Source organism: Lacerta agilis, chromosome 16 (assembly GCF_009819535.1).
Source record: "Lacerta agilis isolate rLacAgi1 chromosome 16, rLacAgi1.pri, whole genome shotgun sequence".
In the NCBI taxonomy this organism is placed as follows: domain Eukaryota; kingdom Metazoa; phylum Chordata; class Lepidosauria; order Squamata; family Lacertidae; genus Lacerta; species Lacerta agilis.
Genome location: NC_046327.1, coordinates 5312178 through 5384266, shown reverse-complemented (window position 1 = coordinate 5384266; position 72089 = coordinate 5312178).

Sequence of the window (72089 nt, the reverse complement as noted above, 5' to 3'; positions counted from 1 at the left end):
GTGGGGTATAAATAGTAAAACTATTATTACGGAATGGGAGGTCCCTAATTTCATCGGAGAAACATTGGAGGGGTATGGACTTGGTCCTAATAAAGCCGTTACCCAATTTTGGGTTTTGCTGGGAGTGTTTCCTCCTTCCCCTATGGTCCAACATGGCTGCGTTTATTTTTTATTTTACTTTACGTACGATATATGTGCACAAGAGGACTTTGAAACTCGATTCTTCCCACGCTTAGTTCAATTCCATTCAGCTCGGCAACTGGTTTGATATCTTGTCACAAAGTCTCTCAATTTAATTCTAACCCTTTGGTACATACCATTTAGTTGTCAGTAAAAGAGTCTAGCAGTGACATTCCAACCCCCCCCCCCCTCTTGTTGCTCGGAAAGAGGTCAGATTAGGTCATTAATTTTCTGATCCTCTGAGCTCGAAGGAATAAAATTCGTTGGTTTAATCTAATCCTTACAAAGGGCTATATTGCAGGTGTCTTGCTGTTTCTCATACCCTATGCTGCTCAGCAAAGGTCATGCAGATATTTGGTTAGCAAGAACCGGCTTAACAAAAAAAAAAAACCACCATAAAGAAGAACAGTAAATATTTGGAGAGGAGGGAAACTAAACGAAAGAAAGTTGTGGAGCCAATGCACAGCAATGGCAGTGTGGGCTTGTATTCAAGTTTCAAATGCAGGAAGAAGTGAAAATGTGAAGATGGAATTAAAAAGGCCTGGGATTGTGAACCTGCGCCCTCTCCGATATTGTTGGGCACCAACTCCCAGCCAGCATGGCTAATGGTTATGGGCGATGGAAATTATTCATGGAGAAAGAGGATGGAGAATTTTTTTTCCTTCCTCTCACATAACACGAGGATTCCTGTTACAGGCAGGTAGCCGTGTTGGTCTGCCATAGTCAAAACAAAATCAAAAATCAAAAAATTCCTTCCAGTAGCACCTTAGAGACCAATTAAGTTTGTTCTTGGTATGAGCTTTCGTGTGCACGCACACTTCTTCAGAAGTACCAAGAACAAACTTAGTTGGTCTCTAAGGTGCTACTGGAAGGAATTTTTTATTATTTTTTATTTTGTTTTGACTAGGATTCCTGGACAACCAAGGAAGCGGAGTGTTGGAAGATTCAGGACAGACAAAAGGAAGTACTTTTCACTTCATCCATCTGCCTCCCCATCCATTATCTGGGAAAATGAAAACAACAACAACAACATGGTATTTAATGCCTTGTGGACACCTGAAGTTGCCTTGTTTGAAGTCAGACTTTTTGCCCCTCTGGTCCAGAACTGTCTGCTGGGCCTCATGTAGAGCTGTGTGCAATTGGCCGCTCATATGAGTGTAAGAAGACCCTGCGGGATGAGGCCCGTGGCCCATCTAGTCCAGAATCCTGTTCTCACAGTAGCCAACCAGATGCCTTTGAGGAACCCACAAGCAGGACCCGGGCCCAAGAGCGACAGCAACTGGTATGCAAAAGAAGTAGAGCTTTCTTCATGAATTTGTCTAGTCCTCTTTTATTTTATTTTGTTAAAAATATATTTATTAAATTTTATAAAAACAACAATCAACAAAAACAAACACATACAAAACAATACAACCATACAAAGAACAAACCTACAATAAAAACAAAAAAAACCTTATTACTGTCACTAACTTCTATCCTTTACATTGTCTATTGACTTCCTCTCATCTCCCCTTCCTGCGTTCCTTGTCAATCGTCTTTAGTAATTTCTATGCATCCTGCAAAATCTTATTTTACTATAAAAATACCTAATCATTAATCTTATCTAATATCTTAACTCATTCTCTCACAATTCCTAAACACATAAGCAAACTCTAAATCTACAGTCTAACTTTTCTTCCAAATTATATCTAATTTTCAATCATACAATGATTTTTTAAAATACAATTTAAATTTCTTCCACTCTTCTTCCACCGCATCGCCCCTCTGGTCATGAAGTTTCCCGGTCATCTCAGCGAGCTCCATGTAGTCCATGTCTACTCCTCTTTTACTGCTGCCGCCATTATAAGGTTTATATGCTAGCAGGATTGGTGCCCATCCCTATTTTTATTTTATTTTATTTATTTACACAGAATATTTCAGAAGTGGTGTTTTCCCCATCTGTAGTCTGAAGTGGTTGCTCACTCCACTGCTCTGTTCCTGTTATGTATTGAAGTTCTCACCCAAGGCCACTAGGGGTGTGTGTATATAGTTCATTCTGCTGCAGTTCTCACTCAGGTCCGCACATACAAATGAGGGATTGAAAGTGACGTTCAGGGATTGGGTAACTACAGAAAGTTGTTACTGTTGCTTGTAGCTGAGTTCTATATAAGCAGGCTGCTGAGCCCTTCAGTTCAGTTCTGTTCCAGCCTGAGAATAAACAGAGCTGTTTGGAGAATCACTGTGTCGTCTGCTATGTCCACCCACTATTTAATAGTTCCCACATCGTTCCGCTTCACGGCCATCTTTGAAAAGGCTAATGCTGGTGATTTTAGGGGCACTTGCTTCCAGGAGTCACTTACTTCCGTCCTGCCACAGCTGCAAAGGCCAAAAGCCCACAGACCCCACTGCAAAACAGACCCTGATGCATCAGTGGAATGTCAGCAGATGTTCTTTGAAAAGCTGTAGTTCTGGTTAGCAATCACAGGTGAAGCATTCCTCTGAGATATAGCCGAGAGAGGCAGGATTGACAGTGTGTTTTAATTCACTTCGTACTAACAACTCACAGAGACTAGCGAGTTGTCAGAAGACATCAGTGTAGGTTTAGGGATGGCTTTTTGAAGTTTCTCGCCCCCTTTCCCCCTCCCCTGAAATAACAAATAACGAGTTGCCTTCTTTTGATAGCTCTTTTATAGATTTTTGCGGCAGATGGATCAAAAAATCTTAATGAAGATGTTTGCATACGATGAAGGCCTTGTGTGCATTTCTGTTGCAGCTTCCCGAGTATGCAAATTGGTTTCACACAGGAACATGAAAAGTAAATTTAGTGACATCTTAAGGTTCTTTGTTTTTTAATGACCAATAATGTTCGCCGTTAATGCTTTTGTTACCATCTTTGTATTCTGCAATAGGTGGCACAGGAAGATAATCGGTGTTTTCTGAAGGCAATTAAAGAGTTTATACCCAACTTGCTCTGCCTATTAAAAAGGATCTATTCTGCAGGGGAACCCATTAGCATTCAGTCAGTGTGAGGCATGTGGAAATAGACTATTCAAGAGGCCTGTTCATCTTTCAGAAAGTTCATCGCAAAATAGTGCAGAAAGATATATTCTCCGGCTATTGTTAGAAGGGAAGTGAGTTATTCTACCCTCAGAAGTTTTTTTTTTTTAAATAATGTCAATAGGAAAACAGTTGTTTAAAATATTAGATGTAAAGCCTCAGCTCTTAGGGAAACTAGGTGTCGTTCCTGACATAACCAGAGAGATCAGGGTTTAGGCAAAGGTTTTATTGTCTGCCTTGATGCAGCTTTAAGAAACATAACAATGGCTCTTTTTTTTAAATAGCAAGTTTCAGCTGAGAGAGCTTGATCCCGTGAGTTGCTGAATCTGCAACTCTCATCCAACCATTGGTTTGGATTTAAAAGCTGCTGTCAGAGCCTGAGGCCACAAAGGACAGCAGTGCTCTTGCACTGAACCCAAGTCCGCCTTGCAGGGAGGGGAGGGATGCAGCGATCTTCCCACCCAAGCCTCACACTTTGGGGGTTCCCACTCCTAGAGTCATCTAGTCCAACCCACTGCAATGCTGGGGGTTTTATTAGCAGCGTTTATGGAGGGATTTCTCCACATGGTCCGTTTCCTTCCTCTTTCCACCTGTTTCCTGTTTTCTTTTCCTGAGCATAGATCAGCGTGGTGTCAGCTCCCTAAAAAAAGGTCAACAACTCTGGGGAACCAGGGGGGGGGCAGGCGGGCGGGCACTGGGCTGATCTTTCCACCCCGGCGCCACATATGATTAAGACGGCCCTGTTCTTACATCTCTTGTTGTGCTTCCTGTCTAACAGCCCTCCCATTCACTGACTCTTAGGACTTAGAGGGTCAGCTCCACCTTCTTCATGGTCTTAGAGACTGCCTCTGAGACTCTTTGTGCCTTTTTGTGCTTCCGACGATCTTTGGCTGTGTTCAAGCCTGCACTCCGTTACTGCCTTATCAGCTTGCTTGTCAAGGTCAGGAAGAGCCGAAATCTGCAGCTGCCAGCTCTCCCCTGCCTGTCCCACATCTAAGTCTCCCTGTTCCTGGCTACTTTCTGCAATTGGCTGCATGCCTTCTCTTGTAGCTGGCTCATTCTTGACACTGAACCTCAGTGGTGGAAGCCTCTCCTCCTCCCCAGCACCTGCTACAAGCTGACCAAGAGAGGAGTCCAGCAGTAGTGGCCGTGGAGAGGTCATGAAGAGGCAACGAGATGTCCACTCTCAGCAGCCATGGCCACCACTGCTGCTCAGGACAAACGCTGGCTCCTCCTCCTCCTCCTTGAGCTCAGCATGGCAGCACTGGCGGGAGAAATAGGGACATTCCAGGATCCAGCCAGAAGCCAGGATGACTTTCATAATTCTGGGGCTGTCTCTGAAAAACCTGGACACCTGAAGGGTATGGTGATCTTCAGTAGAAACCTGTGTGAAAACTGGTGCATCATCATACATTGCCTTCATGGCGAATCTTCCTGTTCCTCCTTCACCTTTAAAAATATTTGTCTTTTATGCATTGCCCTGGATGCAAACAACAGTGCCAAATGCATGATTACTGCACTCCTCTGATTTTAATTACAACAAGCCCTACATGCTTGGGTGGGCATTGCAAAAGGGGAGCATTAACCGAACAGCAGAAGCTCCTAGTTTTAAGGTTGCAGGCGAGAGACACTGATGGATGAGATTCTGCAGAAGATTAAGATGGTGGGGAACCGAAGTCCTTCCCAGCCAAACTCTTATTGGATAGCAGAGATTTTTCCAGGAGAGCCCCCCAGTTCAGGTTTAATTCTGACCTGCAGTAGGTAGATAAAGATGAATGTGGATTTTAAATTATATTTAATCTTCATTAAAGTAATTACCTCTCTTAATGAAGAATTTGCTGGGTGGTGGTTGTGCAATGAAGTATAAAATCCTAAGTGAATAAAATCAATTTCATTTCCCCCCCCCAGGCTGTTTTTGCTGTACATTAATAAACAAGACAGAGAGGGTGTGTTTGCTTGGAGAGTGTGGGAAGAGATCACAGCTGATCTCAGGCTAATATTGCTTGAGCGGCGAGAGCTTTGTCCACATTACCTGCTGTTTTCTCTTCGATGTAAGGCACTTACCTGGTCTCCCCCCACAATCTCCTTTTGCTCCTCTTCTTCCCCCCTAGGTGTTCCAATCAAGGCACATTGTGGTGATATTTCACACCTAAATGAATGGACTAATGAAATGGCGTTTTATATGGCTGGACATATTTCATCGCGGTGCTCTGGATTATTAATCACGAGAATATGAATTAGGCTCAGGCATGCTTATGTTTTGTAATATGTATGAAAATTGCTTATTTATTTCCATGCTGTTGCAATGAAAAGAAACAGACCGATTCTAAATGGCAATGTACTGTAGTGTGAAGCAATTAACTGAATTATGTGTGCCCTTCAGTTGGGATCATTTTTTATTAACTGTACAAACTCATAGAGACAGGACAAAAAAGAAAAAGGAAAAAAAAAGAAAGAATTGGAGGGCTTAGAGTGGGTTAACACCAACAAATCTTCCAGTGCTCAAAATGATAAGGAGTGAAATTACCCAGGGTGTAGCAGGCAAAGCATGCTAGAATTCTACCATGCTGGAATACTGGCGAGTGTGAATGCTTTTGTGCCATGTGTGTTCTAGATTAGAGATGGGGAAGCATGCTGGCTTGAACTAGTGAAAGTTGAAGCCCAAGAACATCTGGAGGGCCACAGGTTCCCCATTCCCATTTAGATTCACTAAATCTCCCAACCACATATGGTGGTCTACCTGAAGCTCGCTAAACCTTCTGCTTGCCTGCCTGGTACACAAAAACAGGAATGAACAAGAATCTAGCAAGTTGCAATCATAGAATCATAGAGTTGGAAGAGACCACAAGGGCCATCCAGTCCAACCCCCTGCCAAGCAGGAAACACCATCAAAGCATCCCTGACAGATGGCTGTCAAGCCTCCGCTTAAAGACCTCCAAAGAAGGAGACTCCACCACACTCCTTGGTAGCAAATTCCACTGCCAAACAGCTCTCGGGGGGGGGGGGGGGTGAATTTTTTTGTTTATTATTTATTTATTTATTTGTACCCTGCCCATCTGACTGGGTTTTCCCAGCCACTCTGGGCAGCTTCCAACAAATATTAAAATACATTAAAATGTCACAGATTAAAAACTTCCCTAAACAGGGCTGCCTTCAGGTATTTTCTAGATGTCAGGTACAGTGGTGCCTCGCAAGATGAAATTAATTCATTCTGCGAGTCGTTTCGTATTGCGAAAAATTCGTCTTGCGAAGCACGACCATAGGAATGCATAGGAATGCATAGGAATGCATAGGAATGCATAGGAATGCATAGGAATTTAATTCCCATAGGAATTCATTGAAATTTCCGTCTTGCGAACCACGGCCATAGAAAAATTCGTCTTGCGAGTCACCCTTTCGTTAGCGAATGCCTTTCGTCTAGCGAGTTTTTCGTTGTGCGAGGCATTCGTCTTGTGAGGTACCACTGTAGTTGTTTATCTTTGACATGAGATGGGAGGGCGTTTCACAGGGCGGGCGCCACTACCGAGAAGGCCCTGGTTCCCTGTAGCTTTGCTTTTCGCAGTGAGGGAACCGCCAGAAGGCCCTCGGCGCTGGATCTCAGGCTGCTCGTAGGGGAACAGTTGGGGCCAGAGGCGCCAGCTTGCAAGGGCGATGGGGGACCCCCCCCAACAATATTGCATGTGTGATGTTGTGATGTCCTGACGTTGCACTCGAGAGCATCGCAACTCCCTCCCTAAACTGGGCAGAAGCTTCCTTGGCTTTCGGAAGGAGGTGGCAGGGCTCTGACACGATGTTGGAGCCCTCCTGCCTCCTTCCCAAAGCTTATTTGGCTTTGGAAAGGTGGTAGAAGGGTTCTTGGACCTATCAGAGCATCAGTTCCCTCCCTAAACCAGGCAGGAGCTTAATGGGATTTGGAAAGGAGGCTCCAGGGGATAATTTAGGGGACTAGCCTAGTACCCCATGTCTACTGACTGCATGCCACTGGTTGCAATGCATTGATACTGGGGCTATATTAAGCCACAAGCTGTGCAGAGGAGACAAGGAAGGACGGCATTGGTGGAGAAATCGGAATAACTTCTAAGAAGCATTGGATTATAATTTATGCTGCACAGCATGTTTCTTTTACAATCTTCAGTTCCCAATGAGCAATGCTATGTTGTTGACATAGCTTGGTGAGTCATACCAAGTGCAAGCCAACTTTACAGAGAGAAAAAACACACACATACTATTGTTATGTACTGAGCTGAATCCTAGAACAATAGGATCCAGAATGCAGCAGTCTGATTGGTCCGCAGGAGCAACCCAATCCAGCTTCAGGTGGAAGTGGATCAGCGACCTGATTGGCCTGCAAGAGCAGCCAATCAGGCTCCTGGAGGAAGTGAATCTGCAACCTGATTGGCCTACAGGAGTAGCCCAGAATTAGCCAATCACGTGGGGCCCATTGTGTAAATAATGTATGTATAGCAGACGTTTTGGGGGAAAGACTCATTCCTTGCTACAATGAGCTGAATAAAGAGCATGAAATTCACACTTGACTCAGAGTATATTTCAACTGTTTAAGGCAGGGGTGGGGAACCTCTGGCCTTCTAGATGTTGCTTGACTCCAAGTCCCATCAGCCTCAGCCTGTGTAGCAAATGATCAGGAATGATGGAATCTGTAGTTCAACAACCTTCAGAGGGCCACCGGTTTCTTGGTATTTGGCCAAGATGACACCCTTAGTCCTGATTGGCAAACACAGATTGTTGTAAAAGTGTCAGGTTCTTTTGGCCTCTGTGCACCTGGATAATGTGAAAACTGACCAGAGCACAATTATTAATCTTGTTTTATTTCTTGCACTTATGCACCAGCTGCTCCTCCATGGATCCCAAGGTGGCGTACGTGGTTCTCCCCTCTCCATTTTATCCCCACAACAACCCTGTAAGGTAGGATATGCTGAGGGGGAGTGACTGGCCCAAGGTCGTGACTGACCGGGGTTTTGAACCCTGGTCTCCCAGTTCCTAGGTCAACACTCTAGCTGTTGCACATCCAGGGGAAAGTCTGCCAACTCATGACCTGCTGGAAAAGAGGAAACACCTCATTGAAAAGCGAGGACAGAAGATGACACAAATCTACACAATATTTGCATATAGTAATTGACATGCATGCAAATGTACTAACAACTACTCTAATTTAACTAGAAAAAACAGTTCATCTCACAGTGGTGGGCAAGACCTTGTTCAAGTTACATGTGTGCCTTCTCAGTCTATTTGTGTATATCTGTGGTCTCTCCAGGTGTTAGATATTGACGGACAGTTTCAAGACCTTATGCTCACCCTGCTAATCATCCATTTTCTTTAGGCTGGACTTGGATCGGACAGCCCTTCAGATAGAGGACAGTCCTCTGTAAAGGATGACATGAACCCACTCTAATGACTTGTTCATTTTGACAGACAGGCATCCCGGCTCAGTGTTCTATGTCGAAAACAAGTTCACGAGTTACGGTATATTTCTTTTAATTAAACATTGCCAGGTGTGCCATGTGCATCCATCATGCAAAAGATAAATATCTGTATTTATACCACAGACTTATTCATTTTCTCTCTCTCCCTAGGGAACTCTAGTTATATGCAGAGAAGGAACGGCAACAGAATTCTTAGGACCTTCACCAACCTTAGGCAGAATGAGGTGGCTATCTCAAGAGACAGATTTGGAGGGTGGGCGGGGTGGGGGCAGCGGCGAAGTGTTGGAGGACGGAGCTGGGCAAGACCCACCACCTATCCTGCAGCCCCTAAGCTAGCTTGCTGCCTTCAGGTCTGTGTTAGAGGGCAATATTCCATCACTGGTATTGAAGTAAGGTATAGGCAGCAGCTAAAGAAGGCTGATTGCCAAAGAATTGATGCCTTTGAATTATGGTGCTGGAGGAGAGTCTTGAGAGTCCCATGGGCTGCAAGAAGATCAAACTTATCCATCCTTAAAGAAATCAGCCCTGAGTGCTCACTGGAAGGATAGATCCAGAAGCTGAGGCTCCAGTACTTTGGCCACCTCATGAGAAGAGAAGACTCCCTGGAAAAGATCCTGATGTTGGGAAAGATGGAGGGCAAAAGGAGACAGGGACGACAGAGGATGAGATGGTTGGACAGTGTTCTCGAAGCTACGAAGAAGAAGAAGACGAAGAAGAAGAAGAAGAGGAGGAGGAGGAGGAGTTTGGATTTGATATCCCACTTTATCACTACCCGAAGGAGTCTCAAAGTGGCTCACATTCTCCTTTCCCTTCCTCCCCCACAACAAACACTCTGTGAGGTGAGTGGGGCTGAGAGACTTCAGAGAAGGTCACCCAGCAGCTGCATGTAGAGGAGCGGAGATGCGAACCCGGTTCACCAGATTACGAGATTACGAGTCTACCGCTCTTAACCACTACACCACACTGGCTCTCCAACATGAGTCTGACCAAACTGCGGGAGGCAGTGGAAGACAGGAGGGCCTGGCGTGCTCTGGTCCATGGGGTCATGAAGAGTTGGACACGACTAAACAACAAAACAACAACAACAACAGGCAGCAACAACCTGCTACCAAATTGCCGCACAACATTGCCCTGCCACTGCCGCAGTCTCCCTTACCTGGGTTGTGCAGCAGTGCCCATGAAGTGGCAATGACGATGGCGGGTTCTGGCAAGACCTTGAGAGGCCTCTGATGGCAGAGGTGGTGGGGTGGGGCACCCATGGGGTACTGTCTCTTGGGTTTCTGCTGCCTGAGATGGCTGCTTCACCTCACATCATGGGTGGGCTGGCCCCGGGGACAACTGTCAGTCTGGCTGGATCTTGAACGTGACATGGGGGTAGGCGCCATCTTGTCGTTTGGTCCCAGCAGCAGAACGTCTTAGGCCAGCTTCGCTCACAAAAACGGTGAGGTATTGATAGCAGATTTGAGGGGGGTGTTAAGTCTGGGAAACAGCATGGGAGAATGAGTGCTCCCCACATCAAATGGGGAGCACCTTTTGAATGGTCGCGCACAGCCCCCCTGGACCTATGTGGCACCCGGCAGTACAGCCTGGCTTCGCCCCCCCCCCGCAGCCGGACACCTGGAGGTCTCTGCCTACCTCTGCCAGTTATCCTATCCCGGCTGGGGAGGCGTGGTCAGGAGATTTGGCCAGGTAAGGGGAGGGACCGCCCTGCCCACACAATAGAGGGCGGAACTTACCTGGGAATCCTCAGTCGGCTCCAGAGCTTCTCCCACCCTCCACTCCCTCAATTAAGTCTTCTTTTGCAGGTTAACCTCTTCTCCACAAGTACGCGGGCGCTGCTATGTCACAGTCACTGTTGAAGGGCCAGAAAGGAATTTTCCTGCATTGGCGGGTTTTGCCTTCCCTGTAGCAAAACGTCACAACTTTGGCGGTTTCAGGCCTTGGGCGGAATCCTTTAGGCTATCTTCCCTAATGGGGGGGCATGAAGTGGTGACCCCCCCTTGCAGCGGTGATTCCAGGGTTCCCCATTAAATGGGTTGTTTGAGGGGAGGCATGGGCCATACGCCGAGAGGTTGTCATTGCTCTCCCCTGCGAGGTGGCGAAATGGGGGGGGGGTCTCTCTGCTTGAACAGACGTTCTCCAGAGCCAGCCACACTCATTCTGGATAACCCTGATGTTCCCCAGCTCCCTGGGTGGGGATTGGGAGGGATAAATACCCAATGCCTAAGCCAAGGTCTCCCTACACCTGAAGTTTTAATAAAGTTGTGGCCAATTTTAATCCCATAACAGTGTCTTGCTCTTGAGTCATTATTCCACCCAGGGGTCGCCTGGGGTTGGGGAGACTCGGCCTGTCAACGCAATGGATTCCTTGGTTTGGTTATGACTATTGCTCCTTATGTGTTTTTGCTGGTCAACTGTATCCCCCCCTTCTCTCTCTCTCCCTCTCCCTCTCTCTCTCTCTCTCCCTCCCTCCCTCTCTCTCTCTCTCTCTCTCTCTCTCTCTCTCTCTCACACACACACACACACACACACTTGATGTGTTTTGTAGTTGTTGCTATTAAAGGCTGGTACTGAAATGAATTGATATTGCGACTGTTTTGGTGACTAATATTGTGTACTTTGCACCGAATCTCAAATTGGTATTAGTTCAGTGACTGATGCTTGCTTATCTTGCGAAGAATTTGTAATGTTGTCATCATGCTGTTATGAAATGAACAGAATTGATAGTAGATGGCTCTTACAGTATTTTTATATGTTGCTCTTCTTGTCTTTATGAATTACAGAGATATAGATCACACACACACGGCAGTTACTTCTAACTAAAAAAAAAAAAGCCATCAGGTGAGTCTATCACGAATCTCCTACATTGCATCTAGTCGGATTTAAAACTAACACACATTTGTAATGTAAATATGGTCTAATGCTGTTGATTTCCCAGGCACCAGAGGCGATGTCAAGCAACATCTCAGTCAAATACTGAGCTAAAAGAAAAATTCTGCCCCAAAATCCCAGTGTTTGCTCTTCCAGCTGCTATGAAAGCAAAGGGTCCAATGAAATATTGAAAGTGTGTCTATTACATTCTGCTTGGGTTTTCTTTTGAACATTTACAAAGTTTTTTTTTTCTTCCCCTGTTCAGAGAGAGAAAATCAGCTTCTGGAAATGTTCGAAGTGATTTCCGGCTTTCTTATTTTGCTCTGGGCTGCAAAGAGTGAAATGGCCTGTGCCTCTTAAACTGTCCCAGATTTTCAGACTTCTACTTGAGAGCACTTCAGAAAATTATCTATATGTGGGTAGAAAGAGTAATAAGAATGGCACAATGGAAACCAGTGCTTGTGCAATACAACCAGTTCTCTTTATGTTGAGCAGTCTGCCAACATTTGCCATATTAAGAGAGCAAAATAAAAGTGTAACCTTGATTGGTTATTAATTTTTTCAACTCAATGCTAGCATCTTAAATTAGGGTTCTGTATACCTGGTAGCGATGGCATTTTCTGCAAATCTTGTTGCTGAGCTTATCTGCACAGATTTTTTTTTGTAATTCCCCTTTTGCTTCTTGAGCTCAACAAGAAGCAATCTTTTTTTTTTTTACAAGTTCTGCTAAAATTATGAGCTATCCTCAAGCATTGTGCGCATTATTATATGTTTCACTAAATGCATATGTCAGGGAAAGAGGGACTACTCGGGAGGAGCAGGGAGAGAGAGAGGAGCAAGCTAGAGCTGGGAGAGAAGATAGCGATTCCTCCAGGGAAGGGCGGTCGCTAGGTTATAGAGAACAGCCACCCATAATCTCTACAGATTCATCCTCCTCCTCCAGCCCCCGTCAGGAAATGCCTCCGGAAGAGAGGGAGATGCCAGGCTTGGGGATGTCAGAACAGAGACACAGCACCTTCAGAACAGAGACACCCCTCCCACTCCTCTGCCCCTCCCCTCCCCTGGTTGCTTCCTCTGGTGCTCCAGGCGGGGGTGGGACGTGGAGAGGCGCTGCTGGGCCGGGAGGAGACGGATGAACGGCGGCGGCCTCACTGCTACCCGGGATACTGACAAGAAGGATACTGACAAGCTGGAACGTGTCCAGAAGAGGGCAACCAAAATGGTCAAAGGCCTGGAAACAATGCCTTATGAGGAACGGCTTAGGGAGCTGGGTATGTTTAGCCTGGAGAAGAGAAGGTTAGGGGGTGATATGATAGCCATGTTCAAATATATAAAAGGATGTCATATAGAGGAGGGTGAAAGGTTGTTTTCTGCTGCTCCAGAGAAGAGGACATGGAGCAATGGATTCAAACTACAAGAAAGAAGATTCCACTTAAACATTAGGAAGAACTTCCTGACAGTGAGAGCTGTTCGGCAGTGGAATTTGCTGCCAAGGAGTGTGGTGGAGTCTCCTTCTTTGGAGGTCTTTAAGCGGAGGCTTGACAGCCATCTGTCAGGAATGCTTTGATGGTGTTTCCTGCTTGGCAGGGGGTTGGACTGGATGGCCCTTGTGGTCTCTTCCAACTCGATGATTCTATGATTCTAAACCTACAGAATGCAGTTGCTTCAGTCTATTGACAAAACAAAATCGAAAATTCTTTCTAGTAGCACCTTAGAGACCAACTGAGTTTGTTCCTGGTATGAGCTTTCGTGTGCATGCACACTTCTTCAGATACACTGAAACAGAAGTCACCAGATCCTTAAATATAGTGAGGGAGTGGGGAGGGGTATTGCTCAGAAGGGTGGTGGGAATGGGTGGTCAGCTGATAGGTGTGGAAAACCTGTTGACGACTCTTAACGGCTGTAATTAGTCTTGCAGGGAAAGGCAAGTGGTGAGATGGCTAAAGATAGCTTTGTTATGTATAATGAGATAAGAAGCCTGCAATAAACCCAGATGCCAACTTTGCTGCCACATAAACCCGGACAACACCATTACTGGTCCCAACAACATCAAACATACCATCTCAGGACTATTTATTTGCTCATCTTCCAACATTGTGTATGCAATCAAATGCCAACAGTGCCCTTCAGCTCTCTATATTGGACAAACAGGCCAAACCCTACGCCAAAGGATAAATGGACATAAATCTGATATCAGGAATCACAAGACAGAGAAACCAGTAGGAGAACACTTCAATCTCCCAGGACATTCTATTAAAGATCTCAAAGTAGCTGTCTTAATACAAAGAAATTTCAGAAATAGACTGGAAAGAGAAGTGGCTGAATTACAACTAATCACCAAACTTAAAACCACGGAGAAACCTGGTCTGAACAAAGACATTGGATTCTTATCTCATTATACATAACAAAGCTATCTTTAGCCATCTCACCCCTTGCCTTTCCCTGCAAGACTAATTACAGCCATTAAGAGTCGTCAACAGGTTTTCCACACCTATCAGCTGACCACCCATTCCCACCACCCTTCTGAGCAATACCCCTCCCCACTCCCTCACTATATTTAAGGATCTGGTGACTTCTGTTTCAGTGTATCTGAAGAAGTGTGCATGCACATGAAAGCTCATACCAGGAACAAACTCAGTTGGTCTCTAAGGTGCTACTAGAAAGAATTTTCGATTTTGTTTTGACTATGGCAGACCAACACGGCTACCCACCTGTGACTTCAGTCTATTGACTCATTCTGCATAATGGATGTTAGTTCAATGGAACAGGCGACAAGGAATTGTGTAGGAACTCACTCATGTGACACAGCTTCAATCTCTCCCACCCCCACCAATTCCACACCCTATGGCAAGTTTACCCTTTACCTAGGTAACTCTGTCATTTTGTCCTTACCCACAACAACTTCAAATTTGGTGAGGATCTGTTCCTTCAGATCAGCGGCACAGCAATGGGCACCCGCATGGCCCCACAGTATGCCAACATCTTCATGGCAGATTTAGAACAACGTTTCCTAAACTCCTACCCACTCAAACCTCTCTTGTACCTGCGTTACATTGACGATATTTTTATTATCTGGACACATGGTCAACAGACCCTGGACACCTTCCACAAGACATTCAATGACTTTCACCCCACCATCAACCTAACTATGAACCAATCTATGCAAGAAATACACTTTTTGGACACTACTATAAAAATACAGGATGGACACATAGACACCACCTTATACCGTAAACCAACTGACCGACAAACATATCTACATGCTTCTAGCTACCATCCCAAACATACCAAACAATCCTTTACCTAGAGTTATTTGGAGGTAACTCCTGTTCTGCTGGAAGTTATTTCCACATTGCATCTGAGGTTCTGGAGATACGTTCTTCTCTGCCTCCTCCTTTTCGAAGCCCGGCTCTGTTTGGAACTCATCGTATCTTTTCTTTGATTTATCCCTATAGATAAATCTATAAATCAGCAGCAAATATGAAAGGAAAACACAACGAAAACGCACGGATCTAACCTCTTGCAGGGGATTAATGGGAAGCTTTATGCCTCGAAAGAGGTACGTTTCTACACTGAAATCCGTCTCAGGTTGCGGGATCCCAGGTGGCCAAAAGAGAGCAATTCATTTCTGCCGGGGCAAACTGAGGTCAAGAATCATGGGGGAGAAATGTGACTTGGATAGAGTGAGCAACTTAGTGGGCATAGAAGAACAGCTAGGAGAGGACTCAAGGTATTACAGGGAGGTAGAAAGGCATATCTCTCTCTCTCTCTCTCTCTCTCTCTCTCTCTCTGTGTGTGTGTGTGTGTGTGTATACACAGAAAAATTAAGTGGAAACCTATAAAAGAAGAAGAAGAGTTTGGATTTGATATCCCGCTTTATCACTACCTGAAGGAGTCTTAAAGTGGCTAACATTCTCCTTTCCCTTCCTCTCCCACAACAAACACTCTGTGAGGTGAGTGGGGCTGAGAGACTTCAGAGAAGTGTGACTAGCCCAAGGTCACCCAGCAGCTGCATGTGGAGGAGCGGAGACGCGAACCTGGTTCACCAGATTATGTGTCTACCGCTCTTAACCACTGCACCACTCTGGCACTCTATAGATGCTGGGTTTTTTGCTCCAAAGGCTGCCAGTCTCACCATGTTCCAGAACTCACCACAAACACCTCCGTTGTTCTCTTATAATGGCAATAGTGTCCATCTGAGAGGTGACGGAACTGAGTTCCAGTGACTTCCGGCTGAAAAAAAATCCCTGGGCTAGCAGCTGCAGTGGCATAAATTATCATAAATTTACCTTTCTGTGTCATAGCTCACTGGTAGAGCATCTGCTTTGCATGCAGAAAGTCCTAGTTGTGATCTTTGTCATCTCTGGGTAATGTCCCGAGAATGTCCTATCTGAAACCATGCAGAGCTGCTGCCAGTCATAATAATAATAATAATAATAATAATAATAATAATAATAATTTTATTATTTATACCCTGCTCATCTGACTGGATTTCCCCAGCCACTCTGGGTGGCTTACAGCATATATAAAACATAGCAGACAGTACTGAGTAGCTGCCTGTGTTTCCTGCAGAACACTACAATGACTCACCCATGAAAAGAAAGAAAAGAAAAAGGCATTGTGAGCCTTTGTAGAGTGCGTTGTCACAGTGTGTGGTTTCTTGAATTGCCCAAATTGCCAGTGAGTCCATGACAAGCGGTGAGACTTGCCTCACGATGCTCATTGTCAGATCACCAGGAGCCTGGTTTTATCATGCGCTGCCCATATCGTTGAATCACCACTCACAAATTCAATCGAAGGAGATGGGAAAATGTCCATACAAGATGACAGTCTAGGTTTGGCTTTTCGTGATTCAGCTTTCGGGAGAGAGTGGAGCTGCAAATATAGTTGTTTTTATAATACACACTTTCTCCCCTGAAATTTGGCAGGGTAGGAAAAGATAGTGTCTGAGAAGCGGCTGTCCAAACCCATGATTTGCAGTTGGCTGAACCTGACCTATATGGAGTTTTCTTTCTATTTGTTGTTGTTGTTCAGTCGTTCAGTCGTGTCCGACTCTTCGTGACCCCATGGACCAGAGTACGCCAGGCACGCCTATCCTTCACTGCCTCTCGCAGTTTGGCCAAACTCATGTTAGTAGCTTCAAGAACACTGTCCAACCATCTCATCCTCTGTCGTCCCCTTCTCCTTGTGCCCTCCATCTTTCCCAACATCAGGGTCTTTTCTAGGGATTCTTCTCTTCTCATGAGGTGGCCAAGTACTGGAGCCTCAACTTCAGGATCTGTCCTTCTAGTGAGTACTCAGGGCTGATTTCTTTGAGAATGGATAGGTTTGATCTTCTTGCAGTCCACGGGACTCTCAAGAGTCTCCTCCAGCACCATAATTCAAAAGCATCAATTCTACGGCGATCAGCCTTCTTTATGGTCCAGCTCTCACTTCCGTACATTACTACTGGGAAAACCATAGCTTTAACTATACGGACCTTTGTCGGCAAGGTGATGTCTTTGCTTTTTAAGATGCTGTCTAGGTTTGTCATTGCTTTTCTTCCAAGAAGCAGGCGTCTTCTGATTTCGTGACTGCTGTCTATACCAAAAAGAATTCAGATTTGACACCAAAGACGTTTCAAATCTGACACTAGAGCTTTTCAGTGGGCAGATTTGGGCAAGTGGGAGCTCAAAGCTTGTTTTCGTTGAGGTTCCCTCCAACTTACTGTGCAAAAGAAAAAGCAGATAAAACCAGGTTCCAAACAAATGCACCCATGTAGACTTGGATGTATGCCAATGCTCCAGTTTAACTCAGGTGGTTGCACATCTGAAACAACTGGCTAAAGTTTGGTCAAAATGCAGCCCTAACACTTATTGGTGCCCAAGACCAAAAATCCAAATCTCCTGCCTGATGTAGCTATCTTACTGTCTGATGGTAGGCCTTGCATGGACAAGATGTCTGGAGAACTGAAACTGACCTGGAAAATGTTCAGAGAAGAACAGTAAATTAAATTCAAAACAAAATAGAAAATTCTTTCCAGTAGCACCTTAGGGACCAACTGAGTTTGTTCTTGGTATGAGCTTTCATGTGCATGCACACTTCTTCAGATACACTGAAACAGAAGTCACCAGATCCTTAAATATAGTGAGGGAGTGGGGAGGGGTATTACTCAGAAGGGTGGTGGGAATGGGTGATCAGCTGATAGGTGTGGAAAACCTGTTGACGACTCTTAATGGCTGCAATTAGTCTTGCAGGGAAAGGCAAGGGGTGAGATGGCTAAAGATAGCTTTGTTATGTATAATGAGATAAGAATCCAATGTCTTTGTTCAGACCAGGTTTCTCCATGGTTTTGAAACCATGTTTTGAAACCATGTTTGTTCAGACCATGGAGAAACCTGGTCTGAACAAAGACATTCCCACCACCCTTCTGAGTAATACCCCTCCCCACTTCCTCACATAAGGATCTGGTGACTTCTGTTTCAGTGTATCTGAAGAAGTGTGCATGCACACGAAAGCTCATACCAAGAACAAACTCAGTTGGTCTCTAAGGTGCTACTGGAAAGAATTTTCTATTTTGTTTTGACTATGGCAGACCAACACGGCTACCCACCTGTAACTGGTAAATTAAATTGTTGGACTATGCTGAATTGGCAAAATTGACTGGAAAGCTCAAGAACCAAGAGGACCAAAACCCCAATAAGGAATGGGGAAAAAATTATAATTTATCTTGGAGACCACTGTATGCAGTAGAAAACATTAGCAGGACTGCAATAACACTTGTAATGTAACGAGAGCTATGGACACAATGGAGTTATAAAAAACATGGGTTATTGAAAAAAGATGCAGTAGGGAAGGTATAATAACAAACCCATGGAGGGGAAAGTGGCAAGTCCAGAGATTCAGAGGAATCTTCTAATTGTGGATGTGTTGTGGTATTGCGTGGACAGGCGGAGTCCCCCCAACCCCAGGCGACCCCCGAGCGGAATAATGACACACGACAACGTGCTATGGGATTAAAATTGACCACAACTTTATTAAGATTCAGATGTAGGGAGACCTTGGCTCAGGCATTGGGCGTTTATCCTTCCCAGCTCCCAGCCGAGGATCTGGGAAACTGCAGGGTTATCCAGAATGAGTGGGGATTGGGCTAGCTCTGGAGAACATATGTTCAAGCAGATAGCCCACCCCCCGTTTGCCGTCACTGGTGGGGGAGAGCAATGACAACCTCTCGGCGTATGGACAATGCCTCCCCCCAATACCCCTTTAACGGGGAACCCTGCTATCGCCGCCACACTGGGGGTGTGGAGTCACTGCCCCACGCCCCCCCCCCATTTAGGAAGATGACTAAAGGATTCCGCCCAAGGCCTGAAACCGCCAAAGTTGTGACGAATTGCTACAGGAAAGGCGAAACCTGCCAGTGCAGGGAAATTCCTTTCCGGCCCTTCAACAGCGGCCTTGGCATAGCAGCACCTGAGTGCCTGTGGAAAAACAGGTTAACCTGTAAAGTAAGCGTTAATTGAGGGAGTGGAGGGTGGGAGAAGCTCTGGAGCCGACTGCTGCTTCTCAGGTAAGCTACACTCTCTACTGTGTGGGCTGGGTAGTCCCTCCCCTTAACCTGGCCAATCCCTTGGCAACGCCTCCCCCAGGCGGGATTGGATAGTTAACTGGGCAGGCGGAGACCCCAGGTATCCCTTCTGGGGGAGGGCGCCGCCAGCCGAACTACCAGGTGTCGCCCAGGAATTCAGGGGGCTGCGTCATTACTATAATTTGTGGGGAGCGGTCATTACTATAATTTTATATTTGTAAAACCAAATAAAAAATACTATTTTTTTCAAAAGAAAAAGGTTGCTTGATATTTCCTACAATTATATTACATGAGATTGTCACACTTACAAGGAAAGGGATGGTCTTCTTCAACCATTCTTGCACAGTATCCTACAGGTCAGGGATGAGGAACCTGTTGCCATCCAGTTGTTACTGGACCAGTTACCAGCACCATTGACCATGCTGGCTGGGGATTATGGGGTTTTTGCCCACCTTGAAAGCTATGGAGGTCAATGCAACTCTGCCCCAGTCTTGGCATGGGTCTGGGGGGGGGGTGAGATTGCCTGGAATGCTACAGCAAACTGCATAAAGTTATTGGTCAAGGTCTAACATGGACTCAAAGTATCAGTGGACATAAACATGCTTAACACAGTGTGGAATGGAGGCCCATGCAGAGAGTTTTAGGAAAAAGAATGCATAAAAATGTGGGCAATTCTCCAAAATTAGATTGTGATGACAGTGACAGCCACCACTTTCTATCAGTGACAGTGACAGCCACCACTTTCTATCAGAAAGTTGCAAAGTACGGTCGTACCTTGGATCCTGAATGCCCTGGAACTCGGACGCTTTGGCTCCCGAACGTCACAAAACTGGAAGTGATTGTTCCGGTTTGAGAATATTCTTTTGGAACCCGAACATCCGATGGGGCTTCTGTGGTTTCTGATTGGCTGCAGGAGCTTCCTGCAGCCAATCAGAAGCCGCAATTTGGTTTTCGAACGTTTGGAAGTCAAATGGACTCTGGAACGGGTTCCGTTCGACTTCCAAGGTACGGCTGTATCGTTAAAGAACAAATGTTTCTCAGTATCTTACCATGGTTACCATGGTCTGCTGTGATGTTAACGGTAACCAAGCTGATGTTTTGAATTAGGTTTCGCAAGCCAGCTACAGACCTGTTTGCTTACTCTGTTTGCCAGCTAACCATGGCTAGCATTGGCAAAGGTGTAGAAGTTCAGGATCCCTAAGCTAGTCCTGAAAAGAGAAAGTGGGAGAGAATAATGCTGGGAGCAGTGGGAGTGCGACGAGGGGCTCCTGAACTTGCAACCATGGTTGAATATATTGAACAATTTCCTCCCACAATCTTTTTAATCATGGTTAAAAGACTGCAAAAAATAAATATCTTGTTTGCACCAAGCCTAGCTTGTAGTTCAAAAGTTGATATTCGTGATTTCCTGTGGGATCATCCAAAGGGAACCAACACATTCCTATTCAAGACAATCTTCTAAAAGGCACATATTCCAAAAGCACATTGGGATTCAAGTCCTCCGTCTACATGAAAGAAAACTTTCTATTGCTGGAGAATTGTTTTAATTAGAGCTCTTTTAAGTTTTGATTAAGTTTACCATTGCCAAGGGCTTTTGTTCCAGAATTTAAACGAGACCTTTTCTATGTTGTTCTGTTGTGTCAAATAAAATCCGTCAGGTCCTTAGGCATTTTCCTTGGTTTAGGTTTTTTTCCATTTTCTTTTTTTTTTTTATCACTGATGCATTTCCTTGAAGGGAGAAGTTGTTATACAAAAACTGCCCCTTCCCAAAGGTTTACCAGAGATAACACCCTTGAAGGTCCTATTTCTTTTCCTGCCAAATCATTGTGATTCCCGAGCTAGAAGTTATGAATTCTTACTAAGTATAGGTGTGCGCGCTCTGTGGAGTAAATCTATTGCTAAACTGTTTTCGTATTTCAGCATAATTTGTCAGCAAAACGTTAAATGACATGTTAGAAACACTAGAAGGTATTTATAGTGTGCTTTTAAAAAATGCCCGTGTTGTTATAGAAGTTCTTTAAATCTCCATTAGTTCAAGAAGAATTTTACCATTTGCAAATATTTTAAGTTATTTTGAATTGCTACAGAAAGGATAAAGGCAGATGAAAATGATGGACTTTATGGAGCTTGCTGAACTGAAACTCCGAGACCAGAGGGATGACGCGGGTGGAGAAAGATTGGAATAAATTTAAGTATATTTAAGAATTATGTTAATACTAGTGCTTTAAACCCGTTAAATTAACGGGCGCTACAACATATGTAGTGAAACATTTTAAAAAACCAGACTGCTCGCCCGCTGCCACTTGTAACGGCCGCTGCCGCTTAGAAGTACGTCCACGCGAGCGCGCACCCGCGCCCACCCGCCGCTTCAACAGTTTCACCGGCCGCCCGAAGTCTCTGCGTTCCAAGTCCCAACGGCTGTCCGTGGGCACATGCGCAGTAGCGCAATCCCACGGACACAGGGACTGGACGCAGAGACACTTGCACTTTGTTAGTATAGATTAGTATTTAAAAATAAGCAGGAAGACTAGACAGGCAGCAGATATAGAAGTTAGATAAGATGTAGCAAATAGATGAAGTAATGTTAAGGTTATTAGACAAGAAAAGATGATTAGTGTATTAACATGAGAAATATAAAAGGTGAAGAAATTACTAAAGATAATTTATAAGGAACGCAGAGGGAGAGGGCGGGAGGAAGTCAACGCACAATGTTACAAAAGAAGGAAGGTTAGAATTAAATATATGTTTTTATTAATTTGCTTTAGTGTTTTGTTGTAATGTTTGTATTGTTTGTTTATTGCTTAATGTATTGTTAAAAACCAATATTTTTTGGGAAAAAAAGAAAATGAAAGGATAAGGATTCGTGTAAGACATGGAGCAACTGGATGTATGTATGGATGGATGGATTGTAGCTGACAAACATACCATGCCATAACTAGATACACTAATTTATTCCTATTTAAAATAAAGCAAATGTTCCTATCAGGAAGAATATATAAAAATGCTATCCAACATAATAACATAAAGGGAAACATGGCATTAAAAAGTAAAGCAAGGCATGGAAAATTCTGGTCTTTCATGGGAAATATAACCAAATAGGACTTTTCATTCTGTCTTAAGGACTTTGGTGGCTTATTATAATGTATGCTGCCAATGTATAACAATGCATATACAATTTAATTATATTCATAGAAGGCCAACACTGAGATTGATTTGAATACAAGCAAAGTGAATGGACAACTTTAAAATCAATGTAAAGCTTCATAAAGCTGAGCCTCACCAGCTTAAGAAAAATGTTGGTGAACTTTCTAGAAGCAGGCAGTTCCTGGCAGGGGAAAAAAACAACACCCCGGTATTTACATTATAAAACTTACATGTCTGTGAGCATGAGAGAAAAGAGATCAAGACAGACAATGCAGTCTTTGTGGAAAGGTCTTCCACAGCAAATTGGTTTGAGAGAGAGAGAAATTCTTACTGAAGAATGCATTTCTATGCTTTCAAATTAAGGTTACAATATAATCTCTTGGCGCTGTTCCCCCCCCCCCAGCATTGAATGTGAACAATAGGAAGTGTGGAACTAAAAGAATAGCCGGCACGTTTCAAAGATGGGACAGCCGAATACATAGGAAGTCTAACCCTCTTCAGATGTTCTGCCTGATTGTCTGAGGGCAAAAAGTGTTTAGGGGCTGGGAAGAGTAAGGATGCTCTTGCTGGCTCTTCCTCTCCCAGATTTTGCAGGTTCAGCAGAAATTTCTGGAGTGGGGTGGGACTTTTAAGGGCACTGTGGTGCTGTGGGTTAAACCACAGAGCCTAGGGCTTGCCGATCAGAAGGTCGGCGGTTCGAATCCCCGCAACGGGGTGAGCTTCCGTTGCTCTGTTCCAGCTCCTGCCAACCTAGCAGTTCGAAAGCAGGTCAAAGTGCAAGTAGATAAATAGGGACCACTGCGATGGGAAGGTAAACAGCGTTTCCGTTCGCTGCTCTGGTTCGCTGGAAGTGGCTTAGTCATGCTGGCCACATGACCCGGAAGCTGTACGCTGGCTCCCTCGGCCAGTAAAGCGAGATGAGCGCCGCAACGCCAGAGTCGTCCGCGACTGGACCTAATGGTCAATGTGGTTAGCTCAATGTGGTTAGAAGCCTTTCTTCAGCCAGGAATCTTCTGTTCAGCTGATTGTGGTTGAGACGTTCTTGCTCAATGAGAGGAAGCTGGGGTGCAGTGTTTGTACACAGCACAACTGGGAACATTGCGGGCAAGGCACTATGTGTGCTAATAATAATAATAATAATAATAATAATAATAATAATAATAATATGCTGCCCTTCTGACTGGGTCTCCCCAGCCACTCTGGGCAGCTCCCAACAGAACATTAAAAACAAACTAAATCATCAGACATTAAAAACTTCCCTAAACAGGGTTGCCTTCAGATTTCTTCTAAAAGTCAGATGGTTGTTTATTTCCTTGACATCTGAAGGGAGGGCGTTCCACAGGGCGGGCGCCACCACCGAGAAAGCCCTCTGCCTGGTTCTGTGTAACCTCACTTATCTCAGTGAGGGAACCGCCAGAAGGCCCTCAGAGGAGGACCTCAGTGTCTGGGCTGAATGATGGGGATGGAGACACTCCTCCAGGTATACTGGGCTGAGCTGTTTAGGGCTTTAAAGGTCAGCGCCAACACTTTGAATTGTGCTCGGAAACGTACTGTGAGCCACTGGCGGTTTTTCAGGACCGGTGTTATATGGTCCCGGCAGCAGTCACCAGTCTAGCTGCCGTATTCTGGATTAGTTGTAGTTTCCGGGTTACCTTCAAAGGTAGCCCAACGTAGAGCGCGTTGGCTCTTTATGCACTCCCCCTCCTCCCCATCATAGGTTCACGCTGAGTGCTTAAATAGGGCTTAAAATAAAGAAATGCAAACAGGCACAATATTCTGGGAATACTTTACATCCACGCGCATCTCACCATGGTTTCCTTCTTTGAAAAAGAGCTGTGATGAGCCTTGGGGCCATGCGCAATGGCTCGCCATTGCTCTTTGTCAGCCACGGGAAGATACTTGAAATCCTCCGCTTCTAAATTGACACTTGCCACGCTTCCTCCAAATGAAAGGAACTGTGGTTTGTTTAAACTCCCTTTAGTGAGAACAATCAGAGGCTGTGTGGAATTTTCCTGCCTCCAGCAGGTGATTGCTACTTCCAAAGTTCCACCAGGATCTTTAATAGATTATTGTATTTTAACATTCTGTTGGAAGTCGCCCAGAGGGGCTGGGGAAACCAGATGGGCGTGGTATAAATAATAATTTATTATTATTATTATTATTATTAGTGAAATGGGGCCATGAGACACAATTCAAAATGGAGTCACAAGCACTGGAAACGCTTGGCTTCGTTCCACCTGCAATTTCTATCCAGAAACTTTTAAGAGAAAAGGAAGATGGAAGTTGGATGGAAGATGGAGGATGCCTTATCCTAACTCAGACTGTTGATACACCTAGTTCAAATTTGTCTGACTGGGAACAGCTCTTTAGGTGTTCAGTCAGCCTTACCTGGTTATACCTGGAGATGCCAGAGAATGAACCTAGGACCTTCTGCATGCAAGGAATCTGCTGTACCACCGAGTCACAGAGCTTTCCCTAGATTAAGGCGAATATCCACCAAGGAATATTTACTTATTTCTGAGTGATTGTTGTGACCAATTACTGTTAAAGAAGAGCAGTGATTCATTTTCTGCTTTTCTTAAAAAAAAAAAAACAAAAATCCCGCACCACATTACAGGAAGAAATTGGGAGGTGCTTTTCAATTTTCTTTTGAAAATGGTTTAATGGAAAATGGCTTTTATGTGGTTATCAATTAAACTGTGGCTAAAAGTCAATTAAGTAATAATTGCGGAATAAACTAATGGATTTATCTTGGGTAAATTTGAAATCATGTTTGAAAGCGTAGCCTTTATTACTACAGCCGTGATGTATTAAAATTAATATATCTGTATAATGGTGTTCATTAAACACAAACTTTTAGTTGCTAGGATGAATGTTTCATATGACTGTACAAAATATACGCTGTAAATAGAGACTGTCATTTGGATTTAATGCTAATATTGTTCTCCGTTGTTGTTTTTCAAAAGTTGGTTTGATTGGTTTTTCTGCTGTTTTTAAAACCTCCGCACAAAAGATGCAAATGAAATGTTTGTAGAGCAGAATTAGTAGCAGAAATCTTAGCTTCTAAACCATATATATAGGTATATATATACAATTTTTATATATTATTTGGTTTCACCAGGGTCAATATTTCCCTAAATGGTGAAAACTCACTCCCGTATACAGACTTCTGGGATGTGATTATGAGTTAACCCAGGGGTCAGCAAACTTTTTCAGCAGGGGGCCGGTCCACTGTCCCTCAGACCTTGTGGGGGGCCGGACTATATTTTGAAGAGAGAGAGAAAATGAGCAAATTCCTATGCCCCACAAATAACCCAGAGATACATTTTAAATAAAAGGGCACATTCTACTCGTGTAAAAACACCAGGCAGGCCCCACAAATAACCCAGAGATGCATTTTAAATAAAAGGGCCACATTCTACTCATGTAAAAACACCAGGCAGGCCTCACAAATAACCCAGAGATTCATTTTAATAAAAGGACACATTCTACTCATGTAAAAACATGCTGATTCCCAGACCATCTGCAGTCCGGATTTAGAAGGTGATTGGGCCGGATCCGGGCCCCAGGCCTTAGTTTGCCTACCCATGCATTAATCACTTATACTTCCAGCTGGGCACAAAATGGGGTGCGAGGGTGGGGGAAAATATATCTGGAAACAATGGTTCCTCTGGGACACCCCTATTCATGCAAACTGCAATGGTAGATTCCACAATAATCCCACAATGAATTTGTGTGAAGTGATGCTTCGGTGTAAACCAGTATGCGCAAGTGTTGCCTTCTGAGAATAACAATCACATTAATTACACTCAGCATTCTGGTGCATTCAAAATTATTTCTGGGACTTGATAATGGAGCAGAAGTGTCACGAGAAGGCTGGTTCATATCTTGACACCACGCTGCAGTGGGTCTTTTTAGGATCTCTGAAAAGCAACTGGCAATTTTGCAGAATTGCTTATGAATTAAAATGATGTGCACGCAGGTAGACACAGGCAGTTGCTTGATCTGAAGAACCTGCTCGCAGATCCATTTCATACAGGTCTCTAGAGTTTGGATCTTCTCTGAATTTGATAAGGATGACATACAGCTCCCATGGTTCTCCTCTTCAGTGGGTACCCTCTCTGTGTATGTATGGCAGTATTTAAGCATGCACAGACTGAAATCCCCTACACAAGTTGAGAATGCACTGTTACAGAATAGTGCCTGAGCAATGCTCTAGAGAAAGAGGTGTAAGAAGCTCCAATAGAGGCAAAACACATAGGTCACATAGACAACTGGGAAACACTGGCCTGCAAGCGCTCCAGCTGGAGAACAGCCTTTCCCAAAAGTGTCATGGGCTTTGAAGACACTCCAACTCAGGACGAAAGGGAGAAACGTGCTAAGAGGAAGGCATGCTTGGCAAACCCTCACCATGATCAACTCCCACCTGGAAACCTATGTCCCTGCTGTGGAAGGACGTGTGGATCCAAAATTGGCCTCCGCAGTCACTTATGGACTCACTGTTAAACCCATATTTATGGAAGACAATCTTACTCGGCTACGAGTGGTCGCCAAAGAAGAAGACATTGAAAGCACTATGATACCACTTAAAACAGTCATGGCTTCCCCCCCCCCAAAGAATTGTGGGAGCTGTCATTTGTTATAGGTACTGAGAGTTGTTAGGAAGCTGCTGTTCCCCTCACAGAGCTACAATTTTTAGTGTTCTCTATGAAGAGGGATTGAGGTTTTTTTTAATTGTTTATTGTACGAGAATTTTTACATACATTGTATAATCTCCATCAAGTATTGAATTTCCCGTACAGTTTTTTCCTTTTTCCCTTCCCACCCCCCTCCCCACCCATGGTCCATTGCAAGGGTTCAAACAGTAGACCTCAGCCACGGGCATAGAGTCATTAATTTCCACTGAATGTCTTTTTTCCCAGTTGTTATTATCCATTGAAAATAGAGCTTCCATCTGGTCTCGATCATCGTAGCCTTGACCTTCCATGACGTTTCCTGTTTCGTGACTGCAATGATATCCGATTGGATAAAATCAAAAAGATAATTAGACCAGACCTCTTCTGTCCATTTTTTTCTATCCTTCCACCCCAGCGCTATTGTTGCCTTTCCTGCTAGAATCATGGCTTTGAATGTAAACTGGTCCCCTTTCTCTATGGCTATATTTCCAGAGTTTTATTTTTTTTTAAATTTTTATTATTATTTTCCATATATAAAGCAAAGAAAAACATTACACATACACAAATACAATATAAAACACAATAAACAATAAACACATCCAACAACAATCACAATAAACATAAGAAAAACATATACATACCTAAATAAACACTTATCTTTATACCATTCTTGTTCTATCTTCTCAACATGGGGACTTCCCCCGTTCCCTCCACTGCATTCAAAATCAATATATACTTTGGGTAACTTTATATCTTTTTCCATAAACATTAACCATATCTCTTAGTGATCTTTAGATTTAGTTAATCAAATATAGTTCATCACTTATACCAAATATCCTAAGATGTTCTTAAACCCTTAAATCATTTACAATAAAACCTCTTATAAACAGTTTTGTCTAACATTAACTAGCTAAAGCCAATTCAGCTGGCTAATTCTGCTCAAATATTCAATTTTACACAGTTAACTAAATAGTCCTTAAATTTCTTCCAATCCTGCGACACCTTCTCCTCCCTCTGGTCTCGGATTCTCGCGGTCAGTTCGGCGAGTTCCATAAAATCCATTAGCTTCATCTGCCATTCTTCCACTGTTGGGATCTCTTCACCTTTCCAGTTTCTTGCAAGTAAGATTCTAGCAGCTGTTGTGGCATACATAAAAAACACTCTGTCCTGACTGGGTATCTCTTCATTGGTCATGCTCAAAAGAAATGCCTCTGGTTTCTTACTAAAGGTAACTTTCATTACCTTCTTAAATTCATTATAAATCTTATCCCAGAAAGCATTTACTCCTGGACATGACCACCACATATGATAAAAGGTACCTTCCGCAGATTTACATTTCCAACACACATTAGTCATTGTAGGATTCATCTTGGCTATCTTAACTGGTGTTAGATACCATCTATAAATCATTTTCATAATGTTTTCTCTTAAACTATTACAAGCCGTAAATTTGATACCTTCCTTCCACAGTTTCTCCCAGTCATCCAACATAATATTATGACCCACATCTTTCGCCCAATCTATCATTGTCGATTTAATCAATTCATCTTTCGTATGCCACTCTAGCAACAGATTGTACATCCTGGAAAGGTTTTTAGAGTTCGGTTCGATTAATTCTGTTTCCAGTTTTGATTTTTCCATTTGAAAACCAATTTTCTTGTCTGCTTTAAAAATCTCATAAATTTGATGATATTGCAGCCAGTCGGTGACTTCGTCTTTCACTTGATCGTAACTCTTCAATTTAAACGATTCACCTTCTCGCTGCAATATATCTGCATATCTTAACCATCTTGCAGACATATTAGGTCTCTTGTAGGCCTTGGCCTCCACAGGTGAAATCCATCTAGGAGTCTTTCTCTCTAACAAGTCTTTATACCTCATCCAAACCTGATATAAGGCTTTTCTAACTATATGATTCTTAAAAGACTTGTGGGCTTTTACCTTGTCATACCAAAGATAAGCATGCCATCCAAACATATTGTCGAAGCCTTCCAAGTCCAACACATCAACATTTTCTAGTTTAAACCAGTCTTTTAACCAGCAAAGGCCGCTGCTTCAAAATAGATCTTTAAATCTGGCAGGGCAAAGCCTCCTCTCTCTTTAGAGTCTGTTAGAATCTTAAATTTAATTCTAGGCTTTTTTCCTTGCCATATAAATTTCGATAAATCCCTTTGCCATATCTTAAACAATCCAATTTATCCAAGATTGGGATGGCTTGGAATAAAAACAGCATCCTTGGTAGGACATTCATCTTAACGGCAGCTATTCTGCCCATCAATGAAAGCTTCAATCTTGTCCATATCTCCAAGTCACTCTTTATCTCTGTCCACAACTTTTCATAATTATCCTTATACAGGTTCAGATTTTTTGCAGTAAGATTGATACCTAGATATTTTACTTTCTTAACAAAGTTGAGGCCAGTGCAATCTTGTAAGTTTTAAACCACTCTGTGAATTCTTCAGTGTGCATGCACACGAAAGCTCATACCAAGAACAAACTTAGTTGGTCTCTAAGGTGCTACTGGAAGGATTTTTTAAAAAATTTTTTTATTTTGTTTTGACTACGGCAGACCAACACGGCTACCTACCTGTAATGGGAATTGTAGTTCTGGGAGGGGGAAGAAGTGTTTCCTAACAGCTCTCAGCACCCTTAACAAACTACAGATCCTGGGATTCTTTGGAAGAAGAAGCCATGACTGTTTAAAGCGGTAGCATAGCACTTTCAATGTGTGAGCGTGGCCTTAGAAAAAGGTTCACAGAAAGAAAGAGAGTGAAGGCATCCAGGAGAAATGAAATTCTGAAGGGATGGGTCTGACCAATAGTTCTCCGTTTCAACGATCCATCAAGTTAACCTTCTTGCCTTTCAAGAACCTTTCCTCAGCTATAGCATTGCTAAGTGAGGATTTTTTAAGCGCCAGTTGCCACAAATCATCCTGGCTGGTTACTTGGCTAAGTTGGAAAAAGCTTGACAGCTCTGACGAAATACTTCTGTGAACAAAATTCATTGGGGAAGGAGTTGAAACCATCTGTCCAAATGTAATCAATGTCTGTCAGGGAGCCACAGTCTCCCCTTTCTTTCCTTTTTTTTGCAGTTGTCATTTGGATTGCTAGAGTGTAGGGGCGGAGGGGGGGGCGGCGCCTACAGCTTTTCCACAGCAGTAACAGTGACTAAAAAAAACAAAAACAAAAAAGCCTACCAAAATATATGGACTATATCGGGGCCAAACCCATCAATTCTTCTCAATTTCCCCTCCCCAAAAAATTTAAGCAGAAAACTGGGAGTTTCCCTGCACTTGGGAAACTGGGGGGGGGGGCAGCAAGATGGGGGAAAATAAATCCTGCCCCTATGGCAGTGGATTTGCCAGCTCCATGAAAAATAAGTGAAATTGCCCTCTGTTTGGAGACTAGTTTTGCGTTCCCAGCTGCGACGAACCTCCTGCCAACCTCCCCTCTGTTACTAAGTGTATTTCTTCTGAGGTGTTCCGGGTCACTTTTCCTATTCACCCCACCTCAATGCCTTGAGCTCCGTCTGTGTGGATAATCCCCTTTTATTATAACTAGGGATAACTTAGTAACGGGGTTCTCTTGTCCAGCTGCTGCAGCCTGTTCTATCTATCTATCTATCATCTATCTATCTATCTATCTATCTATCTATCTATCTATCATCTATCTATCTATCTATCTATCTATCTATCTATCTATCTATCTATCTGGGCTCCTGGGTTAAGAATACCTCTCAGCTGTCAGTTCCAGGTCTCTCTCTCATTAGATGCTTCACTGCGTCTTGTGGTTTTCTGCCCTTTTGCCCCTCCTGAGGGAAACTCTGATATAAAAACAATCACCTTGTAAGTTCGAGCCAGCCTCACGGGATGCACTGGATCTGAGATGCAGGCAGAGGGCTGGTCTGCCCTGGGCGGGAAGAAAAGGAGAATGGAGCAGAGAGCAAGAAGTTATTATTATTATTATTATTATTATTATTATTATTATTATTATTATTATAAAATGCTTTGTGCGTCTGCACCTAATCTTGCCCCTTTCTAAAACTTACATAGTGGGATGTGTTTTTTTCTTAAGTCTACCAAAGAATAAAATAAAATAAAATAAGGATTAAGGGGTTGCGTCCTGTTGGGTTATCCGATGCACGCAGCAAAGAGGTATATCACGCTGCGAGCCAAGCAATATATAGTCGCTGGGATGTCCATCAACAATTGCAACATAGAAATCTCCCCAACGACACCCAGAGCCCAATCGCAGCAGTGGCCATCTATACGATCCCGCCCAGCAACAGAGGGGTGACTTGCTGGCCCCCACCGCAACACGTGTTCTCCATGAAGGAGAACCAGCTTTCTCCTTGGCTTTAATATAGCCCCATGGGAAAAAACCGCATGTCAAACCTCCTGCAATCTACCTTTAGCCATTTTTCATTTCTGTGACAATTAAACCATTATACTTAGCACTGCACACATGTCAACAGTGGGGGGGGGGCGCAGGGAAAATACACAATGCGTGCAGAATTGTCTTCCGCTTCTTTGCCTGCCGCCTGCTGTTTTGATCTGTCCTGCCTCGTGTGCCTGTGAGTTGCATGCAGAGCAGAGTGTCCCCAGCATGGCGGAGTAATCCCTTCCAGTGCCCAAAGAAAAGATGACTGTGATTCTCATCTGCTAAGAAACGCCTGGAAGAAAAGCAGAGGAAACTTTCAGGCATGGTTAAGTCTGCGCTGTGTCTGTAAGTGAGAAGGGAAACTCTGGAGCAGAAGAAATGGAGCTTCCCAGCATGCCAGCCCAGCAGGCGGCTCCTGGATATGTTCTCCTTTTTGCCGGGAATAAAAGGCTTTCCCAGGTGGAGTTCGAGCAGTTCTAAATATTTCATGCCTCCTTTTCACACACGTGCACACATGACAGCGGAGAAATTTCCGCCCAAGTGTTTCGGTGACTCTTCCTTCGCCTGAGTAATGAAATTCCAATTCATCTCACTGGGAATGTTCTGCTGTATTTGGCAGTGCATATTTAGAAATAATTTTGAGGTTGGCTGTGGTTACTGCAATTAAAGGTGCCTCAAGAGTAGGCACACATTAATGCTGGTCTCATGCCACCTTAACTGTCATGTCAGCTTCACCCAAGGAATCCTGAGCATTGGAGTTTGCCGAGGGGTTGAGAATTTCCCGTCCTTATTTATTACACAGATTTAGAAGCTGCTTCGCAGGCAAATGCTGTTGAAGATGTGTACAATAAGATAAGACAAAACCATTCCTACAATTGTAGACACCTGCTCCCTGCTGCAAGGCCTATTACCACCTGGCCGAGGAGGCGGGGCCCAGAATCACCTTGAACAGCCAAAAGAAGCTGCTGGGAGGCTGGAGGGACATTACTGGAACAACTCTTGGGTTGGGGCAACTGGCTAAAATGTTTTTAAAATGTTTTAAGCAGTTTTAATTTTGGTTCCTCTGTTTTGTTTTCGTTGGGTTAGTGTTGGTTATGTGTTTAGTTGGGGTTGGTGGTTATGGTATAACTGTAAACTGATTATTATTATTATTATTATTATTATTATTATTATTATTAGTTTCTATTGATTTATTGGTTTATTTATAGTCAGTATCAGTGCTTTTTTCAGGAGCGTTCTTTGTAATTTTGCATAACAGACTTGTTAATGACATGGAAGGTAATCCCTGGTGTTAATTTTTCATGTAACGCCCTCATTTTCAAATGACTGAAGATTCTGACAGATTTGGGTCAAAACATAAATCCTGGCTATGCCCATAGGCACAGGATCTGGTTGGCCACTGGGAGAACAGGGAGAACAGAGTAGAAGGGCCACTGGCCTGATCCAGCAGGTTTTCCCTATGTTCTTATGCCATTACATTTTTACCTTGGTTCTCGAACAGAATGCATCCCAGGGGTCTGTTCGACTCCCAAAACCGTGTGAAAATCAAAGCATGGCTTCTGATTGGCTGCAGGAGAGTCCTGTGGAGGTCACGCCAGACATTCGGCTTCTGAAAATGGTTTGAAAACCGGAACACTCACTTTCGGTTTTTGATCATTTGGGAGCTGGAACGTATGCGTTCCAAGGCTTTCGGCAACCAAGGTACGACTGTATGTTCTTTTGGGATTTGTCATAACAAAGAGTTAAGTTTTTAATTAAAGCCCAATGTGGCATAGGAATCTGGTATTTCACAACACTCCAGGAAGTAGGTGTGTGCGTTTAGTGTTTCATGACAATTGACTTTTTTCTCTTAATCAATATCCCTGTTCTGTAATTAGGTGCAAAAGAGAATGACACTTAATAGAAAGGTCAAGTGTTCCCACCATAACATATTTCGAAGCTGAGAAGCTAGTTTTCAGAAATAACCCAAACAAGATACTTAGCAGTCTGGCAGTACTCTGGCTTTATTGGACAGCGCATCTTCATTGCAGGAACAAAACTTGATCAATGAGCTCTCGAATGAGAGTCTGTTGAAAAACATCCGGTAGGCGTACTTGGTTTCCCCTCCATAATTTGAACAGCCCTGAGCTTAATGGCCTTAACTCCTGGACTACAAACAGCAAGGCAGAAGGATGGGAGTGTGTGGTTTGCGTTGGACCTTTCATTCCTCTGTGATATATGGATGTTGGCTCTTTAGCAGGGATACTTTATTTTGGCTGGAACCCCCCTTACATTCTCCATTACCAGCAAAGCAACATCCATCATGGCCGTGGAGTACAACTGTTCCATCTTGTGGTCCAGCTTATTTCTGGACACCGTTTTAGTGTTCCATTCCCCAGGACTTAAAAAAACCAAAACAAAACAAGCTGATGTTGAAGCCATCTCAAGCTGTTTCATGACTGCTGCCTTAGTGCAGCAAACACACTCCCACATTTCCGTATTTTTGCAGAGCGGTGGAGAAGCACCACATCTAAGATGAGTCTTTGATCTCACTGTCAGGATCGGGAAAATTGACACCATTGCAGAAGCAGTGAAGTGGGAACTGGAAGCCATGCCCACCATACCTGCAATTCTCTAGATTTTCTTGGCCACTCTTGGGTTGGTATCCATGGGCTCTAGTGCCAGTGTCAATATGGCTGGAGTTGTGCGGTTGTGGAAAGGAGGACAACTTTCATTGTACCTGACCATTGGCCATGCTGGCTGGCGCTGTTGGTAGTTGTACTCTGCCACACCTGGAGAATACCACATTGGCTACCCTTGCCCTATGTGCTTATGCATTCAGAGCATCTCTTTCTGTGGCCACCAACTAGCTGAAATACTGAGTATGAACATTAAAGGCACAACACACTTTGCTTTCAAAACAACAACAGCAAGAGGAGATTGTCTTGGATGGATAACCAAGCTATGATTAATTTGAGACACTTGTTTAAAAGCAACGGCTGTTTTCGGCACGCCCGATTTGTGCACGACCACACATATGTGCAACATGCCCAACCTGGAAGTGACCTGAAAATGTCACAAGGGAGGCAGGGAATGGGGGTGTTCTCAGGCTTTTCCAAGGGTGTTTCAAATATGCATGATTTCACTTAAACGTGCGGTGCCTTGGAACGCAACCCTAATGTAAATTGGGAGTTGCCTGTATTTTGTTTATAAAGGGCCACAAAACCTTTTCATAGAACCAGAGAATCATAGAGTTGAGATACATCCCAAGGGTCACCTAGACCAGGCATAGGCAAACTCGGCCCTCCAGATGCTTTGGGACTACAACTCCCATCATCCCTAGCTAACAGGACCAGTGGTCAGGGATGATGGGAATTGTAGTCTCAAATAATCTGGAGGGCCGAGTTTGCCTATGCCTGGTCTAGACCAACCCCCCCTGCTTTGTATTCAGCATTGTGTGAATGGGAGGCAGCTCATACAAGCAATCTTGTTTTTTTTCTTTCATCTCCTTTTCATTCCCCATTGTCCCCTGGAAAACCTTACCAGAAGAAGAGAAATTCAAAAGAGTCTGCTCATGTTACTGAGCTGCTACGAAAGCTGTTCTAGTGCAGCTCCCTCCTTCTCCTTCTCCTTCTCCTTCTCCTTCTCCTTCTCCTTCTCCTTCTCCTTCTCCTTCTCCTTCTCCTTCTCCTTCTCCTTCTCCTTCTCCTTCTCCTTCTCCCTCACCTTCTCCTTCTCCTTCTCCTTCTCCTTCTCCTTCTCCTTCTCCTTCTCCTTCTCCTTCTCCTCCATTTGGGGGTCAAAGCTGTGACTAATGGATAAGCAAGCTCTGTTGGCGTGTTCATCTTGTGAACTCCTCTGTCCTGTGCTCAGGATCCGTAAAAGTGTAAATATCCAGCATTGTGTGAATGGGAGGCAGTCTGCTGACTTTCATTCCAGAGAAACCGAACTTGATAAGCGCCGAAGCCTTTGGAATCTCTTGTCACTCAGACATTGGGGTGCCAAGCAACACATCATCATCATCATCATCATCATCATCACTAATCCACCCTTCACCTCAGGTCCCAAGGCAGGTTACAACAGTAAAACACAACATTTAAAACAGTTTTAAAAGCAGTTTAAATAAATGCGCATGAAAGGAGACCTTCCTGGCCACCTGGATCACATGTCGTGAATCCTCCAGACACAGCAACATTCCTTCCACTTCACCAGAGTTGTGTGGAAAGGAGACACTTCTCATGTCACCCAAGCAGATCTGTGTCAGGTGGTTCTCAGCACACATGAGAAGGGGTACCAAGGAGGGGGTGGTGGTCCTTGGCTCTACTTGCCACCCTCTGAAATCTTTCCGTCCTCCTTCCCAGCAAACAACATCTGTGGGTATCAGCTAATTTCTCTTGCGTATCGAGGACCTCAAGACCTCCCCCAAGGAACTGACGCAGGAGACGTGAATTTTTGTTTGGGTTTTTGGCAATAATTTAGGCCACAACTTTATTTAATACAAATTCGGTGAGTGGTTGCGTAGGCATTGGTTCAGACTACTGTCCTACCGGGAAAGAAGCTGGCCTAGAACCAGCGATTGGGAAATTGCAACTGAGGAGAGTTAAGGAGCGGGGGGATACACACAACCCTCTCCCCAGAGGTCCCGGGGACTCGGCTACGGCCCTAACCCCCACCGGGGGCTCGGATAAAGCATAAGAGTCGCCGGATTCCTTTAACGGAATTCCCAGTATCATCATGATTCTGGATGGGCACCGCCCAAACCAGCAATCCACACAGGAACCAATGCCTAACCGCCAACCTTACAAGTTGTGACAAGTTGCTACTGCAGTAGGCAAAACCAAATGGCAACAGCCAATCAGCCATAAGGACAAATTCCTACTGGGCCTCTGCCCCAAAAGCAGACGACCCCATGACAGGCAGTTGCAAGGTCAAGCGCAGAGGCCTCAGAAAAAGAGGGGGGGGGGGCGGGATGGGTGATCAGAAGCCGAAGCCAAGAGAAGGATCACCCTGCGTGCAGAGGAATATATAGGACGCTAAGCTGTCCATCACAAATTGCTACACTTAGCTTTGCCCAGAAACACCTCACTGACCTATAGCTGCTACGGCCGGCTGCCGGCCCCACCCCACAGGAAGGGATGAGTCTTGCCAGGTCCCAATCGCAACACGTGCTCTTACTCAGGGTAGAACCCGATTTACCACACAATTTTGGGAGAATGATGGCTGGCTGGGAGGTTGCTCAGAGAAGGAGTTGAGCCGTCACATTTCTGCATCAGAAACCATGTTGTTTGGGCAGAAGTGAAGGGAGGGGGAGGGCATCTTCAGGAGGGTAAGAAAATTAGGCTGAAAACATATCGAGACCATGCTGTGTGTTTACTGAGAAGAGGATGACTGAAGCAAGAGGATGGCAAGCAAATTGGTCCCCTTTTAAAATGTTGTTGAATTTTACTTTTGTAAGTAAAACAACGGCACTTTAAATTTTCTGCCTCACTTCATTTTCATTTTCTAGTACTTTGTAACTGGTCCTCCTTCACTCTTCCTCATTCCCTACTGTGTAGCAGAACTAATCAGTACTGAAGCAGACTTCACCAATTAATTGAAGAAAACACTTGTCTTCCTTTCTGACTGCGCACAAAACCCCAGGACCTATTTTATCAGTTTATACAGGTTTGCTGCCTGACTGCATCTTCAAGAAACAAAAAAACAAAACAAAAATGCCTATAAACTTTTATTCAGCTCCAAATGTAAAAGGAAGCTTTATTGTAAAATATTTATTCTAATGCATATTAGTATTTTGTGACTTTCTTCTTCTTTTCTTCTTCACATTTCCCTCTCACTTTTAGCTTCATTCTTCAGCCGGCTCTTAAATTTATTCTCCCAAACCCCTGGCATTTTATTGCCGTAATCACAGTGAGGCCAAGCCGTTTAACTTGGCAAAACTTCATCTGAGGAAAACTACAGATCCTTTTCTTTAGGGAAGACTTTTCTCCCTCTCTCACACAGAATTTAATGAGACATAATTTAGCTCTCTTTGATGGCATGGTGGCAACTGCTTTTTAAATAGTCTACATTTTTGTTTGGTGTCCTTTGTTAGAAAGGCCATGTTAGAAGCTTAGAAAAGTTTCAGGGAGAGTCAGGAATGCTGCAACCAACCTGTAACATGGCCTGACTTCAACTTCTGTTGGGAACATACAAAACCTCTTTGCGGGATCGCGCGTGGTGCTACAGTTCCCAGGGAGCGTACTGGCAAACAGGGGCTTGCTTGCCTCTCAGTGTTAATTTTTGGAGGTTCACGCCCAACCTCACTAATCTAGTTTCTTGTTGGGAGGTGGGGCCAGCCCAATTTATAAATAGGGGGTGGAGCCGACATAGAATCATAGAATCATAGAATCATAGAGTTGGAAGAGACCACAAGGGCCATCCAGTCCAACCCCCTGCCAAGCAGGAAACACCATCAAAGCATTCCTGACAGATGGCTGTCAAGCCTCTGCTTAAAGACCTCCAAAGAAGGAGACTCCACCACACTCCTTGGCAGCAAATTCCACTGTCAAACAGCTCTTACTGTCAGGAAGTTCTTCCTAATGTTTAGGTGGAATCTTCTTTCTTGTAGTTTGAATCCATTGTCCATGTCCGCTTCTCTGGAGCAGCAGAAAACAACCTTTCACCCTCCTCTATATGACATCCTTTTATATATTTGAACATGGCTATCAGATCACCCCTTAACCTTCTCTTCTCCAGGCTAAACATACCCAGCTCCCTAAGCCGTTCCTCATAAGGCATCGTTTCCAGGCCTTTGACCATTTTGGTTGCCCTCCTCTGGACACGTTCCAGCTTGTCAGTATCCTTCTTGAACTGTGGTGCCCAGAACTGGACACAGTATTCCAGGTGAGGTCTGACCAGAGCAGAATATAGTGGTACTATTACTTCCCTTGATCTAGATGCTATACTCCTATTGATGCAGCCCAGAATTAAACATAGCCAAGCAGTTTGCTCTGGAGATTCACCCTCCCTACCCTCTCTTTGTTTAATGTTTCTTGTTTGCAGGTTAACTTTTCCCTCCTCTTTAGCAGGCGCTGCAACGGTCTTTGACTGGTTGCTGTTGAAGGACCGGGAAGAAATTTCCCTGCATTGGCAGGTTTTGTCTTCCCTGTAGCAATTCGTCACAACTTTGGCAGTTATGGCCTTGGGTGGAATCCTTTAGTCTTTTCTTTCCTATATGGGGCGGCGGCGATTCCAGGGTCCCCCTCTTAAAGGGGTTATATATATGGGTGTCACTGGCCATACACTGAAAGGTCGTCAGTGAACTACCCTGCTTCTACCAGAGAAGCGGACATGGAGCAATGGATTCAAACTACAAGAAAGAAGATTCCACCTAAACATTAGGAAGAACTTCCTGACAGTAAGAGCTGTTGGACAGTGGAATTTGCTGCCAAGGAGTGTGGTGGAGTATCCTTATTTGGAGGTCTTTAAGCAGAGGCTTGACAGCCATCTGTCAGGAATGCTTTGATGGTGTTTCCTGCTTGGCAGGGGGTTGGACTGGATGGCCCTTGTGGTCTCTTCCAACTCTATGATTCTATGATTCCGGGGATATGGGCTGGGCTGCCTGCTACACTTACGTCTCACAGAACACCCCCATATCCCATTCACTCTGATGAGCCCCAGTTCCCCCCAGCTGGGGGGCCGGGAGGGATACACGCTGTTATGTACTGAGTTGAATAGGATCCAAAATGCAGCAGTCTGATTGGTCCTAGAACCCACAAACAAGGCAACACAAGACCCAGAGCGAAAGCAACATATCAGTCTAGAAAAACTCTATTATGCCAATGATATACAATAGCATCAAATACAATCAAGCAGAATTGCAAAGTATGAAAACATCTCTGTAGCATCAAATACAATTGAGCGGAATAGCAAAGTTTGAAAAAGTCTCTGTAGCATAGATGGAACAGTAGGTCTGGGTCTCATGTTGCCTTGTTTATTGGTTCTTGGTTCATATCAGCCCAGCTTGATCAAGTCAGATGAAAAATATGAACTGAAACGTCTGAGCATCAAGATCAGGCTTCCTCTACCTTGGCCCTCCAGATGTTTTGAGACAACAATTCCCATCATCCCTGACCACTGGCCCTGCTAGCTAGGGATCATCGGAGTTGTAGACCAAAAACATCTGGAGGGCCGAGGTTGAGGAAGCCTGATCAAGATCTAAGAATTGAGCAAAGGTAGAGATTGAACAATGCCCCAATATGCAAAAGTTCCCCAATGAACAGGTTAACATAACAACACAAGCTCAAAATCCTTCCAATAAGGTAATACATAAACACAACCCCAAAACCAGTAGTATGGAATCCAGCTATTTCCACAGCCCATAATATCACACAGGATGTGTTGTAACTTTTGAATAAATTTAACCAAAAAGGAAACCGAAATAATAAGGACTGTTATGACAAAGTTTAAAAAGTATTTGCTCAAGGTTTTGGAATGAGCAAAATTTGTAACTATCAATGATGGGCAGTGAGAAAAGCCTTTTTAATTATCTATTTGAAAATAATCAAAGTGTGTGTGTGTGTGTGTGTGTGTGTGTGTGTTGGGGTAAATTTCAGTGACATTCCTGTGAGTTGGGTACAGAGTTTTGGGTGTTCTTGAAGTAGAAATGCATTGCTCAGACTATCCCCCTGGTGAGTTTGTTTGAGGAGAAAAATGGAGGCAATTTCACACCAGAGTGAGAGAGTACACTAAGACAACAATCTTACCCAGAAGCAAGAACATTTAGTGCTTCTCTGGATTTTCTACCTCAATAGCACGTTCTGTGAAGGAACTTAGGGAAATGGATTTGCCAATAACTAGCAATATCGAATTTCCTCGGCTTTTTTTTCTAATCTTGCAATGAAAGAAAAGACATAGCAAAAGAAAAGAAAAAAACCTGAAACCCAACAGCAGCCATGAACCATTACCACACTTTCATTGGGTTGCTAGTTAACAAAACAGACACTTGACACCTTCGTGTCTTCTGATTCTCTCCTGTTGTGCTTATTTGGGACATTGGCTAACCTTTCCTTAACAGTTGGTAATTTGTAGATATGCCCTTAGGCAAGGCCTGTCCTCTCCTTAGGTAGAGTGAAGCAAGCACTTTAGATAATAGATGCTGGAGGACAGCAGTGGCAGACTTATTAGCTGTTCCTCCTGAGCCCTCTTTGAAGATTGGAGCTTGTGTGTGCCAGTGTCCCCATGATATGGTGCAAAATACCAGTGTACTGGAAGGAGCAAAGATCACCAGGGTTGAAGCAATGATCTTCAACATCAACTTCGTTGGACTGGTCATGTTGTGCGGATGCCTGATTATCGTCTTCCAAAGCAACTACTCTATTCCCAACTTAACAAGGGAAGTGTAATGCTGGTGGTCAACAAAAGAGGTTTGAAGACTGTCTCAAGGCAAATCTAAAAATATGTAGTATAAACACAGACAACTGGGAAACACTGGCCTGCGAGTGCTCCAATTGGAGAACAGCCTTTACCAAAGGTGTCATGGGCTTTGAAGACACTCGAACTCAGGACGCAAGGGAGAATGTGCTAACAGGAAGGCACGCTTGGCAAATCCATACTGTGATCAACTCCGCCCGAAAACCAATGTCCCCACTGTGGAAGGATGTGTAGATTCAGAACTGGCATCCACAGTCGCTTACGGACTCATTGGTAAACCATGTTTATGGAAGACCATCTTACTCAGCTACGAGTGATCGCCGAATAAGAAGAAGAAGAACAAAGGTACAAAATGGACATCAATGCCTTCTTACATCCCTAGCATTCAGCATCAATCAACTTTGGGTGCACCTTCAAAGGAGCTTTTCACAACCACCAACCAGTCTGTTGGGAGCAACCGTTGTGGCTTCAAAGTGCTAGCTCTGAATGAAGCAATTCCCCCTCTGCAGGTGTGTGCAGAGAGAGACAAAAAGCTCTGTTGAAACTGAAGCGCTTGCTCCAAAAGAGCATTTCCCCCACCTACAGAGAAAGAAATACTTAGTTTGAAGTGAATGGCTGGGGAGGAAGTGAGCATCCCTGGGGACACTCCCAGTATTGAGGGGAAGCCTGCTTGCAAATTAACAGCCAGTTAACAGTTAATTTTAAGCTCCAGGGTGTTGCTTCGCAATTGTGTCCGTAGCTGACTCACACCTGACATCACATATGATGTCAAGTGGGGGCAGTGGGCATGGTTTGTGACAAATAGTCTTGGGGGCCAAAGTGGGATCTGTGGTGGACCTCATTAGGTCTGCTGCAGGCCAGAGAGATTTCTCCACCACTGGCATGGGTAATGCTGACCTAGATGCACTGATGATCTGACTCATAGAATCCTAGAATCCTAGAAGCCTAGAATCCTAGAATCATAGAGTTGGAAGAGACCACAAGGCCATCCAGTCCAAACCCCTGCCATGCAGGAAACACCATCAAAGCATTCCTGACAGATGGCTGTCAAGCCTCTGCTTAAAGACCTCCAAAGAAGGAGACTCCACCACACTCCTTGGTAGCAAATTCCACTGCCGAACAGCTCTCACTGTCAGGAAGTTCTTCCTAATGTTTAGGTGGAATCTTCTTTCTGTAGTTTGAATCCATTGCCTCTGTGTCCGCTTCTCTGGAGCAGCAGAAAACAACCTTTCACCCTCCTCTATATGACATCTTTGATATATTTGAACATGGCTATCATATCACCCCTTACCTTCTCTTCTCCAGGCTAAACATACCCAGCTCCCTAAGCCGTTCCTCATAAGGGCATTCGTTCCAGGCCTTTGACCATTTTGGTGCCCTCCTCTGGACAAGTTCCAGCTTGTCAGTATCCTTCTTGAACTGTGGTTGCCCAGAACTGGACACAGTATTCCAGGTGAGGTCTGACCAGAGCAGAATACAGGGTACTATTACCTCTTTGATATACAGCAGTTTGCTAAGTTATACTCTCTTCTATTTTGCTTCCCATAATTTGAGATCCCATATTTTTTGTGAGAAGTTTTATTAGCAGCCCAGTCTTACTCGGCCTACGAGTGATACCAAGAAGAAGAGCTTCACTGAGCAGTGTGGGAGGGCCATCCACCTGCATCTTTTGATGGACCCATACATCCCATGATTGACCCTGTCATAAACCCAGCCCTCACCAGGAGGCTGGAAGGGATACACACCCAAGCCTAAGCCAAATCCTACCTACATCTGGAATTAATAAAGTTGTGGCCAATTTCAAATCCAAGAACATTGTCCTTGCCCAGTTTGTTCACCTTCTTAGGCTATGTCTTGCTCCCTAGGGAACGGGACACTGTGAGTGGAACCACAATGCATTCAGAAACTTGGAGTGGGGGCTCATGATCCTCCAGGGTTGGTTGTACTGCATTTTCCATTATCTCTGACAACTGACCAAACTGGCTGTGGTTGACACCTGCAGGTGTCAGGAATGAGTCAGCTCTCAGTGAAGGTTGACAGCAGGCTGTAGAAAGCAGCCAGGAGCAGAGAGGTTAGGGGTTAAACAGGCTGAATAGCAGCCCGCTCCGTCTCCTCCACCCCAAGGAATGCCGGTTGCCCAGGGGAATGACAGATAATGGGAACAGAGAACAGAGCCAAAGCTCTCGGAAGAGCGAACAGGCGAGAAATACACAAGTGACAGGTTTGTCAGGAAAGGAGGAAGCCAGAGCTGAGCCCATCAGTCCCGAAGTCATCGTATGGGAGGGTTGTTAGACAGGAAGCAAAACAAAAGGTGCAAAGGATGCTGGTTCAGTATATTCTTTAGAACCGGAAGGAAAGTTCAGAAGGGTCATCATGATTGATGATGTTAGAGGCTCGTTACAAACCGTCTGGAGTTATGTGTTTGTTTTGGCAATAAATCCTCTTTTTAAATTACCGTACGTACGGCTAAGACTTGACTTGACTTAGTGCAAGACTTGAGCGTAGGGCGGGTTGGGGAAGTTCATAACTTGCTAAGCACTGTAGAAAGATGGAGCCCAAGGGGATTGTGCTTCTTCATTTGCTTCACAACGATGTGTAAACCTTGCGAACTTCATCCTGCAGTGCCATTCCTTGCCTGAACTGAGGTGAGACCCTCTGAGGATTTTGCTACTCTGTGATTGTTGAACTGAAAAAATAAAGAGAGAGGGAGGGAGGGAGGGAGGGAGGGAGAGAGAGAGAGAGTGCGAGTCACTCACTGCCTGATCTGCGATTGGTCTATGGGAAATGATGCTGGGTTTGCCTGCAGCAAACATATATACAGTATCAAAGCATAAATAAACATAAAGTGTCAATACAGATACTGGCAATGCTCCCTCCCTCCTTTTTCCCATCATAGGGCATTGGGATCAGGTATGAACTCTTAAGGCTCATAACTTGCCTCAAAGAAGAATCAAGCAATAAGAGATGTTTAATTCTTTTCTGGTTTAGATTAAAATGCAAGCTGAAGAAGAACTCTGTATACCTGAAGGATGTCCACCCTCATAGTTCAGCCCAGACACTAAGGTCTAACTCTGAGGGTCTTCTGGCGGCTCTCTCATTGCGAAAAGTGAGGTTAGAGGGAACCAGGCAGAGGGCCTTCTCGGTAGTGGCGCCCGCCCTGTGGAAGGCCCTCCCATCGGATGTCAAGGAAATAAACAACTCTCTCACTTTTAGAAGACATCTAAAGGTAGTCCTGTATAGGGATGTTTGATGTTTTATCGTGTTTTTAATATTATAATTTGTCGGAAGAAGAAGAAAGAAGAGTTTGGATTTGATATCCCGCTTTTCACTACCTGAAGGAGTCTCAAAGCGGCTCACATTCTCCTTTCCCTTCCCCCCACAAACAAACACTCTGTGAGATGAGCGGCGGTGAGAGACTTCAGAGAAGTGTGACTAGCCCGAGGTCACCCAGCAGCTGCATGTGGAGGAGTGGAGACGCGGACCCAGTTCACCATATACGAGACTGCCACTCTTAACCACTACACCACATGGCTCTTACTGGAAGCCACCCAATTTGTTGGAACCCAGTCAGAAGGATGGCATATTAGGGTTGCCATATTTCAAACAGATGTTGCCTTTTGCCTTTGCCTAAGAATCCAGGACAAATTTACCCTGGGCGCCATATGGCATAAAAATAGTGATAATGATAGTTACTCCTTACTCACTATCCTTCCCATCTCTGGTGCCTCAAGCACTGTGCAGAAACATCACAGCCCAGGCTTCAATGGCCCTTGTGAATGGAACTTTTGCAAGGGCTACCATTGTTTTGTAATTATTTGGTCCCAAGAGCCACTGCATTGACCGCACTTCCTGTATCCATTTTGTCAATGACATGCATCTAGACTCTGATACAGCTTGTGTTAGATCAGCTCCTAAAAATGAACGTGGAATTTAGATGATTAAACATAGGTTCAGTCTCAGGTAAGACTTTATTGGCCATTGACGAGAGAGAGAGAGAGAGAGAGAGAGAGAGAGAGAGAACTGCAAATATCTGAGCAGCTGTTCTCGAAGACAGGGGAAAATGGAAAAAAAGAAATGTATCTTTCTTTGAAGCTGTAAAGATGTCACTGGATTTGAATCTGTATGTTTGCAGAGCAGAGACAGCAGAAATTAGGCTACAACCCACCAATGCAAAGTCAAAACCCCTCACGGAGGGTGTGTATTGCAGGGCCAATGAGGGGTGTGGCTTGGGAGGAGGTGTGGCCTAAGGATGGTCCTAAGGGATATCTGGATGGCCACATTCAGTTGGTTCCTCACCCCCGTTACCTGTATGGTCTTGCTTTTCAGAAGAGTTGTCCGATCAAAGTCTTCTTCGGCCCTTTTAAATATTGTAGATACAGCATTGTATTATTTAGACAAGTTATATAAAGCCACATGCCTGCTATTAATCTATTTACATTCTCCCTCTACTGAAAAGACATACAGCTGAAGCGCTGTAAATAGATTACCTTGCCCATGTGACACTTAAAGCAATTTAGCTCCTGTTATAAATGCACTTTGTTTAATATTTTAGCATGGTGCTCTTTGGAGGAAAGTCAGATGATTTGCTGAGGCTAGTGGATTTGGGACTTATTTTTCCAACAGAGGGCAGTGTTTATTTGCTAAATAGCTGGAGGTATCCACCATCTCCAGGACTACTTTTTCTTCTTCTTTTCCTTTTCCTGGAGGTGAGAACAGAAACAGGACACTCCGGAACAGTTCTCCCATCACTGATTCTCTGCCATTGCTGTAGCCTCTGAGCATAAATGTCTTCTTTTTACAGGGATTTTCAAAGATGTGAATGCAAGGGGACCAGCACATTAGGGATGTAGACACACTGTGCTCTCCCTGGAAAGTAAGAAGATGCAATATTGGTATTCTCCTCCGCACCTCCTTCCTGTGTCCCTGCAGATGATAGGTTATGATCATTATCCATGAAAGTATCTCTGTGTCCTTTAGTCAATGCACACAGTAAGCAGTTTCTGTGTCGTACTTTACTTTTGCCATTTCACAATTAGGTTTAGAGGCCTTGCTTCAGATCACAGTCTCTCTCCTTTTTTAGCCTAACTCCACCAATTAAGTTAACAATGTGATTACTAATCATGTCCCGAGTTTGTATGTTTATTTAATTCGGATTAAATAAAAAAATTTTAATAAGAATTTATTGGATTTTAACAAAAATAACAAATACAAATACAAAATACAAAGTAAACAAGACACTACATCAAAAACAAAACATAACAAACAAACACTTAATCCCCTATTCTTCTCTTATTCATAACATTATTTGGGACCCTCCTCACATCCTCTCTTCTGCGTCCATTTCTAATTAACTATAGTAACTTTATGACATTGTAAATTCTTCCTTCTTAGGATTAAATAAATTTAATGCAGCCTTCGCAAAGAAAAGAAAGAACAACAGACATAGCATTGAATTTATAGCGTCATTTCCCAAAATGTGATAGAACTGTATTTATGTATGCCACAACAGCAGCTAGGATTTTGATAGCTAAAAATTGGAAGACAGGGGAATTACCAACAATTGAAGAATGGCAGATGAAAATGATGGACTATATGGAACTGCTGAGATGACCGGGAAACTCCGTGACCAGAGGGACAACGCAGTGGGAGAAGAATGGAATAAATTTTAAATGTATTTGGAAAAAAAATATAGTAAGATTGAAATTTAGAAAGAACTTGGAAGAATGTCAGACTGCAGCTTTGGAATTATGTTAAGTGTTAACCAAATGTGAAATAATGAATTAAGAAAATAGTTAAGAAATGGATAAGATTTTTTTGGAAAATATGGTTGGTACAATGTAAAGAAATTACTAAAGATGAAGGACAATGAACGCAAGAAGGGCAGACGTGAGGAAGTCAAGCAACAATGTTAAGGAAAGATGCAGTTTTAAACAAATAATTTTTTGTTTTTCATTTTGTATTTTGTATTTTGTATAGTTTTTGTATTTGTATTTGTGGTGTGTTTGTAGTTGTTGTATTGGTTTATTTTATGTGTTTTGTTGATGTTTGAAAAAGATAATAAATACATTTTAAAAAAAAGAATTTATAACGTCATTTTACATAATCTAAAACATTATGGTCAACGTAGGCTCTCCACAGACATGTTTGCAAAACTGGTGGGATTAGTTTGCTATCTACTTCCTTTGCGTTTTGAAATGGAAGGTGTGATGGCCTGGGACTCGGTCTCGGACTCAGAACCAGAGGAGGCTCAGTCCACGTCAGATGCTCTGCCGCAGGTATCAACTGAACCTAGTCTTGTCCAGTTCTGGGCACCACAATTCAAGAAGGATACTGACAAGCTGGAACGTTTCCAGAGGAGGGCAACCAAAATGGTCAAAGCCTGGAAACGATGCCTTATGAGGAAGGGCTTAGGGAGCTGGGTATGTTTAGCCTGGAAAAGAGAAGGTTAAGGGGTGATATGATAGCCATGTTCAATATAGAAAAGGATGTCATATAGAGGAGGGAGAAAGGTTGTTTTCTGCTGCTCCAGAGAAGCGGACACGGAGCAATGTATTCAACTACAAGAAATAAGATTCCACCTAAACATTAGGAAGAACTTCCTGACAGTAAGAGCTGTTTGATAGTGGAATTTGCTGCCAAGGAGTGTGGTGGAGTCTCCTTCTTTGGAGGTCTTTAAGCAGAGGCTTGACAGCCATCTGTCAGGAATGCTTTGATGGTGTTTCCTGCTTGGCAGGGGGTTGGACTGGATGGCCTTGTGGTCTCTTCCAACTCTATGATTCTATGATTCTATGGGGCCTAATCCTGAAGAGTCTCAGTCTGCTCAGGTTCCCCTGCAACAGGGGCTGAGGGTACCTCATTGCCGTCAGCTGGCCTATCAGAGGCTGAGGCAGCCCCTGGGTCTAGTAACCCTCCGGCATCTCCCGATTGGAAGCTGCAGAAGCCCTATTGGATGTTCGACTTCAAAAATAGTTCGCAGATAGTCACTTCCAGGTTTGCAGTGCTCAGGAGACAAAACCTTCGCCCTGCAAGGTGTTCGGGATCCAAGGTACAACTGTATAAACTTCAGTCACCTCTTATTTGCCTCTTCCCTAAACTAAAAATTGCCACACACTGTCTAAGAACAAAAGAACCCCCATCATACCTGGTCACTGAACACACAGACTGGGACTGATGGAAGTCGGAGTTCAACAACATCTGGAGGCCCACAGATATGCAGAAATATAATTTGACATGCCGAACTCAAATTCCCCCATTTCAAAGCATGCTCAAAGTATGCTCTCACCACATTCCCTCAGCCCCTCACATCAGCATGCTTCGTGCCAGCCACCAGGAAATTCAAGGTATGAGAATGAGCCTCCAAGGGTGGGTTTCTTGTAGATCACAGCACATTTCTTTCTTTCTTAAAATACAGCCTTGTGCCTGTTGAATGAGCACCTGAAAATCAGTATATATCTTAGATCAGCAACTTTAACGATGGGTCCAGATAATTCCCTGGGAGGAAAAGCTAGTTACTCCTGCTTCTGCAATGAGATATTGCTCTTTCTTGCTGGTCATTAAGTATAGAATGTTCCTTATTCTTCAGTTCTAAGTCCTTTGAGTCATGGGCTAGCAGCTCGTGTAAATTACTAGTGCATCCTTGCATTGAATGAATTTCTTTTGATTTTCACCTGTTAAGGATCAGCCAGCTGTTTTAACCCAGCTGTCATATTTTAAATGAGACGAGGCTGGAATATCTGAGTAGTTTGGAGAATATAACATCCCAGAAGATCTCCACGATGTTGTCCTCAGCTTATCATTTGACCTCAGCTTGCCATCTCAATGAGTGTCTTTCATTGAGATGCAAAAGGTACATTTGCATAACTAGCGAGAATGAGGTTAGCTATATTGTTGGAAGATCATGAAGATTCCTAAACTTAAAGTTCTATCTGATGTGTGTGTGTGTGTGTGTGTGTGTGTGTGTGTGTGTGTGTATGTTTCATTTCAGAGTTGCCACGAAATGAAAATTAAATCATCATTCAATTGGAATCTGAGGATTCCTCTTTAGATGAAGCATCTATGTAGGGGTGAAAAATGTCAGCCCCAAAGGGCCAAATGTAGCCTTCCAAGCTTCTCTATCTGACCCATAGGACTCTCCCCATACCATACCGCCACACCCCATTTCCCCACATCCTGCTCTGCACCATTCTATTGTGTCTTTTGCTTGGCTGGAATGTGCCCTTGAACTCCGACAATACATTTTGCTTGCCTGGATGTAGAATAGAGTGGGAATTGTGTGTGTGTGTGTGTGTGTGTAAAAACTAGACTACTTTACAAAGGTAAAATTTTAATTCATTGTCCCACCCACTTATGCCTCTGGCCATGATGCCCACCACTGACATGTGGCCCTGGAAAGTGGCCCATCGAATTGAAAAAGTTCCTGCATCCCTGATCTAATAAATTTCAAGGGAAGCAAAAATGAACAGTAAAATTCATGAGAGGGTGTCCCACAAATCTCTTACGTTAGCAATCTTTGGACCAAATTCAGATAATTGTTCTCCTGTGAACAAATTTTCACAGGGAGCCAAGATTGTTTTGGAAAGGCTAAAGAAAGTGTAGGTTGCATGCTCAATCTGTATCTCCCCAGAACATATTTTATTTCCATCCTTGTGTCATTTTGTTATCTCTACTGTGACCACCATGAAGGCCCCTTCAGTTATTTCCACAGTCAACATTAAAATCCAAGCTACCTATTTAATTCTACATGTGTGGCAAACCATGAATCCATTTCTATTAGAGGCAGCTTGTTGGTGGTTCAAAGGTACTCAGTTGCCATCAAGTGGCAAGTGCATAATCTGACTTGTTATTTATCGTGATGTTCCAATGAGTTATCTTTCAAAGCCATGTTTTTCGGGACACGTGTATAATTTGCTGGCAGTGAAGATGCCTTTGCTTATCTGCCACATTGCATTGCATTGTATAACATCACAAACCAGTACAGCAGCTCAGGTCTTAGCGCCAAGCAAATGCAACATGACAGAGCTTGTGAACATATTTTAAATGTTTCATCAATACATATGCCTCCTAAAAAAGGGAATTATTCTTTAGCAAAGCTTGGAGATAATTTCCTTTCTGAACATGCATGGCATGCAATAGGGACAACCCACACTGAATTATGCACTTTGGACCACCATTGATAAAGCCAGTCTACCGTTGAAATCAATGAGGCTTTAAAAGTAGATAAGTTCAGCCCTGAGTGCTCACTGGAAGGAAACCTGGTCTGAACAAAGACATTGGATTCTTATCTCATTATACATGACAAAGCTATCTTTAGCCATCTCACCCCTTGCCTTTCCCTGCAAGACCAATTGCAGTCGTTAAGAGTCGTCAACAGGTTTTCCACACCTATCAGCTGATCACCCATTCCCACCACCCTTCTGAGTAATACCCCTCCCCACTCCCTCACTATATTTAAGGGTCTGGTGACTTCCGTTTCAGTGCATCTGAAGAAGTGTGCATGCACACGAAAGCTCATACCAAGAACAAACTTAGTTGGTCTCTAAGGTGCTACTGGAAGGAATTTTTTATTTTATTTTATTTTGTTTTGACTGGAAGGACAGATCCTGAAGCTGAGGCTCCAGTACTTTGGCCACCTCATGAGAAGAGAAGACTCCCTGGAAAAGACCATGATGTTGGGAAAGATGGAGGGCACAAGGAGAAGGGGACGACAGAGGACGAGATGGTTGGACAGTGTTCTCGAAGCTACTAACATGAGTCTGACCAAACTGCGGGAGGCAGGGGAAGACAGGAGTGCCTGGCGTGCTCTGGTCCATGGGGTCACGAAGAGTCGGACACAACTAAACAAGAAGAAGAAGTTTAGCTGTATCGTAGCCCTGTCTGATTCCTGTTGCCAAGCTAGCAGGGGTTAGGAGTTTCCAAGAAACTCTTGCCTGAGAACACAATCTACACAAGCCAAGAGTCCAGTTCAGAGGTCAGGGAATCCAGATGGTCACAGAGTCCAGCAGGAAGCAGCAATGTAGGGCCAATGCTACATGCATTGTTTCCAGCATTTGACTGCTGCTGAGAGCTCTGTTGAAGAAGCCCAGAGCCAGCTGGTTCTCATCAGTGCCTTCTGCTCTGTGACCTTGAGGGCTGATCAATTGCAGGTGGAGTCACTTCCTCTTCTCCCCCTTCAGGCTGCTGTTCAGCAGGAGAATGGCAAGCTAGCTGGATCAGGCCTATCAGGGATAGGCAATGTAGTGCACTCCAAGTGTTGTTGGGCTACAGATCCCATCATCCTTGACCACTGACTATACTGGCTGGGGCTAATGTAGCATGCAATAGAGGGGGCTTCTGAATGGAAAATGTTGGCCGGCAGCTGACAGCCATGTAAAAAAGCTGCTGTTCCCCTAGTTCATTTATGAAACACCAGTGAATTAGGAATCTGCCATTAGAAGTTCAAGAGGAGAGGATGGCCCTTACGTGGCACCTAAAAACAGTAGTAGTAGTAATAGATATTCTATGCCACTCTGGGTGGCTTCCAACAAAATAAAATACCAAACTCAGCAAAACATCCAACATTAAAAACTTCTCTATAAAGGGCTGCCTTCAGTTGTCTTCTAAAAGTCATATGGTTGTTAATCTCCTTGATATCTGATAAGTGGGTGTTGCACAGGTTGGGTGCCACTACCGAGAAGGCCCTCTGCCTGGTTCCCTGTAACCTCACTTTCTGCAGTGAGGGTTATTACAGGGCCTGTAATAATGTTCTCAGGCAAGATACATGGTTCCACAATGTCCACATTTCCTCATCTTTATTTTATATAAGTTGCTTATTTTAAAGTTATGTTTTTATTGTGACATTTTTGTATTGGATCAGATCGCGACCTTTGTTGTTGCTTCAGCTTGTGTTGTTGCTTCAGCTTGTTAACCATCTACCGTAGCCTAAAGTGTAATGCTGGTGGTCAACAAAAGAGATTCAAAGACTCTCTCAAGGCAAATCTAGTAAAATATAGTATAAACACTGACAACAGGGAAACACTAGCCTACGAGTGCTCCAATTGGAGAACAGCCTTTACCAAAAGTGTCATGGACTTTGAAGACGCTTGAACTCAGGATGAGTTGCTAAGAGGAAGGCATGCTTGGCAAATCCTCACCATGATCAACTCCCGCCCGGAAACCTATGTCCCCACTGTGGAAGGACGTGTGGATTCAGAATTGGCCTCCACAGTCACTTACGGACTCACTGTTAAGACCGTGTTCATGGAAGACAATCTAACTTGGCTACGAGTGATCATTGAAGAAGAAAAAGAAGAAGAAGAGGGGTAGCAAGCCCTTGTGTGTGTGTCTGTCTGTCTGTCATCTATCTATCTATCTATCTATCTATCTATCTATCTATCTATCTATCTATCATCTATCTATTTATCTATCTATATCATCTATCTATCTATCTATCTATCTATCTATCTATCTATCTATCATCTATCTATCATCTATCTATCATCTATATCTATTTGCACATTCTGTTTTGGTGATAACACAAGCTCACTCGTCTCTGACTCTCTTTCCTTGGAGATTTTTAAGCAGAGACTGGATGGCCATCTGTAATGGATGCTTTAGATGAGATTCCTGCATTGCAGGGGGTTAGACCAGATGACCTATGGGGGGTCCCTTCCAACTCTAATTCTATCACATTAGGGCAGCTCAGCAAGCAACTGCCAGAGGTTTCATTACTACAAAAAAGAAGTATTGGTGTATTACAACATAGACAATCTACGATGTCAAAATTTTCAGTGCCAGGAGGGCAGTATTTTGAGCCATGGCTATGGAACACAACATCTTATTCATTAGCCTTCTCTAATAAGAATGGCAATCTTATTACATTAAATATTGTGCAATGCCATCAGGTTCCCAGCTGTATCAATCAAGGCAAGTAGCCTAGGGCACTGTAAGCCTCGGTTCACGAAGAAAGTGTCGAGCCTTTGATGCCACAGGCACAAAGCATACGATTCTCTGGAGGCCCTGTTTGCCTGATAAACACACGCAGAAAAAGGTACACGAGTAACGCAAAGCTAAAATGTATTTCCTAACAGAGGAAGATTCAAGCCGCATTGCTGCTAATTAGTCAAGTTCTGTATCAGGACTACTCCCAGTGCAAGGGAAGTGAACATTTCTCTATCCAGAAAGCTTCTCTATCTGACTCCGAAAGGAACCCGCTAGTTTTTCAAAGGGAAATGGGAAAGGCTTGGCCTGCACAGGAATCCACGTCCCACTGTTTGACATCAGTCGGTGCTAGAGATCAGCGTCATTCACTCAAGTGGATTGGCGGGTGGAGTCCGGAAAGTTAGGTTACGGACTTTGCTACCTCAGGGAATGTTGATGGCCAGTGGTTCAGGTGGCCTTAATAGGGGCTTAGAGAAATCCATGGGGAATATGTCTTATTGACGGCTATTAGTCCTGCTAGCTAAATGGCGTATCCAGGTTTGGGGTCAATGTACTTCCAGATGCCATTTGCCAGGGTGCAGAGGCTGACCTGGCCTCTGTGAGCAACAGGAAGGCAGACCAGAAACATTGGAGGCTTATTCAGCTGTACACAGTTATTTCCCATATATTCAATAAACATTTTCCAATCTTCTTGTTCTCTTATTCTATATGTTAAGTCTGCAAGCTGTATATATTCTGTCCACTTAAGTTGCCACTCTTCTTTGGTTGGGACCTTGCTTGTTTTCCATTGAGCATTAAGATAAATTCAACAGTGTAAATAAGTTGCTGTTGTTGTTCAGTCGTTCAGTCATGTCCGACTCTTCATGACCCCATGGACCAGAGCACGCCAGGCACGCCTATCCTTCACTGCCTCTCGCAGTTTGGCTAAACTCATGTTAGTAGTTTCGAGAACACTGTCCAACCATCGCATCTTCTGTCGTCCCCTTCTCCTTGTGCCCTCCATCTTTCCCAACATCAGGGTCTTTTCCAGGGAGTCTTCTCTTCTCATGAGGTGGCCAAAGTACTGGAGCCTCAACTTCAGGATCTGTCCTTCTAGTAAATAAGTTAGGATGGATGTAATTAAGAACTTAATTTGTTCTGGAGGTCCGTTCTTAACCTGAAACTGTTCTTAACCTGAGGTACCACTTTAGCTAATGGGGCCTGCTGCTGTCGCACAATTTCTGTTCTCATCCTGAAGCAAAGTTCTTAACCCAAGGTACTATTTCTGGGTTAGCGGAGTCTGTAACCTGAAGTTACTGAATAAGGTCGTTGGTCCGGTTACCTCTGCATCAATTGGCAGCAGATCTTTAGGGCTTCATTTTGCATCAGTACAGATAGCAACAGAACCTGGAAATGCTGGCAGATGAGGCTGGGACCCTTTGCATGCAAAACCTTGAGCAAAACCTTTGATACTTCTTATATGCATACCCAGTGGGCGCAAGGCCACCCCTGAGTGTGTGTGTCCAGCAATTAACCAGAAGTTCATTTGTGAAAGCAGAAATTCTGCTTCTCGCTAGACTAGTTATTGCCAAGGAAGGAAACCTCTAATATACCAGTCTTAGGTTTATAACATCTGGGACATTGGTCTATAAGAAAGCCCAACATACCATCGGTGACTAACCAAAGGCATCTCTCCAAAAAAATATCTTTGACACAATTTGGTCTCTTTTTTTCTCTTTTGTTGAAGAAGAACAGGATATTTTAATGCCGTCATCACCACAGAGGTGTCTGTGGAGGGGATGTATTAATTGAAACTGTCTAGCCAACCAGATTGGTAGTTGGGTTCCTGTTGAGGGTATTCGGTGAGCCAACATGACAGTGATTGAGGACTGGAGTGATCATTCTGTGATATTATGGCACAGCTGGACAAAGCTGTATTGTAACTTTTGAATAAATGGGCAGAATGGGCAGAAATTCTGCTGCTCGAGTTCTCCTCAAAACATTTCTATTGACTTGGGAGTGAGTCCCACGATCCCAGGTATACAGAAGCCGATTGCGTTGTTATAGGAATTCTAATGTCTTATAAGTGCTCACTGGAAGGGCAGATCCTGAAGTTGAGGCTCCAGTACTTTGGCCACCTCATGAGAAGAGAAGACTCCCTGGAAAAGACCCTGATGTTGGGAAAGATGGAGGGCACAAGGAGAAGGGGACGACAGAGGATGAGATGGTTGGACAGTGTTCTCGAAACTACTAACATGAATTTGGCCAAACTGCGAGAGGATAGGTCCGTGCTCTGGTCCGTGGGGTCACGAAGAGTCGGACATGACTGAACGACTGAACAACAACAACAAGGTGTTATATATATATATATATATATATATATATATATATATATATATATAATAAATGTTCATAAATGTACAAGGCAAACACATACTTAAGTATATAAACCATGTGTCTGAAATAGTACAGGAAAACAATCCTGAAGACATTTCGACTCTCCCAAAATGACCTCAAATATTTCTCTGCAAAGAGGAAGGAAATGGGAAAAGCTTCCAATTGTCTTTGGACTGTAGGGGCTTACACCTCCCTGTAAATACAGTCTGGCAAGTATCTGTTAAGATGAGCACACTATCAATATGCCTAAGAGATTCAGGGACTAAGTGTTTACCATCTCAAAGGAATGGCCAGTCTACCCAGAAAAGACCATCAGATAAGGCATTATCAGGTATCCTGGCAAACAGGAGAGAAGCAACACGCTCAAATTTCTGCTGGGGACCACCTCTTTCTGTGATGTATGTATGATGTTTTGTGGGGTGGCCTTGAGCTACAGGGTAGGCAATTTCAAAAGTCTATATAAGAGCTTGCACACCAATGTTCTGGGTTCCTCTCCTCCCACCCTGCATGGGGGACCCTGTTGCAACAGTTCAATGAAGATCATGCTTACTAGCTGCTTTGCTTCTCAATATTCTCTGGTTGGCCCCTGTTATTTTCTCCTACTAATAGAGAACCCACTTAAGGACTCTATATGGGCTCTTAGATACCCCATAAGGGAAAGGGAGCAGTTCCCCCCCCCCTTACAACAGTGTTTTCCCAGCAGTGAAGGTATTTCGCTTTTGCACAACCAGATGAGAACAATGACAATATTGCCATTGATGATCAAGATGATTGCTTCACAAGTTCCAGAGCTAAGCCCCCGCACAGGCAACAGGTTGTAAGGTGAAGCCCTCTCTCAAACCGAAGCCCACTCCAAGCCCAGTGAGGCTTCTGTTTAACAAATGTCTCGTGGCAAGGTTGTAGCACATCTGCCCACTTATAATAAAGCTTTTCTGGCTCATTTTCTCTGTGCCTTTATTGAATCTGACCAATGACAAGCTGGAAGGAGCAGCGAGCACAATTAGGAGCAGCAAGGATAAGGCTGCAGAAGGAGTTGAGTGGCACGGCTGCTTTTACAAATATATTTGGGATTCAGAGTGTATAAGTTAGTGAAGATTCTTTGGTCTAACCATCCATCACAGTCACAGTGGAGTAATGCAAGTTTTAATTTATTTTTAACCTTCTCCTTGCCCTCTGCATATTACTGCTCAGCTACAGATTTTCTTTCTCATTCCACTTTGAGAGGCTCTCGTAACTGAGTCTATAAAACAGGCTAAATAAGACTATAGATAATATATTTGCATGCACAAACGACATAAAACCTAAAGGTCTGTGAGCAACTGAGTTAATGTGTTGCCTTAACCAACCAATAACACCTCCCCCTCCCCACAGCAGTAGTATAATACTAGGGCTGCAATCTTTAATCAGTTGATTGATTTGCAAAAGCTTTAGCTGGTTCATCAGTGGGGCCAGTTTTAGTCAGGGAGAAGACTTCTATCTTGGTTTTTTTAAGCTACTTGAAGTTTCGTTGCATCACTGTAACAGGGGACAAAAATATACTAATGATGCCATTTTCTCTGTGTGGTACCTTTTGCTTACTAAATGGTAATTTATTCCTCTTGTGCTTCGTTTAACATGTCACCTTTGTTGAGATTTCTCAATAGCCGTATTTACAGAACCGTCCAACCCAACCCTTTGTTTCAAGCTGTGATAGGAGGAGGGGGGTTTGGACTGCGTGGAAGTAACCCTCCACAGGAGCCTTCCTAGCCTCTCTGAGCCCTCCCTGCAAAGTGGTGCCAGCATCAATCCACTGGGGCACAGCTTTCTCTTCTGCATTTGTTGTTGTTCAGTAGTTCAGTCGTGGCCGACTCTTCGTGACCCCATGGACCAGAGCATGCCAGGCACCCCTATCCTCCACTGCCTCCTGCAGTTTGGCTAAACTCATGCCAGTCGCTTTGAGAACACTGTCCAACCATCTCGTCCTCTGTCGTCCCCTTCTCCTTGTGCCCTCCATCTTTCCCAACATCAGGGTCTTTTCCAGGGAGTCTTCTCTTCTCATGAGGTGGCCAAAGTACTGGAGCCTCAACTTCAGGATCTGCGCTTCCAGTGAGCACTCAGGGCAGATTTCCTTCAGAATGGATAGGTTTGATCTTCTTCCAGTCCATGGGACTCTCAAGAGTCTCCTCCAGCACCATAATTCAAAAGCATCAATTATTCAGTGACCAGCCTTCTTTATGGTCCAGCTCTCACTTTCATACATTACTACTGGGAAAACCATAGCTTTAACTATACGGACCTTTGTTGGCAAGGTGATGTCTCTGCTTTTTAAGACTTATGTCTCTTCTGCATAGGTGAGCAGAAATCCCACTGATTGGGTTCCTTGCCATCAGTCAGTGGAAAGCTCTAAAATGCAGCATTTTGAGGGCGGGGAGGGAATAAATTGATCCCTGGATCGTGAGCTGGCCCCACTGCCATCATGTGATGGCATCAGGTTAGAACCTGGACTGTTCTACCTGCTACCTCTACCCTCCACCCTGGCCAGCATGCTTGGCAGGGTTGTGAATTCAGCTGTGGCCCCATCATTCCATTAAGTCCACCAAACAGTGGCCAGGGTTAGGATTGTACCCATAGTTCCATTGATAGTGCAATCCAATACAGGTCTATCCAGAAGTATCACCGAGTTCAAGGAAGCTCACTTCCATATAAGTGACTATAAGATTGCAGTCCTAATACATTTTTAGCCTACCATTCTTCTAAAAGTCTCAAGGTGATGGTTAACTTTATATCAACCCTGTAAGAGAGCTAAGAGAGAGAAAAAATGGCCCAAGCCAAACTTGGTGTGTGTGTGTGTGTGTGTGTGTGTGTGTGTGTGTTTTATATGTAGTGGATCTGCCATACTAGATCAGCTCCATACTAGATCACTACACATGAATCCAACTCTCCTTCCACTTAAACACCAACAACATTAGATGCAAGTCCAAATGTTTGACCTTTCATGCCCTGGCTGCTGTTCATGCAGCTAGGCCAGTGGGAAGAAAAAAATGGTGACCTCTCTGCCCACACAGGTCCCAGAAAGACAGGGGTGTGTCCTTTCAGAAGTTGATGGACTACATCTCCCATCCTCCTTGAGTGTTGGCCATGCTGGCCAAGGTTGATGGGAGCTGGAGCTCTACAACACCCAGAGGGCCACAGCTTCCCCACCCCTAGGTGTGGTGGTGGGCTTAGAGACTTGAGCCTTGCTCATCCATGAAGTTCACAGTGGGCCAAACTGGACAGAGACTTAGTAGCTGCAAGCAATTATACATCTTGTTTACAAGGGCAGCTGTGAAGGCACAACATGGGGATGGGAAGCTAGTTTCTTCAGTTTCCTGACTTATATCAGTATGGAGCAGAGGTGCCAGCTTCTCCAGAGGATCAGGGGAGCCCGACACGAAGTTGTGCAACATCCTCTGAATATTGAGGGGACCTGGTCCCTTCAAAAAATAGGGAGGTGGGGCAAAATGGCCTTGACCCCTAGGAGTTGGCACCTATGGTATGGGGAATCAGCCTTCTCCCATTCCTGCATGGCTAGGAGCCAATGGGGACTCCCTTCCGCCAAAGTTTTTAGCTGTCTCTGTGTTTATGTGCAAATCCATTCTTACCTTATCCCTTCCCACGCACTGCTTTCACAGAGAGCATCAGATGCCCCTGCAATTATTGTTGAATGTACAGTTTAAGGTTCATTACTGTTCCACAGAAATGTGTATCTCTTTAAGAGCAAGAATGAAATTAACTGACCTAGTTTTCCAGCTGTGGGACAGTGCAGCAGGTGATGTTGAGTTTGTCTTGATTCGGGGTGTGTCAGCAATCGGGTACGGTATATAAGGAGGTCTGCGTACCTCCCTCAGTGCCCTAGGTGGTGGGTCACTGTATGGGTCATGCTTCTGTAAGTTATTATAGCTAATGTTCTTTCTGTTATTTTTACTTTTATTAAAACCACTCCTAGTTTTACTTTACAGTCTCCTCAGCCTTTTGTTGTGCAGTTGCTCATCTTAAATATGCCAACAATTATATCTCTGGAAAAGCAAGACACATAGCTAGTGTACCTGCAACATATCAACTACACATTCTAGTATGGTTCTCTGGGAGCTTCATGGCTGAGGAAGTATAGAGGCTCCCTGCCAGGTTGTAAGAAATTCCTGATGATGCCAGTACTATGCTGGACGCGGGTGGCGCTGTGGTCTAAACCACTGAGCCTCTTGGGCTTGCCGATTGGAAGGTCATCGGTTCGAATCCCCACAACTGGGTGAGCTCCCTTTGCTCCTGCCAAACTAGCAGTTTGAAAGCACACCAGTGCAAGTAGATAAATAGGTACCGCTGTGACGGGAAGGTAAACAGCGTTTCTGTGTGCTCTGGTTTCCGTCACGGTGTCCTGTTGCTCCAGAAGTGGTTTAGTCTTGTTGTCCACATGACCCAGAAAACTGTCTGTGGACAAACGCCGGCTCCCTTGGCCTGAAAGCGAGATGAACGCTGCAACCCCATAGGTGCCTTTGCCTGGAGTTAACCGTCCAGGGGTCCTTTACCTTTTTACCTATGCTGGAATCTGTGTGAGACAGGCCTGGGAAGAGATGCAAAGACAGATGGGGCTTCTTTTCTTAACTATTTTGGATAACCAGGAATTTCTCAGCTATCGGGCCAAAAGCCACCTTTCTGCACCCCTATTAACAGGAGCCATTCCTGCCTTTCTCATCTGGTGGCTCAATATAATGCAGCCTCTTCTAGCACAAATGTAGAGCCAACTGTTTGAAGAGTCCTCTGGTGAATATAGGTCAACTGCACAACAAGATGTGGATAGGTGTGAGCAGCTGTCCTTGAAAAATTGGGGAAAGTGCTGCTGTACCCAACTGGGTAGCAGATGGCAAGAGAGAGAGAGAGAGAGAGAGAGAGAGAAATCTTGTCAAGATTGGCCTGGTTTTCTGACTTGAGAAAACACCTTCTCAAGCAGTTGGCAAGATGCTGGTATTTTCTGCTAAAAGAAAATCTGAAGGCTTCTCCTCCCCCTTTCCTCAAAAACAGATAACTGATATCACCATCAGCAAAGAACAGTAATAAACGAAACAAGACCTTCTCCGAAGAATGATTTCAAACAAACCCACATGCAGGTAATTGAATGACAATGTTATGTTTGTTAAATATGCATATATTTCTACTTCAGGAAGTTGAGCTAGTTCAGGAAGTTCGGTCTCTAGATGGAGCTGTAGCACCTCAATAATATTCATGAAGATAAATTTTGTTAGTATCGATTCCCTTTCCCTAACCCCATCCACTCCCAGTTTCTCCATTCAAGTCTGTTTACAACTATGCATTAGCTCGTGTTTCATAGCTGTAGACAATATTTGATTTTCTCCTTTTAGATTTTCTTTTGTCCTTCCCTTTTCTGGGCAACCATACACCCTAAGAACATTAGTTAATACAACTACCTAGCGTGTGTGTGTGTGTGTGTGTGTGTGTGCGCATGTGCATGCATGCGCACACACACACACGCGCGCACACACACACACACACACACACTCATCCAAGTGAATCTCAGGATGATTACAATACCAACAGACACAAAATACAATCAAAGCAGGTGGAAGCTTCATGGTTGATTGGCAGATAGGAAGACAAAATATCGAATACTCCAAGGACAGAAGGTAGGCAGGGATGGGGCAGGGTCATAGCTCAATGGTTGGTCATCTGTTTTACAAGGGTTTCCAAACCCAATTTTTTTAACATCAGCAGCAAGAAAGTGACTTTCTCCCCACCCACATTAGACAACTGAACTGAAGAGAGCTAACTAGGAGTGGATTTTGTGTTTAATGACTGGGAGCTCAGTTCTGGAACCGAAAGCAATTTCCTAGGCTCAGTCTGTGCTTAGAATGTGCCAGTTCCTTGATTCTATCTTTCCAGTAGCACCTTAGAGACCAACTGAGTTTGTTCTTGGTATGAGCTTTCGTGTGCATGCACACGAAAGCTCATACCAAGAACAAACTCAGTTGGTCTCTAAGGTGCTACTGGAAAGAATTTTCTATTTTGTTTCGACTATGGCAGACCAACACGGCTACCCACCTGTAATTGATTCTATCTGTATGTCTTTTGCCACCAGCCTCTAGGTGGTTGGTCTTGGGGTTCTAGCACAGAAGCGAAATAGATCCGGCAAGCCTGCAATCTGCTCAGCCCTGCTCTGCTCAGTTCTTCCACCCCTGAGGTGCTGCCCTCAGCTGAGTGCCCCAGTCCAAATCCCTGCAGGAAAACAGCAAAGAAGAAGCTTGATGCTCAACTGATAGGCAAGAGAATGAAACAGAAAACCGCTCCCCACAGGAAGATAGCTAACAACAACAACAAAGCAGACTGAAAAGGTGCACAAGCCCTTTAAAATGTCAGAGTAAACAAGAAAGTCTTCACCTGGACCTTTAATCATTATAATGCCTATTGTGAGGGTAATCCAAAGTTAGGAGGCCACCACAGAAAAGGCCCTCCTCTCCAAGGTCTCCGTACCTTGGCCTCTGTTCCATTGCAGTCTGTGCTTGGCTTCCTGCCGCAGGGGTCAACTGGCACTTCCTCCTTGGTTGGTTGGTTGGTTGTTTGTTTGGTTGAATGAATGAATAAATCTTTATTAGTGTCAGCCATCGGCCATAGCAATGAAACAACAGTACGATATACAGTGGTACCTCGATTTACGAAGATAATCTGTTCCGAAGGCACCCCCGTAAGTAGAAATCTTCGTAAGTCGAAGGCTCCATCTCGGAGCGGAAGAAAACTTCGCAAGTCGAAAAAACCGCATTGAAAACCTCGTAAGTTGAGGTATTGTGCCACCGCTTCCCCTTCGCAACTCGAAAATTTCAGAAGTGGCGGCCATTTTTTCACTTCCGGAACTGATTCGGAAGTCGAAAACGTCGGAAGTCGAGTCGCTTGTAAGTCGAGGTACCACTGTACAAAGAATAGAAATAAAAAGTCAATTATATAAAATACATTTTAGGGTTTTGAATCAATAGTCAAATAGTGAGTCTTATTCCGATCGCCCCAGCTAAAAACCTTGCAACCTTTGCTGTCACCTGCTCATCTTGATATGCCAAGAGAAAAGACACTTTGGCAGTGGTTGGGCAACCCGGAATGGACAATAAAAGAGGGGTGTAGTGGTTAAGAGCGGCAGACTCGTAATCTGGGGAACCGGGTTCGTGTCTGCACTCCTCCACATGCAGCTGCTGGGTGACCTTGGGCTAGTCACACTTCTCTGAAGTCTCTCAGCCCCACTCACCTCACAGAGTGTTTGTTGTGGGGGAGGAAGGGAAAGGAGAATGTTAGACGCTTTGAGACTCCTTCGGGTAGTAAAAAGCGGGATATCAAATCCAAACTCTTCTTCTTCTTCTTCTTCATTCCTCAAGTCTTTATAAAGAGTGCAAGTCAGAAGGGCATGTGCCAACGATTCAGTACTGCCTTCTCCACAGGGACATAAGCATTTTTCGTGTGGAATCTGTTGGAATCGTCCCTCAAGTACAGCCGAGGGCAAGACATTCAATCTTGCGAGAGTAAAAACACGTCTATATTTTAGAATTGCTAGGTTATACAGATAGGGTGCCGGAGAGTCGAAATGGGAAGGTGGAAAATAGTCATATCACGGGCAAAACTTCCTTATTGTGGCCAAGTTGTTCTGACGCTCGACATCATTTAGGCGCTGACAAATTAGACGGTTTGCTTTACTAAAACCCAAGGTGAGTAGCTGTTGTGGTGATAAACCACAAGAGTGAAGTTTTTTGATAGACAATTTTAGTCCAGGGGCTCTTGTGACAATCTTGCAGCACTAGGGATATTAGACTGGGGGGGATTTGAGTTTAGGCGAAGCCAATAGTTAAGTGTCCTACGCCAGATCCTTCTTGGTTGTGGTATGTGGCATGCTATGGTTTTGTGGACTGTGTTCTCTGGCTCCATGTGGAAGCAACAATACAAAGAGGTTACAGAACGGTGGTGATTTTTTCCTCCCCATCTCTTTCGATCCCTTCTCACAGCTTGGCACCAGGCAGTCATGTAACAGCAAGAGAGCATCAGGCTGGCTGCACTGTACCACAAGCATCAGTCTCCCCAGTGAGTCCCAGTCATGTGCTGTGTTGCGATGCTGGGAAAACAGCAGTATCCCAGCGACATCACCACATGAGGCGCCATTGCCCTCTCATGAGTAAATTATTCCGGATATCTCTTAACAGGCTTGGCTTGTGTGATCATTGCTAACTGGTTATAACAAACCTAGGGGACTCCCGAACTCTCCTTTGAGGGTCTGTGTTTAATCCCAGCTTTGAAGAAGAAGAAGAAGAAGAAGAAGAAGAAGAAGAAGAAGAAGAGGAGGAGTTTGGATTTGATATCCCGCTTTATCACTACCCGAAGGAGTCTCAAAGCGGCTAGCATTCTCCTTTCCCTCCCCCCCCCACAACAAACACTCTGTGAGGTGAGTGGGGCTGAGAGACTTCAAAGAAGTGTGACTAGCCCAAGGTCACCCAGCAGCTGCATGTAGAGGAGCGGAGACGCGAACCCGGTTCCCCAGATTACGAGTCTACCGCTCTTAACCACTACACCACACTGGCTCCTGAATTGACACCAATTTCCGCTCCCAATTTTGAACACTTGGTTAATCTTAAAACTTGAATCAGGAAGCAAGCTTGCGAAAGTGTTTTAAGTTCCTGTGCATCTCTGTGGGTGAAGGCGATGCTCTGCCATCTCCCCATTTTGCTCCCAGAGGCATTGTATAGCTTAATATACTAATGTTTGGAAAGAGTGAAATGGAAGGAGCTGTAAAGAAGAGGAGTCCTGTAGTAAGGGATGTTGACATTTGTTGGCTAAAGAGAAATGAGGTTTCCGCGACAGCCCATTTATTAGCCGTCCGTTCGGAAGTGTAATAATCACCTGTAAAGGAATGTCGAGATTCAGTTCACGAGCGCTGCCTGAAGCAAAAAGATGGCAAAGTAAAGAGATCCATCAAATAACTTTCATTCATTTCTGCAATCATGTCTTATGCCCAGACTCTTTGGCAGATTCCTATCAGGGGTTTAAGCACAGAGGGAAAAAATCGATACGTCCAACTTTTTCTTTCTCATTTGTATATTCTGTTTGTCCTCCCTATTTTCCATGACCTTAGAGAAGCCTCGGGTTGATCATCTACGGCTGTTCCCCGGCGCTTCTCTAAACCAACTTATAGGACAACCCTAACCTTTGCTACTCAGAATCAAGTCTTACGGAATTCAATGGGGCTTACTCTCAGGTAAACGGGGTTTGGATTGCAGCTATAATTGCCTTTTTTGTCACGTGGCCATTTTAAAAGTGTTTGCATGAAACTTCAAGAGAGAAATAAAAGGAAGGGGGGGAGAGAGAAAATACGGATCAAAACTCAAAACACGTTGCAAAAATGGGAAGAAATGAAAACCGGGAAAATGAGGCAAACTGAAACCCACAGATAGCTAAATGCCTAACAGCTGCAGTAGAAGAAACTGGAATGAAACAACACAGAACAATGCAAATTCTTAGCAAGGGGGTTATTCTTTGGTAATGAGATCAGTTTCACCTACAATTGGGAAAGAAATTCAGTTTAGTTCTATTTAAGAGCAGGCCTACCTAATTTCCTGAAACAACACATGAATCGAAACATAGCCATTCTTCAGAATTCACACTTATCTGAATTTTGCAATGCACTTGGAATTCCACATGCAGTGTGCATATATTGGTTATATATATATATATATATATATATATATATATATATATATATATATATATATATATATATATATATATATATGGAAAATGGCTTGTAATAATGTGTATATTAGCCAATTGCACACAATAATGTTTATGTTAGGATAAATTCACCCCAAAAGGCTGATGGAATGTTTAGATGAGGATTTATTTTTATTTTTAATTTTTAAAAATAACGAACCGATGTGGAAATGTGGAAAACTGACCTTATGGCTGGAAAAATGAGAAACTCAGAGAAGCCCAAATTGACAGATTCAGAAGTTTTTAATCTGTGATATTTTAATGTATTTTAATATTTGTCGGAAGCCGCCCAGAGTGGCTGGGGAAACCCAGCCAGATGGGCGGGTACAAATAAATTATTATTATTATTATTATTATTATTATTATTATTATTATTATTATTATTCCTCTTTACAGAATATTTGACACAGGTATAAACCAAAGCATTTACGTCTGCAACATCTTACAGGCTAAAACATTGGTGCATTACATTTGCCCAGGCCCCTGACATTTTCTTGTAGCTATCCTGAAATTGGAATGACCTGTGTGTAGCATTTCTCAAGAATGTCAGGAAACCTATCATGGTGGTCATTATGAGGATGTGTTTTAAAGCATAGTAAGGGCAATAAAATGGCTCATTTGATTATTATCTTATGCAGTTACAATCTCAGCAGATTGCTTTTTCCTTATCTCCTCGGAAAACTTTCAGTATCGCCAGTCCAGTATGTTCTGCTGGTTCTTAATGAACTCTCTAATGATATCGCAGGTTTAATAAAACCCATCAAAGTCTCCATCTACATTTCCCTTTATTGTTGCTGATAAGAAAGTGTCCCAGGTCACTGTAAAGTTCACTTAATGAGGCAGAAAGTTTAGGAAGGTCTAACATATTCTCAGCATCAGGGTTTTGAATTAGTTTTCCCTCTGTCAGGCCATGCAAGTTTAATGTGGGGAGTAAACAAATTGCGTGGGTGGGGAGAGAAAATGGAGAGTCAATTTTTATCAGTGTGCCAAATAATGTCTTGATACTAATTCCCCAGGCCTGTTGGTGGGGGGAAGCGTGTGTCGGGTTTCTTCCTCCCCATAGAAACAAAGGCCCTAATCCACCAGAGGTCAGACCCCGGGTTGGGGTATGTGTGTGCACACAGAGCCCCAAATGTCATAAATTATTATATCCATTTACATACCCGCCAACATTCTGTCGGAATACGTTTCACGGATCCGCCATGGATCCACATTTATTTGGTTATTTAATGAGGTTTTCAAGATTTACTTTTGGTATCACTGCACGCAAAAGCGAAAGTGAAAGTGTGAATGAATAGTGTGGTTCACTTATGAGATTAATCCGCCTTTATTTTATAGTTCCGGTCATGTTCAAAGTTGTTAATGAGCGTTAAACTTGCTTCCCGCCTTTTTGGAGGGCAGCAACAGTGATTTTATTGGTTGAGACATTGATGATGATGTCACGTTTGTTCCCTAATAAAAGGCAGAGGCACCCCCGCTTGGGCACGTTCGTGCATTCTTTCCGTTTTGCTTTAGTTGGGTTTTAGTTGAAGTCAAGTTTAGTTTAAGGGTATTGGGAGCGGGCTGGATGGGTTGGATGGGTTTTCCTTTTAGTTAGAGTTAGATCGCGGAAGATTATTCGGTTTAGTTTTAGTTAGGTTCCTTTTAGATTTAGCCTAGGGCTAGGCTTGCGGAAGATATTTCGGTTTTAGTGTTATTTAGCTAGCCTCGCGGAAGATTGGGCGCGCAGGGACTTTAAGCTTAGGAGAACTTAGCTTAGGGGACGAGCCTATGCGGGTTCTGCCGAAGCCACTAAAGATACAACCGGTGTCTGTCTTCCTTGGGGTGAAAAGGGGGAGTAGAAGGTTTAAAGTAAAATTTTTAATTTCCTTAAGTTGGTCCATCTATTCAGAGTCAGGGTATATTCTATTTCACGAGGCAACTTTTCATTAAGAAGGCAACCAAGAACTCATGCACCTTCGGAGTCATCAATTGGCTTACTCAGCTTCCTTCGGATTGTGAGACTTGGCCGGCGCCCGTGCTCAAAAGCACGCGGAACGCTGGCCGCTTTCCCCGCAACTGGTACCTCGTGCATGATCAGTTCAAGTTTGTGCACGAGGAGCTCCAGCACCCAAACCCCGACAACATTCCTCAGATGAAAATGGGGACATTTCTCATTCCCCCTTAACTGACCCTCCTCGACCCACCCATTTTTCGTCCCAGCATGACTAAGCTGCTTCTGGTGAACCAGAGCAGCGCACGGAAATGCCGTTTACTTTCCCGCTGGAGTGGTACCTATTTATTTACTTGCACTTTGACATGCTTTCGAACTGCTAGGTTGGCAGGAGCAGGGACTGAACAACAGGAGCTCACCCCGTCACAGGGATTCGAACCGTCGACCTTCTGATTGGCAAGCCCTAGGCTCTGTGGTTTAGACCACAGCGCCACCTGTGTCCTTGCAAGGCAGATAGCTGAACTTAAAGGTGAATTGGCTTGCTGGTTCACATTGGTTTTGCAGGTTGTCCAGTGGCTCTGCCAAGTCTGCAAAGCACTACAAAGAATGGAAAAAGAGAGGCGGGGAGTTCATTGTGCCAATCATATTGTAATCATTCAGCAGTCGCATCAGCCTGTGAAACATAGAAATGGTTATTATGATGGTATTGCTGTTGGAAGAACTTCCCCGGAATGTTTTAGTTTTCCGGTCTCTCCCTATCGTGGGAATTTGAACCACCAACCTTCTGATCGGCGAGCCCTAGGCTCTGTGGTTTAACCCACAGTGCCACCCGCGTCCCCCCCCCCATAACCATCTAATGACTGTTATTCCTGTTCAAAACTTTCTGCCTCTTGGTTGTCAATGGAGCAAAACCCGGGCAAATTAACCTGCACTCTGAGGAAGTCCAGTTTTAAAATATATTCATTTTGCTCTGAGCTTATAAGCCCAAAGAAGAGTTCTGTGCATCTCAAAAGCTCATTACCAGCGTTGCTTGGTCCTGTCAAAGGAATTGTCTCAGTTGTTGTGCGTTGCTCATTATGTGGGGCCAATGAGGCACCTAACACCCTGACGAACCAAACACAATTTCTAAAGGCAAAACACCACCCCTCCCTCTTTCCTTCCTTCCTTCCCTCCTTCCTTCCCTCTCTCCCTCTACCCCAGCAGAGCAATCAGGTTGTCCTTGTTAATGTCCTAGCTATGGGGCATGTAGACTACTGAGCTGGTATTCTTCATCCTCTGGCCTGCACCCTGGACAGGCAGGTTTTATGTTGCTTCATTAACAAATAAAATCACACTTTCCCCTTGACAAGGAAGCGAGGCATTACATCCCGATGTTTGCAGTGTTGAGAGCAATGAACAACATGTTTCAAAATCTTAATGGGAGCAATGCCATATTTCCTGGGATCATTAATTCCTTATCTGGCCTGTACATGCCGGCTAACCAGGCCCTTTTGTTTACTTCATATTCATCAATCCCGGTCTCTCTTGTGCTCTCACTATGCAGATTAAAAAATGCCCAGTGTATTAAAATTCAGAGAAAACCACATTTTTTTTTTATTAAAAAGTTAAGAAATTGCAAACAGGAACAGCACTTTGCATTTTTCATTTGTGTGTGTGTGTGTATTGTTGAGTCTCAAATTCCGACAGATGTTTTATGAATACAAACTTCAGGCCGCAATTGCCAAGACAGAAGTATCTTTCTTGTCTTGGCTTGCAGAACAATTCCCTCCTGTTAACACTGCATAGCTTTATTTTTTTTTTAAGGGGGGACGGGGACGACTGCAGTGGATGTCATGGTGTACCCATAACGCAGCACATTATCAGAAAGAGAGAGGAACCTGAATTAGTGACCACCATACTGTATAATAAGAGATTTTTTAGGACTGTTGATACAGGGGCCAGCAAATTTTTTCAGCAGGGGGCCGGTCCACTGTCCCTCAGACCTTGTGGGGGGCCGGACTATATTTTGAAGGGGGGGGGAAAGAACAAATTCCTATGCCCCACAAATAACCCAGAGTTGCATTTTAAATAAAAGCACATATTCTACTCAAGTAAAAACACCAGGCAGGCCCCACAAATAACCCAGAGATGCATTTTAAATAAAAGGACACATTCAACTGCTGTAAAAAAAAAGGCTGATTCCCGGACCGTCCGCAGGCCGGATTTAGAAGGCGATTGGGCCAGATCCGGCCCTGGGGCCTTAGTTTGCCTACCCATGGATTAGGACATCACAGAGTCTAGGGTGGTCCATTACATTTTGCTGCCTGAGGTAGAGGACAAGATGGTGTGTTCCTTCTCCCCTTAACCACCTCTAACCCATATAAAGAAACCCACTGGATGGACATTTTAAACTTGCTTCAACAGTGGTGACTAGCAGGCCCACCAAGTGTCCTTATTTTCCAGAGACAGTCCCAGATTTATAGAAGCCGTCCTGGTTTCTGATTTGATCCTGGAGTGTCCCTCTTTTCCTTAGGATGTCCCTATTTTCATCAGACCAAAACCAAACCAAAGAAAACCTGGAAAGATTGCTTTGAGCATTGTCCAAAATCATTATCGAATGAGCCCATCTGCATCTCAGGAGCATCTCTAACACAGGCTTTTTAAAAAAATAAAAAATAAAAAAGAGTAGTAGCTGATTTCTGAAGCTTCTCCCCTCTTTCCCTCCCTCTGTCTTCGCTCGATGCAATTAAATATTCTGCAACTATGGGATCTGGCCACACACTTGCCTTTGGGATGGATTACTAGGACATCAGTAAAAGGAGGAGGCGATGGTTTTAAAATATCCCAACAAACCAACCCTGTCACTAACATCTCATCCATCTTTTCTTTCCAATTTTGGCCTGTCAGAACGCTTCTCTCCCCACACTCTTCTGATTGTACATCTCCTGTCCCCTCCCTCCCTAAACGCATCTTTCAGAACTGTCTTGTTACCTTCCAGCTCAATGTATAAAGATACAAAGACTCCCTTGTAACCCATTTATTAAGTTTTAGTGTTGAGTCTTTATAGCTGCCATTTAGGGAGGGAAGGGGGTCTCCCTTCGAGCGGCCAGGAGGACAGTCCTCTACTTGAAGAGCTGCCCTGTCTTAAGTCTGGTTTCAGGATAAAGAAGGGAAGGGAGAGCATAGGGCTTTTGGAATTCACCAGTCAACAGCAGCAGCTCAACTGGTGACTGGGACCATATAACTGTCCTGAAAGTCTTGCATTGGCTCCCAGTATGTTTCTGAGCACAATTCAAAGTGTTGGTGCTGACCTTTAAAGCCCTAAACAGCCTCGGCCCTGTATACCTGAAGAAGCATCTCCATCCCCATTGTTCAGCCCATACACTGAGGTCCAGCTCCGAGGGCCTTCTGGCGGTTCCCTCACTGCGACAAGTAAAGTGACAAGTAGTGCCGCCAGGGGTGGAGCAAGGGGGCAGGGGGGCGGGCCGCCCCGGTTACTGCCGGGGGTGACACTCGGGGCGGTGCCCCACCCCCGCAATTGGCGCCGCTGGCGCGCATGGGGCATGGCAACTTTTAAGGCTGCAGCGCATGAACAGCAGCACAGCGTCTGTGCTGCTGTTCACGCACTGCAGCCTTAAAACTTGCCGCGCCGCCTCATGGTCGGAAGGGGTGCCGCCATCTTGGGTGGACATGCGCAGTCCCCCCAAGATGTTGGGTGCGAGCGGCCGGCACCCCTTCCATGCGGCGGCATGGCAAGTTTTAAGGTTGCAGCGCTTGAATAGCAGCACAGCGTCTGCGCTGCTATTCGCACGCTGCAGCCTTAAAACTTGCCATGCCGCTGCATGGAAGGGGTGCCGGCCGCTCGCGCCCGCCATCTTGGGTGGACATGCACAGTCCACCCGGGATGCTGCACACGCGCCGTGACCTCATGACGGCGTGCGTTAGGGAACGGTGCCCTGCTCCCAGGGGGGTGCCCCCACATTTGCCGCCCCGGGTGGCAAAGCAGCTCCCTACGCCCCTGAGTGGCGCGCTCCCTGTGGAACACCCTCCCATCAGATGTCAAGGAGATAAGTAACTATACAACCTTTAGAAGACACCTGAAGGCAGCGCTGTATCTGGAAGTTTTTAATGTTTGACGTTTTATTATTTTTCTGTATATGCTGGAAGCCACCCAGAGTGGCTGGGGCAATCCAATAAGATGGGTGGGGTAGAAATAATAGAATTATTGTTATTATCAGTAGTATTTGGACAGCAGACAGAGCAGGTGCACAGGGCACCTAGACTAAGCCTTGCCCACTTTAGCGAGATGTATTGCATTTCTATTTAAATTATTAATGATCAGTGACTTCTAGCGACAATGGCTACATGTCTCTGAATACCAGATGCTGGGAATCACATGTTGAGAGTCCTTTTGCATTCAGGTCCTGCTTCCCTTAGGCATCTTGTTGGAACGGGATGCTGGGCTAGATTGCACTAGATTTGATCTGATTCAGAAGTGCTTCCTCTCTTCCTTGGATAGGAGGGTAAGCCTGGGTTCAAGTCTCCTGCTTCTGTGCCATCCCTGGGGAGGTGGGTGGGGTGGTTCCTGGCATAGAGACACCAACCACTCCTCCTCATCTAGCCAGTCCCTGACACTATTAGCCTTCCAGATGCTGTTAGACTCAAACTCCCACGATCCCCAGCCAGCATGGCCAATGGTTAGGGATGATGGGAGTTGTAGTCATAGGTCATTCAGAAGGCAGAAAGTTTGCCACCCATGTCTATCTACTATACCATGCTGATTCTGATTTGAGATATTACAATTGGACAATACCAGGAATTCCCTGCAATGTCCTCTCACCCATGAAAATGAAAGGCACAAATACAGGATGGGTGACACCTGGCTTGAGAGCAGTAGCTACATGTGAAAAGGATCTAGGAGTCTTGGTAGACCACAAACTTGACATGAGTCAACAGTGTGATGCAGCAGCTAAAAAAGCCAATGCAATTCTGGGCTGCATCAATAGGAGCATATCATCTAGATCAAGGGAGGTAATAGTACCACTATATTCTGCTCTGGTCAGACCTCACCTGGAATATTGTGTCCAGTTCTGGGCACCACAGAAAGAAGAAAGAAGATTCCACCTAAACATTAGGAAGAACTTCCTGACAGTGAGAGCTGTTTGACAGTGGAATTTGCTACCAAGGAGTGTGGTGGAGTCTCCTTCTTTGGAGGTCTTTAAGTGGAGGCTTGACAGCCATCTGTCAGGAATGCTTTGATGGTGTTTCCTGCTTGGCGGGGGGGGGGGGGGGTTGGACTGGATGGCCCTTGTGGTCTCTTCCAACTCTAGGATTCTATTCTATGATTCTATTTCTGCCCATACTGGATCCCGATAGCGATACATTTTGTCCCATAGTCAAGGAGGAAATAGCAAAGGTTTAGGTGGATGGTTCTCAAAA